The sequence below is a fragment of the Oryctolagus cuniculus genome, chromosome 14 (genome assembly GCF_051225735.1).
Source record: "Oryctolagus cuniculus isolate XC-2025 breed Fujian yellow rabbit chromosome 14, ASM5122573v1, whole genome shotgun sequence".
NCBI classification, from domain to species: Eukaryota; Metazoa; Chordata; class Mammalia; order Lagomorpha; family Leporidae; genus Oryctolagus; species Oryctolagus cuniculus.
Window position 1 is genome coordinate 32,135,031 of NC_142880.1, and position 72,089 is coordinate 32,207,119.

General features: G+C 42.7%; 1 long non-coding RNA gene across 1 annotated transcript; it reads left to right on the top strand.

Moving 5' to 3' along the window:
- The first annotated feature begins 23,714 nt into the window (after nucleotides 1-23,714).
- Nucleotides 23,715-51,527, top strand: LOC149122283 (uncharacterized). Its single transcript, XR_016220245.1, has 3 exons — nucleotides 23,715-23,926; nucleotides 50,323-50,660; nucleotides 50,868-51,527. It is a non-coding gene; the product is annotated as an uncharacterized LOC149122283 (long non-coding RNA).
- The last annotated feature ends 20,562 nt before the right edge of the window (nucleotides 51,528-72,089 follow it).

Consider the following 72,089-nt stretch of genomic DNA (forward strand, 5'->3'; position numbering starts at 1 on the left):
TCACAGGTAGAGATAAGCTCCGGCATTCAGGTAAGGCTTTGTATGCGCTGAATGCTTTGTGGCCACGGCTGCACCAGGAAGGGCATCCACAGATGCAGATATGTAGGTGAAGAGGGAAGAAGGGATGGGGGAGAGCTGAGGGGACAGTGAAGGGACAGCCTAACTGAGAGAGCTCGAAGGGTTTTTGTCTGCAGCGTCAGACCAAACCAGCAGCCTTGCCCAGGGCTCATTGCTTCTCCGTAGTTTTCTACATGGTAAAGAATCGGCAATGATGGTCCCCACCGACCAGCTGGGGAAGCAAGATGAGAGGGAAACACCTGATACTCTAGATGCTAGCTATCCACCATCAGCGTTGTCACTGAATTTTCCCTTCTTCCCCTAGAATCAAATGTCCTGGGCTGCCCTCCTTTCTAGAACTCCGGTGGTAAAGCTGTGCCTGCGGTTATTTTTCTTTTAATTGGCTTGTAATTAACATTTGCAGTCTCTCACTGAGAGTCTCATGTTATTTGTTATCTTCTGTTGTTTTCTGTTGTTTGTTTTTTTCTGAATCCCAGGCCTTCTTAGTCTTTTCCTCTTTGACATACAGAGAATGTTGCCTTCTTTCTCTCTCTCCCTTAAATTAAACACACACACACACACACACAAACTATTATGTATGCAACATTTACCACCCTGTTTCCTTGGACATGAGTAAGTTACTACATGTCTGTTGCATGACTCTTCTATAGTTCCACCTTCTCAGTCTTGCCATTTTACTCCCAATGGAATGTTTTTGCAAAACGTTGGAACCCACATGGATCTTCCCAAATTCTTGGGGATCATTTTTAAATTGGCCCATGCTTTTCCTACAGGAATATTTAAATACAAGAGAGCACATTGTTTTTTCTTTTAACATTTAGAAAAGATGTTTCCTTCAGAAGCCAGCGATTTAAAAATATATGCGTTTTATTGAAGACGTATTTGTTTATGCAAGCTTCTTGTGCTCTAATAGTTGACGTGATTGTGCATATACTAGAATGATTACTAGAAGCATTCTTATTCATTAGCGAAATTCCAGACAATAGAGTCTATGTTCCGCTTTATGTCCCCCGTACTCCCAAACTAGTTGGAGGCGTTGCTGTAGAACCTCCAAGTCTGGGTCTGCTCGCCAGCATGCAGAAAGCCAATCCCTGACATTCGGGTGGTGGAAGAAAGCAGGTGTTTATAGCAAAGCTCAGAGCAGGTTTCTGGGCAGCTATTGCTTATTTCCCAGATTTCCCTGTGGAGTTAGGATTGACAGTTCTTGCAGATTAAAATTGGGGCTGAATGGTCTGTGTTCAGCTTCTTTCCAAGTTCCTGGTGGGTCAGGGGTGCTGGTGACCTTCATTTGATTAGTCATTGGTGCCAGGCTCTTTAGGGAATTAGGATGGTCAAATGGCTTCAGGTGGTCTGGGAGGGGTTACATGCAAGTGGGAGTTCCTTCTGCCCCAGACCTGGAATTTCCCTGCCTGTTTAGGAATTCCCCTAAACAAAGCCCTCTGGGAAATACTGGCCAACGGGGTGTTTGTTTGTTTTAAGATTTATTTTATTTATTTGAAAGAGTTACGGAGAGAGGTAGAGACAGAGGTCATCTATCCACTGGTTCACTCCTTAAATGGCCGCAACAACCAAGGCTGGGCCAGGCCTAAGTCAGGAGCCAGGAGCTTCTTCTGGGTCTCCCACATAGTTTTAGGGGCTCGAGGACTTGGGCCACCTTCCCTTGCGTTCCCAGGCACATTAGTAGGGAGGTGGATCAGAAGTGGAGCCGCTGGGACTGGAACCCGGACTTTAAGCTGCTGCACTACAGCCCCAGCCCAAACAGGGTTATTTATATTGGAGAAGCAAATGACTCTTGAGTCTGGTGATTAAAACCTTGGTGGACCAGCTATCCTACTCCCTCAATTCCAGTGAATTCCTTTAGGCAAAGGACAGCCAAGACTAGGACCTGCCTTCAAGTTATTAGGGTTTGGTCTCAGCACCTTGGAAAACAGGCTAAAGTATAAAATTTTGAATGAATAAGCAATGATTGTGTATGCAGGACAGAAATTTCAGTATTTTCAAGTTTATTTATGGTTAAGAATTTTCAGAAAAAATAAAATGAACTTATATGAAAGAATAAATCTAGGTAAGAAAGAGATTAATCTTTACAATGTCATTATGGCTTAAACACCAAAGCACCCAATGGTGTTATCTGAACGTTTGAGTACTGTTTTCTGCAGATAAAGTAGGTGGTAGCAGCAGGAGTACTTACGCTGCTACAGAATTCTACAGTTTAAATGTGAAGAAAGAATACCCAGCTATAGTAATTTGCCTTCCAGATCTTTTGCTTACAGGATTCTTGGAGATAATTTTCTCAAAAGAGTAAAATTAAATTATATGCAAAGAGAAATAAAATGTTAAACTGTTGAGGAGAGACATCCCATTGAGAAAGCATTTGTCAGGGTCATGGCTGCACTTTGAGGGAAAAATTTAAAATTACAGTGTGCAGGTGAATGACAGCTCACAGAGGTGCACAGAGTCCCTGAGAAATGCAAGCTAAGATGAGAGGATTTGCTGCAGTCATTTACTGAAGCCAATTATCATTTACACAACCTGATCATTGAAGGTAATCTAGGATTTGTTTACCAGGGTGACAGTGTAAGGAGCCTGCCATCAAAGGCAGTTTTTGTCACATCATTAGTACTAATAGCATTAAGTAAAAGAATATAGCACGATTCACTTTCAAGGCATTTTTTTTCCTATCATGAGGTAAATAAATAAAATGTAATCATAAGATAGTAAAACATTTGCAGATAGTGGTATGGAAACCCAAATCCAAACAGCATTCATTCAGGGCTTAATGAGTGCCAGACTAATTGTCTCCCAAGAGGGTAGGGAAGAAAGAGAGGATGCTTTGCCATCCAGCCGGTGAATAATGACAATAGCTGGCAACAACACAGCACCTTCTACACGATAAAAATTGTTGGATCCTCACCACAGCCCTGTGAGGTTGCCGTTGGGATGTCCAACATTGCCTATGAGGTGCTGTTATTTTACAGGTGGGGAAACTGAGGCACAGAACAGGGCTATGACTTAATCGCTCACACATCTGGTAATGATAGAAATGGGATTTGCATCCTTGGCAGCTTGCACTCAGCACCAGACAGAACCTCTCCTGTTTTCCAGAAAGTAAAACATCACAGCACTGCTAAAGCTTAAGCAAGACAAATCGTTTGGACTTTGGTGCACACCACGCCTCACACTCAGTTCAGCTACCAGCAGTAACCGTTCTATTTTAAGAACTTCTACTTCACATTAATTAGGGTCCGTTTTTTTCAATTTGTCTTGGTTGGCTCTCTCCAGCCAGGGCTCACGCTGTGGCCATTGTGTGGAGCAGCCATTGAATGTTTAGGCCACCTGGAAGAGCCTGTTGGCGGGGACATTTTCAGGTCTTGCCTGAAACGAGCTTCCCCATGTTGTCTAAGGCTGGGTGGCTCCAGGGGGCAGCCGACCTGCTATGCTTCCTAATTGGGCCACATTGCCACTGAGACCAGGCAATTGTATAATCAGACACCATGGCTTCAGCTGCCTCACCTCTGCTTAGACACCAAGAAGTCTGGAGCTGGGGACGTGTCAGTGTTAAGCCCACTAGCTTAACACCATCGCCGAGGATCCCAAGTCTTCCCATTTTTGCACTCTGCCGTCCATCGCGAGTTGGTTCTGGTCACAGGACAGGAGTTACAGCTGGATCTGAGGTGGTCCAGGGGACGGGATATCTAGACCTTTTCTCACAAGGAATTCATCAGGTCCCAGCCTCATGTCCAGCCCAGGCCTGTCACAAGCAAAAGAAATAAAACTGCTGTGACTGCCTGTGACAGAAGCCCTGCTCCTGGGGAAGGAGCTGTCTCCTCAGTCCCACGGAGAGGAATGGACACAGATGCCTTGCTCTGCGGGCAGGGGAAGGAACCTGGGCGGTCACTGACAGCAGCAGCCACTAGGAGACGACAGCCTGCGTTTTGTCTGCCCTTAAGACGGTGGACTCCTAGTTCTGCCCCACGTTCCTGGTTACGAGAAGAACTCGGGGTTTGCTGCACTCAGAGATGTTTTATTTTCCTGATTCTCATTAAAGTGCAAGTTCTTTAACTTTGCAGGCAAAATGTTTTGGAAACATGGCACCCAATTGTGCACCAACTAGTACTTTGGGAATTGAAGAGGGGGAGAGAGCCTGAGATCACTCTGAGGGTGGATGAAACAGTTTACTGAGGGATCATTTGCCTTCTCCCGCGTAATTCCCGATTCTTATTCCTGACAGGGCAAGGGAATGCTGAGGAAAACCCAGAGCATTTAAGAACCCCAGGATCTACGTGCTGGCCCCAGTGTTCTTTACTGATACTCCTCTAACTCCTCTTTCCTCATTAGTAAAATTGAAATAATAAAATTCTACTGCACAGTTTTGTTATGAGGATCAAATGAGATACTGCTTAAAAGGACTTTATCTGTTAGGAATCCTTTCCCCCTGCAAGTAGCAGAAAATTAGAATCCCAACACCTCAAACAGGAGTTCATCCTTTTTCTCACAGGTAGGTTGGCAGGTGTAGAGCCCTATATCAGCAGCGACTTGGATTCATTTATCTTTCTATCCCACCTTCCTTGAAAAGTTGGCTAATTGCCTCCTGGCCACACCATAGCTGCTGGATCTGGAGAAGTTGTGTGCAGGAGAAAAGGATTTACACACTGGCTTTGTCACCCGGTGTTCAGTTTACCTCGTTACTTTTCGCCAATGGAATACTGAATTATAGTTTAGAGAAATCAAAGTAGGGGAAGTAGAGCCAAAGTTTGTTGAAACAAGTTCCAAGAGGGGAAAGTGCCAGAGGGGAGCACACAGCACCCCTTCTTCCTGGTTTGAGACTTTTATCCCTAAGGCGGGGTGAGGGGTGGTAACTAGTGATCTGGCAGTGGTACTTGTGATTGGCATTAGTGATTGACATCTGGCAGCTGCATACCTTTGGGCCCTCTGGGCGTGTGGCTACAAACTAGACTTTTCTAGTTTGGCTGAACACCCATTTTATCAGGATGCTTTAACCACAGTTAAACTGGGCAGTCTTTGGGTGGGTCCCAGCAAAGAGCAGGGCTCCCGCTTCCTCCCGTGAACGAGGGTTTTGTGGTCCGTCCCCAGTCACTCATGCCCAGCTGTCTACCTGACAGCTTCTTCTGTGGAATCAGAATCACATCAGAACTCTCAGCTGCCTCTCCCCTAAGTCTTAGGGGCCAGCACTGGATGACAATGCTATCCACAATCCCACGCAAGGGAGGTTGAACAAGAATTTGGCTTTTCATTCTCTGTAGCAGGAAGGAGCAAAGGGGAGGAGACTGGCTCAGAACAGCATCTGCAAGGAGTGTTTTGTACGGTGACAACTCTGGACAAGTGCTCAGCTTCCTGAACATAAGCCGGGTGGTCAGCACACATTGGAGGAGAACTACAAAACCAGCGCAGGACTGCAAAAAGCTTGTGGGAAATGGAATTTAGAAATTTGGTTTAAAAAGTTTGAAATCCATGCCTAGGTTTTCTATACTGCACATTTTCCATGAACTTTAAAAAATTATTTTACTTGTTTATATTCTTTGAGAACAAGAGAGAGAGACAGAGACAGAGATAGAGACAGAGAGAAACTCCCACCAGCTGGTTTACTCACCCAGTAAGTGCAAAAGCCCAAGCTGAGCCAGGATGAATCCGGGAGCCCAGAACCAAATCCAAGTTCTCTCACGTGGATGGCAGTACTTGAGTACCTGCTGCCTTCCAGGGTGCACAGTGGCAGGTAGCTGGAATCAGCAGCAAGCTGGGACTCGACTCTAGGCACTCCCATTACCAGATGGGGGCATCCCGAGCAACCTCCTAGCTCTTAGCCCAAACACCTGGCAATTCTGTGAACTTTACAAAGATCCCTCTTACATAGGAAGACAAGAGGAAGATGCACATTGATGTCAGCTTACCGAGAAGGGTGAGATTTTCCTTTTGCATCATAATAGTAAACACCACTGGGCTACTTTTTCTCGCAGGAAGAATCCCAACCCAGGCTTCCAATGAAAATGCTACAGAAGGAATGGATTAATTGGGTACCATTTCCTACTTCTATCATCATGTTTTACAAGCAGATGAAATAATGTGTGCCCTTTCTCGCTTCAGTTTTAATATTTGTCAGAAGAATGGAGTGTCAAAGAGACTTACAATGCCTACAACATTTAGAAATTAAAGGAGTACATGGTGCCGCCATGACCTTTTCAATATGCTGCTGTTCCGATGGTTCCTCCACTCCTCTTGTTCTTTTTACAGACTCTCCTTTATGAGAGCAAAAGGTGAACTGGCACCTAAAGTATGGAGCACTCAAAGGAACAAAACGACACATCAGTAAAACAATTCCGAGGCAGCCCCGCACCGCTCGGGAGTGGCAGGCACACAAAAGTAGGTGACTTTATTAATGGTGACAAGGCTGGAGACTGGATTTAGAGCCTTGCCGTACCAATTTTCCTCTCGTGTACTCTAAGGGTACCCAGATCTCCATGCAACCATCAATCTGTGATCAGAATGTGACCTTCTCTGTCCCAAAGAATAAGTAGCAACACCTTGCTCACTGGCTACTCTGCTTCTCAGAAGGAAGATGGAAGATGCTGGCTTCAGTGTTGTTTCGGTTCCATGAACTCCCCTGAGGGAGACCCCTCTTCTCTGGGTCTCCCTACTGGCCTGCCTGTGAAGTCACCACAGAGCATCACAAGCTTCTGTGCACCCGTGTGCTCTGCCCAGTGAGAGCGTGGTTTGCTGAAGGAATCCCAGCCCGGGCCTGTAACACAGGAGGGATTCTACAGTTGTGTGCAGGGTGAATGATGCCTCCTGTGTCCCAGAACAGCTCTATGATGGGGAGCCCTTCTCTCCCGCTGGCCGGGAGTTCCCTGAGTCTGATGAGCTGTTAGGGAGCTACAGTCATCTTGGATGTGGCCCTGCTGGCCCCATCACCCCCAGGTTCTATCCCAAAGCTTACCGGGGTTCAGCTTTCCCAGACCATGGGCAATCAGATGACTTCCTCTGGATTCTGCAAAGGTGAGCAGTTCCAAAGCAACTCCTCTGCTTTCTTGCCATGGAAGAGGAAGGAGGTGCCATTCCCCAACACTGTCATTTCAGAGATCTGAATAAATGGTTCAAAACCTGCCGCTTCACTCTCATCCTTTCTGACGTCACTCTCTGGAGGTGGGGAGCTCCACAAACTGGGAATGACCAGGAAGAGCCAGGCCCCGAAGAAGTGGTCACACATACAAGCGAGATAGTTGTGACAGTGACATGCATCGCTCTTTGAAGAGACTGGATATTTAGATGACCAGGGTGCAGGGGACTGAGCCGTTGACTCAGAACTCTGAAAAACTATCAATGCAGCCTGGGCGATCATTACAGCTTTTTTTTTAAATCTGACAGATGAGTGATTTCGATGAATCATCTCGTGCCTCACTACTCCAGAGACTGAAGCTTTTAGCAACCAGAGCAAAACAATCCCAACACTTTGCTGAGTGTTTCCTGTGAGATCAGAGGAAACAAAGAGCAGTTTCATCTTTGTCAACAGGTGTAGGATTCGAGCCTGTATGAAACCCATGCTTGCAAAAAAGAAAGTCATTCGCAGAGTCTAGCTACTCACGAGAGATACTGAGAATGTGCTATTCTACCACAGCTCTTGGAGCCACCTGATTCATCCCTGCCTCCAGTAATGATTGTCCTTGGGCACTGGCCAAGGACAGCCTTCTGTCCATGTGTTGTTGGCTAAGCATCCTGATAATACTTTGTCCTTCTTCTCCCTGGCCCAGTCTCCCATTCCTCCCCACATCCAGCCAACTCTTTCTGTGAGCCTTTAAGATCCTCTTCCGTGGCCCCAAATCACACCCTCCCTCCCCAGCATCTTCCGGCAACATTCCCTCAACCTTTTCATCTTCAGAGACTATTTTTTGGTTGTCACCTTATAAAACCGCTTGTCCCCAGCCTTCTGGAGAGAGCTGACTTTTCCCTCCCACACCCTGAGAGGCTCAGGTTTGGAAGGCAGGAACTCTAGTCCACTTGCTTCTGTCCAGAGCCTCCAGAAAAGGAAAACTACTGTTTCTGTGAAGCCCCTGACAACTCAGCACCGTCTCCATGGGTGGCTGCTCCCCACTTACCAACTAATGAGCGGTGGCACCTAGCTCACAGGCTGTCTCCACCCTGACTCCTGCCACCATTGTCCCACAGTGCACATGGCAGGCCTTTGGGGTCCATGGGACAGCTCTCTGAATCATTCCCTGACTTACATCTCATCCCTGGTCATGACTTGAAGATTTTGCCAGACCTTCAGAACTCTCAGAAATCTCTAACAAAGCTACCCTGGGCTTAAATCCAAAGTCCCTACGTTGCAAGCTTGGCTGTTCATTTACTTGCTATATAAGTGATCTTCCATATGATCCACTCCTGGACCAATCTACTCTGTCTTTGCTCATTGGCTTTCTCCTGCTTGACCTCCCAACCAAGCTTTGAATCCATGCTTCACAATTTTAATCACTTTCTTGCCCAAATCCTAGAATCCTCTTGAGATCACCTGGCAAAAATCCCAACCCCGCACAAATCTGTTGTCTGCTTCCGTCCCTGTACATGAGCTGCTGAACACAGCTGAAATAAATGACACAATCAGGCCAACTGATGTCAGTAGAATCCATCATTTCTGTAAATAAGGGTAGACTAGGTTATGATGTGGCAACAAAAATAAAACAAGATGAGGTAAAGCAAACTTCATCCAAACTGCAAATCTCAACTCTGAAGGGTCTGACGTCACACATGTTTATTTCTCATGTACCCCACAAGTCTGGAACTGGTTGGCAGGAGTAACACTATTCCTGGTCTTTCAGGGCCTCAGGGAGAGGGAGGTTCCACCTCAACTCTTATCCACAGCCACTGCAGTGAGGGGAAAGGCTCCTGTTTAGCCATCACCAGCAAAAGACATTCAGGTTCTCCTACCTGAGTTCAAGGGGCTGGAGAAGTGCATGTTTACCATGAACCAATGGACCAGGAATAAGAAGAACCACATACTACGGATATTCTCTCTCTCTCCACCTTGACTCATGGCCACTATCTCAAGGTTCTCATATTTAGCCTCTGTCTCTTTCTTGTCCTCTCACAACTGTGTGGGTTGGAGAGAGATTAGTCAGGCCTTCTGATGTTGGCCCTGAGATTCTATCATCCACAGTGTCCTCATTTATAACATCTGCCAAGCTCACTTCAAGACCAGGGAGGTATGGAAATCAAACGAAAACAAAATTGAAAATAATTTAAAAAGTTAAACGCTGAACTTTATGTTGAATAACAGTTTATTATTTTATTTTTGTTCTTTTTTTCTACTTAATACCATTGGTTGAACTCTTTACTTAATCATAGGTGTATAAAGTCAATTGAAAATAGATCCCAGTAGAAAATAATAGTGAGAATAAGAGAGAGAGAAGATGCACAGCCATGCACACATTCCCATGGACTAAGAGTAAAGCTAAAAACTTGCCATGGGATTCCAAATCCCATTAAGCTGGGTGGTAATAATGCCATCTTATATGGTAAGTGATCATATTAAGTGATCATATCTATATTTGATAATATAGATAGGATTAAGTGTCAAAGGGATCACATAAATAAGACCAACTGTCTGCTAATACCAATAGATAGAATTAAAAAGGAGAGGCTATTCCAACGTGGGAAGCAGTCCACACAGCGGACTCATAGAATGACAAATGCCCTAAACAGCACTCTGACTTCAGAATCAGCCCTTAAGACACTCTGGACTGGCTGATAAGCCCGTGCGAGCATTTCAGGCATGGAAAGCCAAGACACAGTGGCAAAAAAAAAAAAAAAAAAAACAACCCCACAAAAAAACACAAACACAAAAACACACACACACAATGCACGCACACACACACACACACACAAAACAAAAACCTACATGAAGGATCTCTGTGAGTGAGACCCCAGTGGAAAGAAGGGGCCATCAAAGAAGGAGGTACCTTTCTCTGAAGGGAGGAGAGAACTTCTACTTTGTTACAGCCCTGTCTAAATACTGATGGAGTTTATGGATTCAAAAGGCTTCCATTGCCTTGGCAGCTCACAGTAAGAGCCTTGGGTGATTACTACATCATAAATAAGAGTGTCAGTTGTTAAATCAACAATAGGAGTCACGGTGCACTTACTCCCCATGTAGAACCTCTGTCCTTAATGAGTTGTACTATGAGAGTTAACTGCAAAACTTGTTCTCAAACAGTACTTCGTGTGTGCAGGGGGTGCAAACTATTGAAATCTTTACTTAGTATAGAGTTGGTCTTCTATATATAAAGTTAACTTAAAATGAATCTTAAAGAAGAATGGGATGGAAGAGGGAGCAGGAGGTAGGATGGGAGTGGGGACGGGAGAGCAGGTATGGAGGGAAGAACCACTGTATTCCTAAAGTTGTACCTATGAAATTTGCATTCATTAAATCAAAGCTTTCTTAAAATAAATAAAAATCATACATAATTATATGAGTATTATTATTATTTCAGAATGCCTAACATGCAGAGGCAATAAAAAATTAATATCACAATTGTTTAGAATTTAAACTCTAGGTGGGCTGATTTTCTGTCTGTTCACTGATAGAATCCTTATACCTACAGTGTCCAACACAGAGTAAGCACTCTATAGATATTGATTTATTAAAAGAACAAGAATTTATAAAATGTGTGGGAATAGTTATAAGATAGTATCACTGTTGTGGGATGTTAAACGCTCAGACCTAAGTTCATATGCTAAGAGCTATTACATAATTCTGTGCATAATTGAATAGATTCTTGTTCATCCAGGATAAAATTAGGAATGTGTGATGGGGAGTCTGGATGAGCTGGTTAGCTCAAAGACATAAGAACTAAAACCTTACTAAATGACATTTTGGGACTAAAGTTTTACTTGCTAAATTGTCTAAATTCTAAATGTTGTTCAAATTCACATGCATTTTATATATGCATAATAAAATATTGCCATTGTTCTAAATTTTAAATGCATAATTTAACATGTAGTAAAATTTTCCAAGAATGTTTTCATTATATTGAACAAAATAAATACATCACTTGATGTAAGGCATCATAATTTAACAGATACTATTCACCATTGATTTTTTTTTTAACAAACTGGGTGCAACTTGATATTGACTCAGCAAATTTTCAGTCTTTTTTTGAAGTTTATCTAAAATAGTTCTTATCTTCATTTTTAAAATCACATTATATAGCAGTAGTGTAGTACATGAATTGATATGCATCTGTTATTTATTTGCTTCCCAAAGTAAACACTAGTTGCTAATTTTCTTTTTAAAATATAGCTGTTTTGAGTTATTAATCTTTGAAAACATATAACTGGGCGATTTTTCAAATGGCAAAATTTAAAATTTAAGTGCATTCTTTGGCTTCCTGCAAAACTCTATGCACAATGATATTCAAAAAAATTCCTGGAAAATGCATATTATGAAAAAATTCCAAATGGATTTCAAACCTTTCTTGCAGCAAAATAAACTTCTCTTTTAGCTCTATTTTTCCACAGACTTTTCAAGGTGCCCTGGCGTTATGGCTCTGAAGGGTGTGGACACTGGAAACCATGTTCCAAGCAAGCACTGTGAAGTCAGCAGCCTTCCCGACAAGGTGCACCTGGCGCAGCACAGCCTCAAGCCTCACTGAGACGCAGGACCACTGCGTCACCAAGCGCCCTGGGGGCTCAGGTTCACGCACTTCCGCGTTCCTGCCCAGGAATCACTCAGCTGCTCCACTACACGTCCCCACAGGCAGCATTCAAGATCTTGACCGAATTCTCTTTATCAAAGTCCTCAGCCTCATGTTTCCTACCCTGTATCTTAGGAGATAATCTCGCCTCTTATCTTATAAGCAAGACCAAATCGAGTCATTAGTGGGCACTTGCTGCACTTCCCTTCCACAACTGAAAACATGTTTGAGCTTCTGTGTGCAGATGCTATGCTGGGCTCTAGTACAGGAGAACTTCAAAAAGTTCATGGGAAATGACTATTATGAAAAAACTGCACCTGAATTTCAGGGTTTTTTTTTTTTTTTTTTTTTTGGACCAAAATAAACTCAGGTTTTTGATTCTATTTTTGTCAACAAACTTTTGGATATATTCTTAGCAACAAAGGTAAAAAAAAAGAGACTCTCTTAGGATTTCTGGCTGTAGAATTAGGCAGTACTCTATTTTTGATTTTTAAAAACTTCACCAAAGGTAACACATATTTAATGAGAAGACAGTAAGTGCTGGTCATGGCCCTGAGCTCTTTTACACTGTGTGTGAGGTCCATTCTTGCCCTGAAGGAACTCATGGCCCCAGGGGTAGAAGTTGCTGATGCTTGGCTGGGAGCCCAGTCTTGCCTGCAGGTTCTTTTTCTTTCTGGTTGTCACTGGGCGAAACCAAACTAGACTTTGCCATAGTCCTGACCAGCTCCTCTCTCTTCCTGACATCAATGTTGAGTCTTACTAGCCACTTGAAATAAATGTTAGAGAAAGATTTTTTGTGCCTATATCTAGAACAGAAGTGAGGAATCGAAGGTCCAAAGAATCATGTCTGAAGAAAAATACGGGGCAGCATATTCCCTTCAAGAAATAAAAATAGTGCAATGTATTTAGTGAACAACTACTAGGCCCTTGTCACCCTTTAAGCCCACCTGCTGTATCTCTATAAGCAGTTGAATTTTAAGTCCCTTGTATAGAGACTGGAGCCCAAGAGAGAGGAAAGAGACTTAAGACATTCTACAAGAATAAAAAAGGGGACAGTGATGAGTTGTGGGAAATCTGGGAAAGCTTCAGTTGGGTGACGGCATTGTGGGTAGGAGAGACAAGCACCATCTTGAATAAGCCCTGGAAGGTGGGAGAGCATTTAGTGGCTATCGGTGAGTAGACAGCGAGGAGTTAATCCCTGAGCCTTCAGTTCTGGTACATAAAGCACAGTGTTGGCTGGCAGTATCAGGAAGACTAAGGGGAGAGTCTTTTCCCAGCCTTTTGGTGGCTTCTTGCTACACCATCCTACACAAAGTTCATGATGCTCTCCAGGGCCAGCCTTGGAGAAAGCTTGTGCAATACAGTGCATAGATTCATCTCAGTAACTACAGGGTCATGTCATACAGTGCGCAGAACCATCGCAGAATCAGGCCCGCATGGCTTCTTTCCAGCCCGCTGGTCATCGGGCTGAAGGGTAGGTCAGGGAGGGGTGACAAAGCAGCAGGAGCAGGTGTCGTGGGCATCTGAGCCAAGGGCTCACTCAGTTTGCATCTTCAGAGTCTGGCTGGGTGCGATCGTGTTTGCATTACTTCCTCTTGATTATGAAGTGAACCTGCGCACGTCTGTGGCATGAGATAATTCCCAGAGGGTGATGAAAGACTCAGCTGTGCAGTGCTTGATGGACCATCCTCAGTCATCAGTATCTACTTGGGTCCAGTAGTATATCAGAAGTTATTCCTCAAAAAGAGAATTATCTGTGGAAGAGAACACAGCTTTGCTCTGAAACACCCACGGTTTGCACTGTAATTCTCTTCTGGATTTGTCAGAAGCGTAATACAGATTTTTCATTTGCAACAAGTGGCCATTATAAATTGGTGCAGAGAACAAAATGTTTGCCAGATAAAGAATGCCACACCTGATGCCAGAGGATCCACTGATTTGCTCCAGAAAGGATGGCACATTTGAGGCAACTGTTGTAACAGGAGTCACAGCCTGATTAGGTTTATAGAAACCCACTGTTGTTCTCCAGTATTAATCTGTCTTCTGCATAAAACAAGCAGGGGAGATTTATGTGAATGTGCTCAAAATCACCACCCTTGTAATTTTCAATTTTTAGGTGATGATATTAATCTCAGAATCCTACAGGCTTGTAGGATTATTATAAATGGATTGCTTTGATAGAAAGAGGAAAGCTTTAGAGGCTTCCCCTTCATCCTTCCCAGCCCTCACTTCAGGGGTCAGGAAGTAGGGATTCTACTTTGATTTTGGAAACTGGACGCATGAGGTAGGCTTACAGACCCACTTGGACCACTGGGAGAGATTCAAGCCAAACCCCATCTATTATCAGACGTTGCCAAGTTCTCGCTCCAACTGGTAGATTCTAAAATTTTGGGGTTCCCTAGAGATTATTAGTTGTTCACAGATTGGGTTCTTCCTTAAGAGTTCTCTGCTTCCCTTTCTTTGAAAGCATCCTATTAAATTAGCTTAGGTCTGAGGACTGGTGAGAGTTCATGACTCTCCATTATGGCTATTTAAGCCAGGTATTTGTCTACCAGCTATAATTATCATCTAACTTTACAAGTAATTGGAGACTTTACTGGGCTGACAGTCTTTGTCAGACTCAGGAACATTATGAGCCTAAAAAGTAGCCACCAAGAACTCTGTGGACAACGGCGTGTTTGGATCAGGATTCTGACATGTAACTTAGCACAGTAACCTTGGCCACCTCCTCTGGTGGCTGGATGCTGTCTATTGTCTCTGTAGCTTATGGTAGTGCATCTGATGGAATCATATCACACGGTTGTCCCTCATCTGTGAAAGGGAGGATACCACTGAGCTTTTCAAGGGTACTGTCATACATTTCTCAATGTCTACATGATGGTGTGTCCTCTGTGCTCTCCTTGGGACCTTAGAAAGGATTAGTGCCAAAGTTCCAGCTGACTGAGCCACATCAACGACTTTTTCTTTCTAATCTATTGGGCTTCTACTTCTGTTATCAACTCCATGCCATGAAGGCCACTGTTGGAGCCTGGTTTTAGTTGAGCAGTTGGACAAACTCCTTGTTTAGAGATAGTCCCAGCCACTCAATTTAAATATTGAATCTACCATCTATGGTAACTGCACCCACATTAACAAATTTGGCCATTTCTAAACTTAGGTTTCTTTCTCTCATGTCTGAAACCATTAGATCGCCGTTCTCACAAACGATACCAGGTTTCTGATGTGTGTCCTGCAACTCTCTGGTGTGGACTTTATGTCCTCCTGGGTCTCTCTTTATCTTCCCAGCTTCTCCTGGCATCTGACACTAGTTTTTGAGTCTAAGGGTGGAAAGAAGTGGAGGAGGTACAGCCTGACTGCTTCCTGTGGAAGGTCATTGTTGAGCATCTTTAAGTTAGGGGGAGGAATTCCGAGTAGGGAAGAAGGGGAAGATCAGTAGGATTTAGAAGTTCCTGATTCTCAGTAACTCTGAAATCCACCCAAATGTCCTCATTCCAATTTTTATTCTTTCCCAATCAATGCCCTAACTTTTATATAAGAGACCTGGCAAGTTTGTGAATTCCGTTTGGGTTATAATTATCCAACCTACAGGATGAAAAGAAATTTTATACATTAGCCATATGGCTATAAGAGGTATTTTTAGGGCAGTCCTAGATGCTCTATGGCTCTGACTGCCTTAAGATGAGAATTTGAAAATCTACCCTCTTATTTAGAAACAGCCAACTCATTGCACAACCGTCACAGTCCTTATTTCCTGCAAAAATGCTATTGTAATAGCAGTCTCTCAATGGCTTCTCTACAATGAACACTTCATTGCAGAACTGCTTTCCACAGATCACTAGTGTTGCATTTTTCACTGGTGGTGAGGCCGTCATCACTTTCAGTCTAGCAAGGTCAGATTACTTAATCCCAGATTCCTTTCTTTGGGTTTCTGCTCATGGAACCACTTCTACAACCAAACCAGGAAAGTGTTTGCCTCTCTAGCTTGTGACAGGAAGGGATGTTTAAATACCAAGCAAATGCCAAGCTTACAGAATTAGAAGGAGGACTAGAGGAACAGGTTCATGGAAACCCATGTGCCGGCTTTGTGGAGACTGGGAAATCCAGGAGCAGCTGCTTACAGAAGGAAGGCAGATCTAAACTCCACGTTACCAACCTAGGAGCTCCAGCCACTGCTGGTGGACTAATGTCTGTCCTTTCTTCTGCCTTCCAAATGCCACAAAAGATGCCTTGTTCTGGCTTGTACAAGGCAGTGAGTGCATTTTACTGCTTCTTCTTTATCCCCCCACCTCTGAACCAGCTATTTTGAGCCTTTAAGATGAGAACAGGTAAGAGGTAAAATGATTAAAAGATCTTGGGCCTTGATTAGAGAGGGAGCTTTAGGGAGCTGGAGAGAACAGCACAAGGACACCGTAGTTCCAACCTGCCACTCTGGCTGGAAGGGGAGCATGATTTGGAGGAGCATTGTGGTAGAAATGTTTGTCTCACTGTGCTTAAGAAACATAAACAAAGGCTGTTAGTCATTGTGAAATACCTTTTGGTTGCTGTATTTTGTTTGTGTATTTGTTCCCAGCAGAAATTCTCCAAGTGTGGGCCACAGATTCCTAGGGGTCTCTGAAAGACTTTTAGGGGGATTGGGGAATGAAAATTATTTTTTGTAATAATTTGGTGAAATTTCTACTAATGTGAAAAAAAAAAAACAGTAAGACCGCTGGCAATTTAATGAGAATCAAAACAGCGGCATCAAGCCCTACCAGTCTATCACCAACATGCCCTCACTATGAAAATAAAAGACACTAAAAAATTAATCTCCACTGTGAAAAATGGCCTCCATGAGGTAACAAACGTTATTTATTAAATCTTAATCTTTGAATATATGTTATTCTATTTTATTTTTATTTATTTCAGGATTACATAGAGAGAGTGAGAGAGAGAGAGAGAGAGAGAGAGACAGAAAGAAAGAGAGAGATCCTCCACCTGCCAGTTCACTCCCTTGATGGCCACAAACACCAGGGCTGGGCCAGGCCAATCCCAGGAGCCAGGAGTTTCATCTGGGTCTCCTATGTGACTGGCAGGAGCCCAAGCTCTTGGGCCATCTTCTGCTATTTTTCCCAGACCATTAGCAGGAAGCCAAATTGGAAGTAGAGCAGACAGGACAGGAACTGGCACCCATATGAAAAACCTGTGCCTGAATTCAAAATTTTTTGTGCTGAAATAAATTTATCTCTTAATTACATTTTCTGTGAACTCTGTGGAGTTCCATGTGTAAAGTGACTGTCTCTAGGAAGAGCAGCCCTGCGACTGAGTTGAGTCAGAGATCTTCACAGTGCACCACTTTTAGTTAAAAAAAAAAAGAGAAAGATTGACAAACTATATTCATTCAGACTGTGCATTTGGCAGAGATGGTTTGCAAAACAAACAAAACAGACCTACACTTGAATGGAATTAATTTACTTTATGTTGCCCATGATAAAACCCCAGTTTCAAATAAAAACTAATGTTTTGGAAAATTTCTACCAAAAACTATGAGCATGACATTCTCCCAATACATGGCGGAGACTTTTCTGATGAAAGTGGTAGTGATATTAAACGTGATGTTCTTCTCTTTTTCTTTTTCTAAGACAGAATTAGAGAGAGAGGTAGAGACAGGGAGAGAGGTCTTCCATCCACTGGTTCACTCCCCAAATGCCCTCAACGGCCAGCCAGAGCTGGGCTGATCTGAAGCTAGGAGCCAGGAGCTTCTTCTGGGTCTCCCACTTGGGTGCAGGAGTCCAAATGCTTGGGCCATCCTCTGTTGCTTTCCCAGGTGGATTAGCAGGGAGCTGGCTTGGAAGTGGAGCAGCCGGACTAGAACTGGTACCCATATGGGATGCCAGTGCTGCAGGCTGGGGCTTGAACCTGATGTACCACAGCACCAGCCCCAAATGTGACATTCTTGTATTGGATAATGACATATGTCAACATTTGGAAGATTCTCATAAGTCAGTGAACCATGATTCCACATGATCAATGCACAACATTACAAAGTCATGTGTAGGATAAAGATCCCAACCAAGTGCTAGGCTGGGGAGTGGAGTCTAAAACAACTGAGTACCAAAAGTTCATTGATACAATCCTTATTTGGAAGATGTTTGCCCTGTTTCAAAAAATGAGTTGCATTTTAAAGAATGGTTAACCAAGTTTATTTTTCGCGGTCGTGGAAGCTAGGAGGTCTGTAATCCAGGGAGTCGCGGAGTCTGGTTAGGGCCTGCTTCCTGGTTCAGAGACAACAGTCTTCCTTCTAGAGTCTCATGTGGCAAAAGCAGTGAGGATGCACTCTGAGTGAGGTATCTTAAAATTTTTAATGACAATTTATTTATTTTTTTGAAGGCTAGAGTTACAGAGAGGTGGGGAGAGACAAAAGAGATGGAGATTTTCTATTTACTGGTTCACTCCCCAGATGGCTTCAAAGGCCAGGGCTGGTCCTGAGCTGAAGCCAGGAGCCAGAAGCTTCATCCAGGTCTCTGTCATGGGTAGAAGGGGCCCAAGCACTTGGGCCGTCCTTAGCTGCCTTCCCAGGCCATTGGCACAGAGCTGGGATCAGAACTGGAACAGTCAGGACATGAACTGGCACCCATATGGGATGCCAGCATCATCGCAGGTGGTGGCTTTACCTGCTAGGCCACAATGATGGCCCCATGAGGACATTAATTTATATATTAATTTCATACATGGGGGTCTGCCCTTGTGATGTAATAACCTCCCAAGGCCCCCAGTCCCAAATATCCTCACACTGAGGATTTGACTTCAGCATAGGAATTTTGGAGGGAAACAAACATTCAGTCTACAGCAGGCAGTGAAAGTAACATGTCCATCACCAGGGCCTTGAAGTTGAACTTCAGAGACATCTGTGCCAACAGAAGTTGAATTCAATTATCCACCTCTCATCGTGGACGTCTCCACACTGCCTCTCTTTGTTCAACCTAATAGGAAAGCACTGAGATTTTCCTACTTCCTTGATTCTTCATTTCTTTATGAGAGCCATCATGTCCAGTAAAACTTAAACTCAGTGAATTTCTCTTATTAATCAGTCTACATCAATTTAATTTTCAGGCCCAACCAAAAACTTCTCAGAGGGTAAAGGTGAATTTCTGCCTTATGGATAGCTTGTAGGCGTGTGAGCATGTTTATTTGTTGGTTTTAAAGGCTTAAAAATTTAAAGCGGTTTTAGTTTCACAGCAAAATTGAAAGGAAGGTCAAAATAATGCCCATAACCCCCCTAGACTGGTACATACATAACTCCGTTCATTATCAACAGCCTTCTCCCGAGTGGGCCATTTGCTACAATGGGTGACCCTGCACTGACACCTTGTTATCACCAGAGTTCATAGCATACAGCAGAATCCTTTCTGGGTGCTGCACATTATATGGGTATGGGCATATGACCACATATGCCCATATGGGCTATGTGGCTAAGGACACATATCCACCGTTGTAGTATTGCACAGGGTATTGCCATTGCCCTGAAAATCTTCTGTGATCTACACATTCATCCTCATCCTCACATGCCCAGCCCACACCCCTGGGTAACCAGTGACTTTTTTTTGAACTGTCTCTATAATTCTGCCTCCTGCAGAATGTCATATTTTTGGCATCATATGCTATGTAATATTTTCAGTTTTTTTTTTCACTTGGCAATATCTATTTCAGGTCCTTCTATGACTTTCATGGTCTGATTGCTCATTTGTTATTTATTTTAATGATGAATGTGATCTCATTGTCTGGATCTTACCACAGCTTATATATCAATTCCCATGCTGAAAGATATCTTGGTTATTTTCTTTCTGTGCGGGTTTTTGTGTGGACATAAATTTTCAGCTCCTTTGGGTAGATGCAAAGGAGAACAATTTCTGGTATGGGAAGAATATGTTTCATTTTGTAAGAAATTGCCAGACTATCTTCTGTGCCATTTTGCATCCCCACCAACATGGATAAGAGCTCCTGTTACTCCATATCCTTAGCAGGATTTGGTGTTGTCACTGTTCAGGATTTGACGATTCTAATAGGTGTGTCATTGGTATCTCATTATTGCTTTAATTTGCATTTTCCTGGTATGCAATGCTAAGTGCCTGTGATGTGAAGCTTCCCTTCCTGTGCTTACTTGTGTATCTTCATTGGTGAGGTGTCTGGTAAGGTCTTTGCATTCTTTATGTACAGTGTTTTAACCAAGGGAACATATTGCAAAGGAGTAAATGCAGAAGCAGATATGATAGTCTAGTTGTAGTCAGTTAAATCAGACATTGAAGAGATTTCAAAAATGTAGAATAATGTTGTTATTTTCACTAACTATAATTTTATTTTGAAAAATATAGGCTGGCGCCGCAGGTCAATAGGCTAATCCTCTGCCTTGCAGCGCCGGCACCCCGGGTTCTAGTCCTGGTCGGGGTGCCAGATTCTTTCCCGGTTGCCCCTCTTCCAGGCCAACTCTCTGCTGTGGCCGGGAAGGCAGTGGAGGATGGCCCAAGTGCTTGGGCCCTGCACCCCATGGGAGACCAGGAGAAGCACCTGGCTCCTGCCTTTGGATCAGCGCGGTGCGCCAGCCACAGCACGCCGGCCGCGGCGGCCATTGGAGGGTGAACCAATGGCAAAAGGAAGACCTTTCTCTCTGTCTCTCTCTCTCACTATCCACTCGGCCTGTCAATAAAAAAAAAAAAAAAAAAAAAAGAAAAAAAAAAGAAAAATATAATGACTTTTTCATTAAAATATTCTAGTTACGGTAACACATGAAGGGTTTATTATTGCCATTTTGAATAAATTAATAATCACTTTTAGGATAACTCAGTTTTATTTTCAAGTACATAATACCAGACATAATTCAAATTAACAAAATACCACTGGGATCCTCAATAAGTTTTTAATGTAAAGGAATATTGAGAATAGTAAGTTTAAGTATCACTCGTTCTGGGGCCGGCGCTGTGGTGCAGCAGATTAACGCCCTGGCCTGAAGTGCCAGCATCCCATATGGGCACTGGCTTGAGTCCCGGCTACTCCACTTCAGATCCAGCTCTCTGCTGTGGCCTGGGAAAGCAGTAGTAGATGGCCCAAGTCCTAGGGCCCCTGCACCTGCATGGGAGACCCGGAAGAAGCTCCTGGCTCCTGGCTTCTGATCAGCACAGCTCCAGCCATTGCGGCCAACAGGGGAGTAAACCAGTGGATGGAAGATACCTCTCTCTCTCTCTCTCTCTCGCTATCTCTGTGTAACTCTGACTTTCAAATAAATAAGTAAATCTTAAAAAAAATCACTTTTTCCTAGAAATATCACTCTAACAGTCACAAGATTATATGCATTATTAAAAACATTGAGGCTGGCGCCGCAGCTCACTAGGCTAATCCTCCGCCTTGCAGCCCCGGCATACCGGGTTCTAGTCCCGGTCGGGGCGCCGGATTCTGTCCCGGTTGCCCCTCTTCCAGGCCAGCTCTCTGCTGTGGCCTGGGAGTGCAGTGGAGGATGGCCCAAGTCCTTGGGCCCTGCACCCCATGGGAGACCAGGAGAAGCACCTGTGTCCTGCCATCGGATCAGCGCGATGTGCTGGCCACAGCGTGCCAGCTGCGGCGGCCATTGGAGGGTGAACCAATGGCAAAAGTAAGACCTTTCTCTCTCTCTCTCTCTTTCTCTCTCTCTCTCTCACTGTCCGCTCTGCCTGTCAAAAAAAAAAAAAAAAAAAAAGAATAGGACCAAAAATTAAGGGTGTCCAACCAAGATAGAGATTTCTCCTCAGCATGGAGAATCAGGTACTTCCATTCCCTATATTCTCTATTCTTGGCCACAATAGTTTATGTACATACCTGTGCTCCATTCCATGCACAAAGGGAAAGAGACAACTCAGGGCAAGTCATTTTTGTTTATTTAAGCAATACAAATATTTCACATGTCACTCTGCCCATATTCCCCTATAATAATATTTTCATTTTATTTGAAAGGGAGAAAGTGAGCGAGAAAGAGAATCTTTCATCTAGTGATTCACACCCCCAAATGCCTGCAAATCCAGGAAGCTGGAACTCAATCAAGGTCTCCCATGTGGGTGGCAACGATCCAAGTACTTAGGCTATCACATGCTGCCTCCCAAGGCAGGAAGCTGGTTCAGAAAGAGTAACTCAGACTCAAACCAGGCACTCTGATAGGGAATGCAGGCATCCTCAGAAGTGATTAGACCACTGTGCTAAATGCCCATCCCTTTTCTTATTCTCTTGAAAAGAACTTAGTCACATGGCCACTTACCTGTAAGGAAGGCTGAGAAATAGTATCTAGATAGAAAACTGCGTCCTTGGCTAAAAATATCTGTTAAAATCAAAGAAGGAAAGAGTACCCTGAGAAGCCAGATATCACTTGTTAATTTATTTTTTAATACATTAAAATGGTTTTGACTAGCAATATTGTACTTACTTATGGAGTACAGAGTAACATGTCAACATAGTATGCAACATAGACTGATCAAACCTGGGTAATTAACACTTCCCCTTCTTTGTCTTGTCTTTATGATTGGAGCCTTGTGACTTGCCACACCATGCTGTGTGACACTGGAAATGTTTCTTCTATCCAACTGGGATTGGTAACATTATTCAACCTCCTGCAGTCCCCTGCCTCCCAGCCCCTTTTAATTTCTAGTAACTTCTATTGTGTGTTCTGATTGAGTTTTTTTTAAACTTCCAAATATGAAAGAGAACATAGGGTATTTGTCTGTCTGCTTCTGGTTTATTTCACCTAGCAGAGTTGCAAGGTTTCATTCACTGGGGCTGGTGCTGTAGCATGGTAGATTTAGGCTCCGTTTGTGGAGCCAGCATCCCATATGGGCACTGGTTTGAGTCCCAGCTGCTCTACTTGCAATCTAGCTCCCTACTAATGACCTGGGAAAGCAGTGGAAGATGGCCCAAGTGCTTGGGCCGCTGCACCCAAGTGAGAGATCCATATGGAGTTCCTGGCTCCTGGCTTCACATGGCCATTTAGGGAGTGAACCAGTAGATGGAAGACCTCTCTGTCTCTCCCTCTCTCTGTCTATAACTCTGCATCTCAAATAAATAAATAAATCTTAAAAATATTCCCTTTGTTTTACAATTCAGTGATATTCCATTGTATGTATGTCTGTAGGGGGATTGCTGGATCATGTGGCAGTTCTGTCTCCGGGTTTTAAGGAATCTCCATACTGTTTTAAGTGGTTATACTAATTTACATTCCCCAAACAGTGTATAAGACTTCCTGTGTCGGGGCTGGTGCTGTGGCATAGTGAGTAAAGCCACCACCTGCAGTGCCGGCATCCCATATGGGCACTGACTTGAGTCCTGGCTACTCCACTTCTGATCCAGTTCTCTGCTGTGGCCTGGGAAAGCAGTGGAAGATGGCCCAAGTCCTTGGGCCCCTGCACCCCTGCGGGAGACCCGGAAGAAGCTCCTGGATCCTGGCTCCGGATCGGTGCAGCTCCAGTCGTTGCAACCAATGAGGGAGTGAACCAGTAGATAGAAGACTTTCTCTCTCTCTCTCTCTCTCTCTCTGCCTCTCCTTCTCTCTCTGTGTAACTCTGACTTTCAAATCAATAAATAAGTCTTTAAAAAAAAATACTTCCCATGTCTCCACCTCCTCACCAGCATTTATTACTTTTGTTCTTCCTTTCTGTTGGCACCCTTATGGGGGGGGGGGGCTCCAATAGAAAAGGAAACAAAGTTGCTAAGCCTTTGCTCCACAAGGCCGCTAAGCCTTTGCTCGAGTTTGCCGCACTTCCTCATCCCAGTGACTCAGCGTTTCCAACAATCCAAGATGGCCCCCGGGGGAGGTACCTAGCCTGACAGGAAACTTCCGTATTCGTGGACAGTATGTGTCCTCGGCTGTGATTGGCCCTTGAGGGGGCGTGCCCGGCTCCTGTCTTGCCTTACCTTTCAGCTGGTTGGCTCGGTTCCCTTGTGCCCTGGACAGCCCCGTTTCTGTGTCTATAAAAGCTTTTCCCCCCTCCCAATAAAGTCGAGAACCTGGCTGTGCGCTGGACGTTGACTGATCTCCTGGCTCAGGTGTGGTTCCTTTGCCGACACTCATCATCCCGCTCGGCCCCTGAGCTCCCCAGGCTGGCCCTGAGGAGCTCTATCGGACCTGCTGCCCCATGACGAGCAGCACCGTTACTGGGGTAAGGTCATATCATGGTGGTTTCAATTTGCTCATTTCATAACTATTGGTTCATTTTTGTTGTTGAGCTTTTTGAGTTCTTTATATATCCCACATATTGATCCTTTGGGAGGTAAATAGACTGTAACTATTTTCTCCCACTCTGTTGATTGTATCTTCACTCTGCTATTGTTTCCTTTGCTGTGCAGAAAATTCTGGGTTTCATATAATCCCATTTATCTATATTTTCATTTACTTCCTGTGCTTTTGTGGTCTTACTTCCAAAACGATCATTGTCTACACAAATATCCTGAAGTGTTTCCTCTCAATAGGTCATAGGTTCAAGTCTTGCCTATAGGTCTTTGACCCATTTTGAGTTTATTTTTATATAGAGTGAGAGGTAAGGTTCTAACTTCATTTTTCCGCATGTGTATATCCAGCTTCATCAACACCAGTTATAGAAGAGACTACCTTTCTCTAATATATGTCTGTATCTCCTTTGTTGAAAATTAATTGGCTGTGTGTACAGGGATTAATTTTTGAGTTCTCTGTTCTATTGATCAATGTATCAGTTTTTAAGTCAAAGCTTTTTTTAATTACAATAACTTTATAATAAGCTCTGAAATCAGGTACTGTGATTCCTTCAGCTTTGTTTTATTTATTTATTTATTTGCTTTAAATCACTTTAGCTATTCTGTGTCCTTTGTGGTTCCATATGAATTTTAGAATTCTCCTTTCTGTTTCGGCAAAGCATGTCTTTGATATTTGGTGGGGAATTATATTGAATCTGAATATTGTTTTAAGTAATATGGACATTTTTTTTTTAAACAGGCAGAGTGGACAGTGAGAGAGAGAGACAGAGAGAAAGGTCTTCCTTTGCCGTTGGTTCACCCTCTAATGGCCACCGCGGCCGGCACGCTGCGGCCGGCGCATCGTGCTGATCCGATGGCAGGAGCCAGGAGCCAGGTGCTTTTCCTGGTCTCCCATGGGGTGCAGGGCCCAAGCACCTGGGCCATCCTCCACTGCACTCCCTGGCCACAGCAGAGAGCCAGCCTGGAAGAGGGGCAACAGGGACAGAATCCGGCGCCCCAACCGGGACTAGAACCCGGTGTGCTGGCGCCGCAAGGCGGAGGATTAGCCTAGCGAGCCGCAGCGCCGGCCAAGTAATATGGACATTCTAACAACATTAATTCTCCCAATCCATGAACATGGATCATTTTCCATTTTTTTGTGTCCTTTATTATTTCTACAATGTTTTTTAATTATTTATTTATTTGACAGATAGTTAGTCAGTGAGAGAGAGAGAGACAGAGAGAAAGATCTTCCTTCCATTGGTTCACCCCCCAAATGGATGCTATGGCCGGCGCTGTGCCGATCCAAAGCCAGGACCAGGAGTTTCCTGGTCTCCCATGTGGGTTCAGGGGCCCAAGTACTTGGGCCATCCTCCACTGCCTTCCTGGGCCACAGCAGAGAGCTGGACTGGAAGAGGAGCAAGTGGGACTAGAACCCGGCGCCCATACGGGGAAGAGGAGCAAGTGGGACTAGAACCCGGCGCCCATACGGGATGCTGGCGCCGCAGGCGGAGGATTAACCAAGTGAGCCACAGCACCGGCCCTCTTCAATGTTTTATAATTTTCATTATAGAGATCTTTCATTTCTTTGGTTAAATTTATTCCTAAGTATTTTTATAGCTATTGTGAGTGGGATTGCTTTCTTTATTTCTCTTACAGCAATGCCATTATTGTTGTATAAAAATGCTACTGACTGGTGCTGTAGGGTAGCAGGTAAAGTCTCCACCTGCGGCTTTGGCATCCCATTTGGGTACCACTTCTATCTGGCTGCTCCATTTCTGATCCAGCTTTCTGCTAACAAGCCTGGGAAAACAGTGGAAGTTGGTCCACATCCTTGGGCCTCTGCACCCACATGCGTGACCCAGAAGAAGCTCCTGGCTCTTGACTTTGGACCAGCCTGGAGCTGTTGCAGCCATTTGGGGAATGAACCAGTAGATGAAAGAATTCTATATAAATAATAAATAAACAAATATTTTTAAAAAATGCTACTTTTTTTGGCATGTTGATTTTGTAAACTGTGACTTTACTGAATTGGTTTATCAGTCCTAACAGTTTTTTGGCGATTTTGGAATTATCCCTTGTTTATTTCTCTTTCTTAATTGCTCTTTCTAAGACTTTCAATAATATATTGAATAAGAGTGGTGAAAATGGACATCTTGTCTTGTTCCATATCTTAGGGGCAATGCTTTCGGTTGTTCCACATTTAGTATAATACCAGCTGTGGGTTTGCCATTTATATTCTATATTATTTTGAGGTATGTTCCTTCTATACCTAATTCATTGAAATTCATGAAAGGGTATTGAATCTTATTAAATTCCTTTTCTGTGCCTATTGAGATCATCATATTGTTTTTGTTCTTCATTCTGTTGATGTGATGTATTACGTTTATTGATTCACAAATGTTGAATCCTTCTTGCATACCTGGTATAAACCCCATTTGATTATGGTATATATAATCTTTTTGATGTGCTATTAGATTTTGCTTTCTAGTGTTTTGTTGAGGATTTTTGTATCTATGTTGATCAAGGATATTATTCTGTAGTTTTCTTTTTTTGTTGTGCTTTTCTTTACTTTTTGTATTAGAGTAATGTTGACCTCAAAAATAAGTTTGCGATGAAATTATTTTCAAATAGTTTGAGAAGTATTAGAGTTAGCTCTTCTTTTTGTAGAGCTCAGCTATAAAACTGTTAGTTCCTGAACTTCTAAGTATTGCTTCAATTTCATTTATTGTTGACTTGCTTAGATTTTCTATATTATCTTGATTCAATCTCAATAAGTTGTATGTATCAAGGAATTGACTCATTTCTTCAGGGTTTACCAATCTGTAGTATTGTTGTTCATAGTAGTTTCTTATGATCCTTGTTTTTCTGTGGTATCAATTGTAATGTCTCTTTTTTCACCAGTAATTTTATTTATTTGAGTGTTTTCTCATTTTTTTTCTTCGCTACTCTGGCTAAAATTTTGGCTATTTTGCTTATTTTTAATAGCATTTTTTCTCTTTTGTAATTTTACTTTTAGTTTTGATTTCATATATTTGTGCTCTGAGCCTTGTAATTTCTTATTGATTACTAATTTTGGGTTTGGCGTTTTCTAAGTCCTTGTGCTGCATCTTTAGATTGAGTGTTTGAAATCTTTCTTTTTTTAATATACACACTTATTGCTATAAACTTATTTTTTTTATTTTTTTTAATTTTGTTTTATTTTATTTATTTTTTGACAGGCAGAGTGGACAGTGAGAGAGAGAGACACACAGAGAAAGGGCTTCCTTTGCCGTTTGTTCACCCTCCAATGGCCGCTGCGGCCAGCGCGCTGCGGCCGGCGTACCGCGCTGATCCTATTGCAGGAGCCGGGTACTTATCCTGGTCTCCCATGGGGTGCAGGGCCCCAGTACTTGGGCCATCCTCCACTGCACTCCCTGGCCACAGCAGAGAGCTGGCCTGGAAGAGGGGCTCTCGGGACAGAATCCGGTGCCCTGACCGGGACTAGAACCCGGTGTGCTGGCGCTGCAAGGTGGAGGATTAGCCTAGTGATCCGCGGCGCCAGCCTATAAACTTACTTATTAATACTACTTTGATGAATCTCACTAATTTTTATAAGTTGTGTTTTCTTTTTCATTGCTTCAAAAGGGTTTCTATTTCCTTTTTAATTTATTCATTGATCTATTGGTCATTCAGAAACATTTTGTTTATTTCCATGTAGTTATAAATTTTTTGCTGGTCTTTATTTCTAGTTTTATTCTGCTGCAGTCTGAGAATGTTCATGGTATGATTTAGGTTTTTTAAAATGATGTACTTTGTGGCCAAACATATGGCCTGGCCTGGAATATGCTCTCTGTGCTAACGAGAAGATGAGGTATTCTGTGGTTGTTGGATGAAATGTTCTGTTAATGGATTTTAGACCCATTTCCTACATAGAGTAGTTGAAGTCTGATGTGCCTTCACTTATTTTTCTGTCCGGATGATCTATCCATTATTGACAGTGGAGTGTAAAGTTTCCTTACTATTACTGTGTTGGAGTCTATCTCTCCCCTTATATCTAATAATATTTGTTTTATACATGTGAGTAGCTTGGTATTTTGTTCACCTAAATTTACATTTTTATATCTTCTTGATGATTTTATCCTTTTACCAATATATAATAACCTCCTTTATCTCTTTTTACAGTTTTCATTTTAAAGTCTGTTTTATTTAAGTATAGCTGCTCCTGTTCATCTTGGTTTCCATTTTCATAGAATGTTGTTTTCCAAACCTTCATTTTAGCCTATATGCATTTTTACCTGTGAAGTGGGTTTCTTGTAGGTAGCACATAGTTTTTTTTTAAAGTCCAATTGACTAGTCTACATCTTTTGATTGGGAAATTTAATTGGAAATTCAAGGTTAATATTGATAAGAACTAACTCCTGTTATTTTGCTCATTGCTTAATGACTTTTTTTTTTTTGAAGATTTATTTTTTGAAAGGCAGAGTTAACAGAGAGAAATCTTCCATCTGCTGGTTCACTACCCAAATGGCCACAATAGCAGGGCTAGGTCACCCCGAAGCAGGGAGCCAAGAGCTTCCTCCGGGTCTCCCACATAGTGCAGGGGCCCATGTGGGCCACCTTCTGCTCCTTTTCCTAGGCCATTAGCAGTGAGCTTTTGTTGCTTCTAAGAGGAGAAAAGACAACAAAAAGAGGCCTCAGCAGGGCTGATGTCAGAGCAGTGATTTCATAGAACTTTCCCCAGGGCCAGCCACACATCAGACATCACCACATAGAATTAAATAAACAAACAAACTAAACCTCAGTGCAATTTCTGAGCTTTGCAGTTGTTCCATCAAGGCAAACAAGAGGGTTATGATTGAGATGGATGTGCTCAGAAGTGCACTCTTACCCTCCCAGGAAGTGAGACGAGAACAGTAGACACTAAAGTTCTCAAAATTAGCTGTGCCTGCTCGGTGGTGAAGAACAAACATGGCCCTTGGGTAGAATCTCCTCCAGGTTAGCACCAGAGCAGGATGAGTGGCTGGTTAGAACTTTGTCTTGGGAATGTAAACTGGTGTAGCCTCTGTGGAAGACAGTATGGAGATACCTTAGAAATCTGAATATAGACCTACCAGATGATCCAGCCACCCCACTGCTGGGAATTTCCCAAAAAAAAAAAAAAAAACAGCATATGAAAGAGTGATCTGTACCCCCATGTTTATAGCAGCTGAATTCACAATAGCTAGGATATGGAATCAACCAAGATGTGCATCATCACTTGAAAATATAAACAGCCTGGGGTTGAAAACATTGTGGTTGTGGGCAGCATTGTGGCATAGTGGGTAAAACTGCCACCTGCTATGGCAGCATCGCATATGTGTGCCAGTCTGAGTCCCTGGCTACTCCACTTCCAATCCAGCTCCATGCTAATGGCCTGGGAAAGGCAACGGGAAAATGTCAAAGTGTTTGGGGCCCTGCCACCCACTTGGGAGACCTGGATGAATCTCCTGGCTCCTGGTTTTGGCCAGGCTGAGTCCTGGCCATTGCAGTCATCTGGTGAATGAACCAGCAGATGGAAGATATCTCTCTCTCTCTCCCTCCCTCTCTCCCTCCCTCCGTGATTCTGACTTTCAAAATAAATAAATCTTTAAAAAACAAAGAGATACTGTTGTGGTCAGAGTAGTGTGATTTAGAGAAAGCTATTGAGTACTATGGCTCTCCCATTACCAGCAATGTGGAAACATAGGAAGTGTTTACCTGTGGCATAAGTAAGAAGAGCTTAAGGAAAATGCTTGTAAGTTTTTACTATGTCCCTAGAGTTACTAGAGACCAGTACTGGACAAATTTAAAGATGTGTAAGTGGGGCTGACTTGATGCTCTTGGGCAAATTTAGCAGTCTCTGAGTAACGGGATGGTGGGCAGTGGGGTTGGGAGGGGGAGGGTCACAAGGGCCACTCTGGGGACTGTAGGCTCAGTTGGCCACTCTTCTAGAGATTAGGTAAGCAGGGAGACAGTGAACCCAAGTGGTTTCAGGTCGATTCTCACTACACGGCACAGCAAGACCAGCCTGGTGTCAGTTCCTCACTCCCTAGTCCAAGAGGACAGGGGCTGATCGGAGTGGGGGGTGACAATGATGGAGACAGGTGGTGTGGTGGTGGCTATTCTGATGCTGAGGCAAGAACTCTGACTATAGCCTCAATTGTACAGAAATCTAGTTACTCCTTGGTAGGGGAATGGCAGAAGTGGTGGAGAGTCCCATGCTCAACCGAAATAGGGAAATGCATGTGCCATAATCTCATGAAGATCCCCCAGCAAATGGAAAGGTAGAAGAGAAGCTGCCTCATGCCACGCCTCCTGAGGCTGCTTATCTCCGCCTTGTCCTGGGAGGAGTCACACAGTTTTCAGCCAACACTTGGGCCAGACCAGACCAGGCTCCAGACGTGGAAACATTCAAAACTTGCAGGGCCCTGTGGTCTTTCGTGGTTTGATGGGTAAGAAGGCTTCACCGGTTGCTTGCTAGTTTGCCTGAACCGACAACCTGCAGAGCTGGTGGAATCCCCAACGGGGGATGACCAAGTGGTTGCAAATGACCAGAGGCATAGGCAGGAACCGTGAGGTACAAGTGGAAGAGATAATCTCCTAGTTATTTAAGTACAGTTGGAAGTTCCCAGATGGGAGGTCTTAGAAAAATCCTCAGAAACACTCAACAAGGAAGAAGTCAGCTTTGAACACGCATCAGGAGCTGTGAACACCAATGCCTTCTTACAGCGGTACCACTAATGTCACCCATTCTCCACCCAGTCACCGCCCCAGAGCAGAAGTCAGGATCTGATGGGATGGAGTGCCATAAAAGAAGTAAATCAGAGAGCAGAGAATGACTCCGCATCCTTTTCAATGACATAGCCCTTCAATTGGAAGTAGCACCACATGGAGGAAGAGAGAAACTTTGCATTTGACTGAAGTTTGAGCATTGCACTGACACAATATCTAACTGCTGATACTGAGGACTGACTATACATTTCTAGAACACTTTTAAAGCATTGTATACATGAGAACAGAAATGCAAAGATTTTATCCATTGGCATGGATGTAAATAGCTCATGGGTAAGATTTTTAAAATTCATCTTAAGTTTTTGGACTAAATTGTAATACTTGCACATTGAAGTGTGTGGGGAGCAATTGAGACTAGACTAAGTTACTGGAATTAAGACTTATTCTATGCATCTGCTCTCCCACAATATGGTGCTGGGGAGGAGTAAACTTCTACGCAGCTGCCTCTCGCCAATTTGACTGATAAGCTGCAGGAGCTGATCCTGCACAAGGAATTTTTAAAAACTCCTGACTGGAGGAGAGCAGCGTGCTCAGCGTGTGGGCAGCAGAGTTGGGATTGGTGGAAGAGGACTATAAAGGAGGAGAGAGACAACATGCACCAGGAACATCTGAAGGAACACCTGAGGAACATCTGAGCAGCCCCCGAGAGAGCCAGCCAGCGGTGTGCTGCCCCTCCACGGAAGTGAAGGATCGGCAGCCAACCCGGGAAGGACCAGCAGCAAACCTGGGAAGGGCCGAGCAGACAAAAGAACAGCGCAGGGTCTAGTGTCGTTCCTCTGCAAATGGGGGAGCGACAGAAGTGTAATATATCAGTACATATAAACAGCATAGAGTGATCATACTAGGCAACCAGCCTTTCCATGCACTTGTCTTTTCCTGTGGTTGGAGCCTACCAGTTCCTCTGTCCCAGTTTTTTGTATGGAACATATTGCAGCACATGAGCTACAGTCACTCCACTACGCTGCAATACACCAGAATCCATTGCTTTCCTCCAACTGTGTTTTGGTACTTATTATACAAACTCTCCTGGACCGTCCTCTCCTCTGCTTCCTAGCCTCTAGTGATTACTATTTTAAGAAATCCATATCAAATGCACACACACACACACACACACACACACTTATAACTTCTATATATGACAGAACATGTGCTATTTGGTTTTCTGTGTCTTTCTGTAGTGTCTGGCTTATTTCACTTAATGTGAAGAGACCCAGTTCCACTCATTTTACTTCATCTATCAGGACTTGGTAGGTTTTTTATAATGGCCGACTGACATTCCACTGTGTAGATAGATGATGTTGTCTTCATTATCTGTTCATCTATCGATGCACACTGAGGATGAGTCTGTACCTCAACTGCTGTGATTAGTGCTACCATGAACACAGGAGTGTAGGTATCTCTTTTACATGTTGACATCATTTCCTTCTGATGTACACCCAGAAGAGATAAAACTGGATCATATGTTACATCTGTTTTTAGTTTTTTGAGGAAGTTCATACTGTTTGCTACAATGGCCATATTAATCTGCATTCCCACCTACAATGTATAAGCTTACCTTTTTCTTACATTTTCAGCAGTATTTGTTATTTTTTTTGTCGTTTTGATAACAGTCAATCTAACTGCAGTGAGATGATACCACATGTTAGTTTTGATGTGCATTTCCCTGATGGCCAGTGATACTGAATATTTTTTCATTTATTGGTTTAACGTTTGTATTTCTTCTTTTGAGCAATGCCCATTCAAATCTTTTGCTGTTATCTTAACTAGGTTGGTTGTTATTTTGTTATGAGTTTCTAAAAATTCCTTGTGCATACTTTTAAAAAAATGATTTATTTATCTGGAAATCAGAGAGGGAGAAAAAGAGAGAGGGAGAGAGCGATCTTCCATTGCTGGTTCACTCCCAAGATGGCTACAGCGGCCAAGACTGGGCCAGGATAGAGCCAGGAGCCAGGAGCTTCTTCCAAGTTTCCCAAATGGGTGGCAGGGACCAGGACACTTCGGCCATCTTCCCACTGCCTTTCCCAGGCCATTAGCAGGGAGTTGAATCAGAAGTGGAGCAACTGAGACATGAACTGTCGCTTATATGGGATGCTGGCATTGTAGACAGCTGCTGTACCCACTACATGAAAACATTGGACCCCCTTGTGTATTCTTGATATTGACCTTTGGTCAGTTGAATAGTTAGCAAATATATTCTCCAATTCAGTTGCCTGTCTCTTCACTCTGTTGAATGTTTCCTTTTCTGTGCAAAAATCCCTTAGTTCCATATAACTCCTTATGTCTATTTTTGCATCTTTACTTGTGCTTTTGGAGTCTTACCTCAAAAGTCATTGCCTACACCAATGTCCCTGTGTTTTCCTCAAATAGTTTCAGAGTTTCAGGTCTTACATTTAGCTATGTGATCCATCTTTTTCTCTTTTAAGATTGTATTTATTGGCTGGCGCCGTGGCTCAATAGGCTAATCCTCCACCTGTGGCACTGGCACACCGGGTTCTAGTCCCGGTCGGGGCGCCGGATTCTGTCCCGGTTGCCCCTCTTCCAGGCCAGCTCTCTGCTGTGGCCCAGCAGTGCAGAGGAGGATGGCCCAAGTCCTTGGGCCCTGCACCCATATGGGAGACCAGGAGAAGCACCTGGCTCCTGGCTTCGGATCAGCGCGGTGCGCTGGCCCAGCACGCCGGCTGCAGCGGCCGTTGAGGGGTGAACCAATGGAAAAGGAAGACCTTTCTCTGTCTCTCTCTCACTATCCACTCTGCCTGTGAAAAAAAAAAAAAAAAAAAAAAGATTGTATTTATTTTTTTTGAAAGGTAGAGTTCCAGAGAGAGGGAGAGACAGAGAAAGGTCTTCCATTCACTGGTTCACTCCCCAAATGACTGCAATGGCCAAAGCTGCACCAACCTGAAGCCAGGAGCCAGGAGCTTCTTCTGGGTTCCCCACACAGGTGCAGGGCCTGTAAGCAGAGAGCTGAATTGGAAGAGGAGAAGCCGGGACATGAACATGAACTGGTGTCCATATGGGATGCTGACTCCACAGGCAGAGGACTAACCTACTACACTACAGCACTGGCCAATATGTGATCCATCTTAAGCTGACTTTTATACAGAGTCAGATTTATGGGGGGCTTGTTTCAATATTTTGCTTTGTATGTCCAGTTTTGCCAGCACCATTTGTGGAGTAGACTGTCTCTTCTGCATAATATGATTTAATTCCTTTGACAAAGGAACAGAATAGAACCCCATTAACTGCAAATAGGGTTCTATTCTTGTTCCATTGATCTATTCTGTTTTTATGCCAGTATCATGCTGTATTGGTTATGATAGCTCCATAGTAGCTATATAGAATGTCTTGAAATCTGATATTGTAATACCTTCAGCTTTCTTACTTTTGTTCAAAACAGCTTGGATGTTTGTGATCTTTGATTTTCTATATGAATTTTAGGAGTGCTTTTTCTAGTTCTGGGAAGAACGTAATTGGTATTTTGATGGATATTTCATTGAATTTATTTGTAAACTGGTGTGGGTAATATAGGCATTTTAATGATATTAATTCTTCTAATCCAGGAACATGAGAGGTGTTTCCATTTGTGTGTGTGTGTGTGTGTGTGTATTCTTTAATTTCTTTAATAAAAATTTTGTAAATTTCATTGTAGCGGTCTTTCATACTTCGTTAAATTTTTTAAAGATTTTTTAAAAAATATATTGTGAATGGTATTAATCTTATAGTTTCTTTCTCAGCAAGCTTATTATTGGTGTATAAAAGTCCTTCTGAGTCTTGTGTGTTGATTTTGTATTCATCAACTTTGCTGATTTTTTAAATCAATTCCAATAGTCTCTTGGTGGAGTCTTTTCACATCTTTCTATATAAAATCATGTCATCAAAAAAAAAGATTGTTTGACTTCTTCCATCCTAATTCATGTTTGTTATTTCTTTCTCTTGCCAAACTGCTCTGCCTAATCTGTACTATATTGAGTAAGAGTCGAATTGCAAGCATTGGTGTAGTTCCAGATCGTAGAAGAAATGCTTTCAACTTTCCCCAATTCTGAATGATGCTGGCGGTGGGTTTGTCACATAGGGCCTTTATTATGTTGATATATGTTCCTTTCACAAATAATTTGTCATGACTGTGCTTCAAATTTCATTGAATGTCTTTTCCATATTGATTGAAATGATCATATGATTTTTGTCTCATTCTGTTGATGTGATGTATTCCATTTATTGAATCGAGTACATTGAAACATAACTGCATCCCTCGGATAAATCATACTTGAAAAATCAGTGTGAATAATGTTTCTTACGTGTTGTGGGATTCAATTTGCTAGTATTTTGTTCAAAATTTTGCATCTATGTTCATCAGGGATATCAGTCTATTTTTTCCTTTTTTTGTTGTGCTGTTGACTGGTTTTGAAATCAAAGTGATACTGACCTGGGAGAATGATTAGCAAGGGTTCTCTCCATTTCAATCACTGGGAAAGCTTAGGAAGGAATAGTTTCTAAGGCTTGGTGCTAGTTCTTCCTTAGTAGTTTGACAGAATTTGGCAGTGAAGCCATCTTGTCTTGAGCTTTTCATTTGAAACTTTTTATTACTATTCAATCTCTTTACTTAGTATTGATATGTTCAGGATTTCTATTGCTTCATGTTTCAATTTTGTTGTGCTCAGAAATTTCTCCATTTCTTGTGGAGAAATTTGTTGGCACATAGCTATTCAAAATATTTCTTAATCATTCTCCATGGGTCTATGGTAGCAGTTGTAAGATATCTCTTTTCATGTCTGATTTTATTAACTTGAGTCTTCTCTCTTTTTTAGTTTATTAGTCTAAGTAAAAATTATCAATTTCATTTGTCTTTTCCAAAAACTACCTCTTCATTTTACTAATATTATGTATTACTTCCTTAGTTCCTACTTTATATGATTCTCTAATTTTTATTACTTCTTTCCTTCTTCTTTTTTCCACTTTGGGTTTGGATTATTCTTGTTTTCTAAGTCTTGATATGCATCACTAGGTATTGCTATGTATATTTATATAGATAGACAGATGAATAGATACATTTCTATTTTATTATGTAGGCACTTATTGCTATAAATTTCCCTCTTGCTGTTCATTTTGCTGTATCTCACAAGTTTTAGTACAGTGGGTTTGCGTTTCATGGTGATAACTGCCTTTGTTTCTGCATGGAAGGTCCCTTTAAGCATCTTCAGTCAGACTGGTCTGGTGGTGATGAATTCCTTCAGTTCCTGCCTGTCTTGGAAATTCCTTATTTCTCCTTTGTTTCTGAAAGATCACTTCTCTGGGTGTTCTTGGCTGGCAGATCTTTCCCTCCTTGGAATATATCATTCCATTCCCTCTTGACTTATAAGGTTTCTGATAAAAAATGTGTTGTTAATATAATGAGAGTTGCCTTAAAAGTGCTTTTTACAAATTTAGGACTGTTTCTTTGTGCTGTTCTTTGAAAAATTTGTCTATAATGTGTCATGGTGAGGATCTTTCCTTGTCATGTCTATCTGAGGCCCTAGCAGCCTCCTGTATGCAGATGTTTGTATCTTTTTCCAGATTGGGAAGTGTTCAGTGTATTTCATCAAGCCAATTTTCTATGCCTTTGTTCTCCTCTTACTTGAGATCTCCCAATATCTGAATTTCAGTTTGTTCAGTGATATCCTCAGGATCATTACAATGTTTTCGCTTCACTTCACTGTTCTTCCTTTTTCCTCTGACTTGGGCATTTCAAAAGACCTAGTTTCAAGTTCCCATGTCCTTCGTCCTTCATCATCCTGCCTGTTGCTGAGGCTTTCAATTGTATTTTTTTATTTGACTTATTGAGTTCTTCATCTCACAGATTTCTGTTTGATTCTTTTTCAAAGTCTTTTTGCCGAATTTCCCATTCATATCCTGCAATGATTTCACTGAGCTATTTGCCTATATCCTCTTGTACCTCTTTGAGTATACTTACAATTACTCTTTTGAATTCTTCATCAGGAATTTTATCAATTTCTCTTTCCTTGCAGTCTGCTATTAAAATATTATTATGTTCCTATGGGGAATTATAGTTCCTTGTTTTCTCATACTTCTTGTGTCTCTAGTTTTTGTCCAATTGGCAGATCTGTTGCTTCTATTAATTATGAAAAGAATTATGAATTGAAGACCATTTTCTCAAGGTGTGTTGTCTGGTGTCAGTTTGATAAGGTATGTAGGCCTTTTAAAATATTTTAAAGATGTATTTATTTACTTGAAAGTCAGAGTTACACACAGAGACAAGGAGAAGCAGAGAGAGAGAAGAAAGAGAGAGAGAAAGAGAGAGAGATATTGAGAAGTCTTCCATCTGCCGGTTCACTCAGCAGTTGGCCACAATGGCTGGAGTTGTGCCAATCTGAAGTCAGGAACCAGGAGCTTCTTCTGGGTCTCCCACATAGATGCAGGGGCCCAAGGACTTGGGCCATCTTCTACTGCTTTCCCAGGCAATAGCAGAGAGCTGGATTGGAAGTGGAGCAGCTGGGACTCGAACCGGTGCCCATATGGGATGCCGTCACTGCAGGCAAAGGCTTTACCGGCTACTCCAGTGTGCTGTCCCCAGGTATGTTGGCTTTAGCTCCTGTTGGATGCTTTGGTATGGTCTCCTTGTACCTTCACTCACTGTTGGAGATGGTGGCAGCAGCAGAGGTCTGTGGTGCTCCAGGAGCCTAATGGGCTTGCTCAGATCCCAAGTACACAGCCTCCCAGGTACTGTCCATGTGAGGGACAGAAGCCACAGGACATCTGCATGGTGCCAAGGGAGGAGGAGGGGCGTGCAGACCCACAGCCTCTGCCTATGTGGGCCTGAAGCTGGAGGACCAGCTGGCATAAGGATCTACAGGCTATGCAGGCCTTCAGACCCTGTCTGTGTGACAGACTGAAGGCACTGGTGCTGGGCAGGCCAGGCCATGAGCCTGAAGTCACAGGACTGGTCCTAAGACAAGTTGGGTACACAGAGCTTTGCTTGCTGTCTGTGTAAAAGCTTGAAACAGTGAGACCTGACTTGGTACTGGAATGGGCAGTGTGTGCAGTCTGTTGGCCTCTGTCCTCCTGAGGGCCTGAAGCCACATTACCAGCTGGTGCTCGGATGGGTAGGGTGTGCAAATTCCCAGCTTCCATCCATGAGAGGCTGCAGGACTGGTGTCGGTCCTGGGACAGGCAGGGTTTGAAGACTCCCTGCCACTGCCTATGTGCAGGCCTGAAGCCACAAAAGCAATGCTAGCCCTGTGAGCAGGCCAAGCACGCACCCTCTCCTGAGCACATTCCCCAAAGCACGCACAGTCTGAGCAGCAGTGTGCGGAGCAGGTGGGGGCGACAGGAACCCGGATTGGGAGTCCTGGTGCGTATTGGTCCCAGTGGCAGCAAGCAATGCTCTGGGTGGCAGGAGGAAGGGAGGGAGTTGGTGCAGGAGTGGGACTCCCTGCCCCTCATTGTGTAGAGTGCTATGTGGTCTATGTGCCAAGTACACTGTTGCTCTGGCAGATCTGGCTGGCTCCATGAGACAGTAGCCTTTTTGTTGCTAGTGTGGTGGAACCTCTGTGGGGCTCCAGGGATGGGCATTGCAGAGGCCTCTGTCCCCTGAGGAAGCATGGATTCCAATAGAGACTACTCTCTCAAGATGGTGCCACATCGCCACAGGGCATGGTCTAGGGATTTGGGAGAATGTAACGTGAGGCCCTGCTCTAAGTCAAAGTGATCGACCATGAGATCTCCAGGCTGCTCTCCTTACGGGCCTGGGGGTCCTTCTGGAGCTACGATTGCCTGCTAAGCCTATTGCACATGTGGCTTTGTGGAGCCTCTCCCATTGACTCTTCCCCCCGGTCATCAGGCTGGGGTCTCAGCCCACAGGGACCGGTTGGCCTTGTTTCTCTCACTGTGCTCCCTTTCCAAGGCCCATGCCCTACTGGGTCCCCATTCTTTCTCTGCTGGGCGCCTGTGTTCTTTCTCCAGCATGCCCCTGGAGATGCCACTAGCTATCTGTTGCTTTGGTTCTTCTCTGTGGAGAAGGTGGCATGTGCTGGGTACCCGTGTTCAGCCTTTCCCTTCATGGAGAAGATTTGAGAAGCAGTAAGGAAAAGATTAATATCTCTCCTTGTATCTTATTGGTTTCCACTTTTTTTTTTTTTTTTGACAGGCAGAGTGGACAGTGAGAGAGAGAGACAGAGAGAAAGGTCTTCCTTTGCCGTTGGTTCACCCTCCAATGGCCGCCGCGGCCAGCGCGCTGTGGCCGGCGCACCGCGCTGATCCGATGGCAGGAGCCAGGAGCCAGGTGCTTTTCCTGGTCTCCCATGGGGTGCAGGGCCCAAGCACCTGGGCCATCCTCCACTGCACTCCCTGGCCACAGCAGAGGGCTGGCCTGGAAGAGGGGCAACCGGGACAGAATCCGGCGCCCCAACCGGGACTAGAACCCGGTGTGCCGGCGCCGCTAGGCGGAGGATTAGCCTAGTGAGCCGCGGCGCCGGCCCGGTTTCCACTTTTTAAAATACAGGCCGTAGCAAGGAGTGTGCCTATATCACAACAGGTGGTGAGAAATGGACTCTACACCAACAGGATTTCTTTGAGTTGAGTGGAGTGTGCAAGTCTGAGCTGGATATGTATTGCGAGGGAAACTGAGGAAGGAGCCAGGCTGCCCTCAGCTCCTCCCCCTTTTTTGCTTACCCTGCCGCTCACCTTTAAGTAAAGAGTGAAAATATGATTTGGAAATATAGGTCTGAAGGAACATCACCTGAGTATCTGCTTCACTCGGCTCAGCCTCAGTCCAAGAGTTTGTTTCCTGGTTAGACTAAGAGTGAAGCTGAAGGTAACTTTAAGTAGAACAGATTTCGAAGAAGAAAAGGTGGAACATTTCCTCGTCCAAGCCGGGCTGCCTCTCTGAACAGTCCAGTTGGGTTTTTAAATGCTCGTCAGAGAACACGACTCTTCCTGGGTAGGCCACAGTTTCCATATGGAGGTGGTTTATGTTTTATAATTAGGGCACATATGTCCAACATGTTTCAGTATTTTTGAGAAATTAAACAACTTTTTCTTTACAAATATCTACAGGTTTCATATAAAGATATAGTTAGTGTGCTTTCAGGCGATAATTTAAAAAAAAAAAAAAAAACCAGAGAGAACAATTTGTTATAATCGGGCCCCATTCAATGGCTTTAGCTGGGAAAACTTGTTCCTAGGTAAACACCGGTGGCTGATTCACGGCCGAAAGAGAACTCGAGCATTAGGCTGCTAAAAATAGGGCGTCGGAGTTTCAAAGAGCTTGTCATTCTCCTGACAGCAAATCAGAATGCTTTTGTCTTCATTACACAAAACCAACACAAATAGTCAACGTTTGCTTCCCAAAAGCCAACACTAATACATGTCTGATCAGATAGCAGCTGAATGCGGGAGCTCAGATTCCATAGAACGGTTGACGTAAAAGAACTTGACTGGTTTGTTTGGTCCATCCAAACAAATGCTCCTAGACAGGAAATTTGGATTTTTGTGACTTTCCACAGATAATTCCTGGCATCACATAGGGACTTTCAGATATTCAGAATTAATTACCTTTAAACTGATGTGCCTCAACCTACATACTTGGAATGTAACCAGATAAAGTCACAGCGAAGATATCCAAAGTCCAAAGGGTTGGGTTTTAGTGCCTGGAGCCTGTCAAGGTGGGAAGGTGCCTGCACATAGTCTCCAGGAACGGGGAATCAAGAGGTTGCCCCAGCAACCTGTTGCACTGTTTCCTTCCATGCATGGATGATAATAGGTACTTCCTCTGGAGATGTCTTGTCTAGGATCCTATATACTGCCTAAGGGAAATTAGCCTACTGCATATGAATGTGATGGGGATAATCAGAATTCTGTTTAAGGTGGAATGACTCAGGACAATAACCATGTCGATGTACCTGGGGATGGGTGTAGATGATGGTGGTGACTGTGAATTCATACTTGTGGAGATGAGAGTTTTGCGCGTGTAACACCCATTCAAAGTTCACACACTACAACCAAAGGAAACTTGAGAATCGCCTTCCTTTTATTATCTCTAAAGTATTTCTTTCAAAGATGTCCTTTATGCTCATGTAAACACGATTGTTCCTATGTGAATGCTGTTTTCAAACCGAGCACCTGTATAATTTGTTCTGGATCCTGAACCACTTGAATGGCTTTGGACGTCCTCCCACTGGGCGATGATCTCAGAGTAAAGGAAGGGGTCATCCAAGTCTCCCGCCTGAAACACGCAGTCCCTCCTGTTGACGGGAGAACGCCTGGACTCTGCCGTGCAGCTGTCAGCTCACTTTCAATCCTGGCACAGTCCCAGATGTGTTTCTCCAGGGAGCCTTCGGGTTTTCCTTAGGGGTCCACATTGTAGTCACCAAACCTCCACGGAACTGCGCCTTTCTCAATCCTATCACAACTTCCAAGTTTCCCTGAAGAGCTGCGGGCTGTGAAGAAGGGCTCACGTTGTGTCCCCACGGCATCCTGGTGCCATCCCATGGTCCTACCTGCTTCTGCTTTCTTACATCTTCCACTTGTCACCAACTTGTCACCTGCTACCCCTGGCAAGGCCTTTGTCCCCGCCTTGTGACTGTCCTTCTAGAAGTCTCTGGGTTGGTTGTAGTCCTCCAGGCCTGCTCGGGTTTCTTATCACACCACTGTCTTTTGTTGGTTGCGCCCAACTTCCCTTCTCACACTCATTGCCTGCCATGTGGGGTGCACAGTCAGTTATGGCTCCTGGAGACTATGGTGGAGGGGACTTATGACCCAACCAGCCATTCTCTCTCAGAGTCTGAGCCAGCTGGAGCTGATTCACCCTGTCGGTTGCACCCGGAGGAGAACGCCTCTTCACTGCCCCATTCTTTCCCTTCCTAAATCCCTCTTTCTGCTCTCTCAGCCACGCACCCACACCACTCATTTCTTCTCCACTTCAGTCAGTTAGAGCTGCAGCTAAAGGACCTCGGGTGATACCAAAATGGTGCTTACTTTCCTGCTTCAAATGTCTTAGAAGGAGAACTATCGTTTTTTCTGGAATTCTGACAAATTAAACTTTCTCATCTTGTTATTTAAATAAATAGGAGGAAAATTTCTACTCTTCTCAAATCTAGTAAATTTTTGTTAAGGAGAGGAAAAAAAAAGCCTTCAACTATCTTTAATGGGCTTTCCAGAGAGAGGAGGGAAGAAGCCTAAGGTTAGTACACAAACAACAGGCAAATAACACCAAAGGCTGCCCACAAAGGCTTTTATATTTGTCCAAAGTGGGTTGAGATGCGCCACTAAGCAGTGTTCTTTATGAAGGCGTACTTCATCAAATGATGAAAAGATTTTCCTGGAAGTTAACTGGTGGTTTTCAGCTAATTATTCCTTGTTATTCATGGGAACTGAGACAGTCTGCACTCATTCTTCTATACACTCTTCCTTCTTGTCCTGTGATTAATCAGAACAACTTAATTGTACCTTCTTCTCAGCCAGAAAAATGCATTGTCAATATGTTAAATAGGTTTTTTTGTCCAAGTGTTTTCTATGCACAACTAGATCTCTGAATAGAAGCTATCAATCAGGTTAACTGAAAAGAAAGTATGCAACTCTCATCAAATGATCATCCAGTGTTTCCTGCAAAAATTGTAATAGAGAGCCAGATTTTAATTTGATCTTCTATAAAATTACACAGAGAAATTACAATACTCCAGCTTTTCAGCTTGGCAGAAATATTTTTAAGAAGATTAAAATTTAAATATTTTTAAGGAAAAGATATTTAAGAGATCAATATTCATCTATGAAACACAGTTCAATATGGATGGTGGGATAGTAGTTGCCAGATGGGGCAGGTTATTTGTGTTTTCACATAAGGTGAAAGGTGTACTGTGAGGACAAATTATTATATAAAGTATGATGTACTCAATAAAAATGGAAATTGTTTGAATTATATGTCAAGTTGGTCTAATATTGTGATTGATTATCTTGACTGTAACAGAACTGAGTGTTGCAGACTTAAGGCATTCTAAAGTCAGCTACAGGTTGCCATGGCAACTCCCCAAAATGTATTCCTACCCTATTTGGGGGCATTCCTACTGTACCGATTGACAAGTGGCTGATGGGGAAAGACTGTTCACTCGGCAGCTTACCAGTGTAGTGTTGGATTGGACCTCAGAAGGAAAGATAATTATGAGTTAGGGTGCATATGTCACTTTGCATTTTTCAAACTATTTTCCACATTTGAGTCTGGCATTCTTCATACAATTTATTGAAGTAGGTCAGCATTCTGTCTGTCCTCCTTATTTAGTTGGGAAAACAAAGGCTATGGGGTTAGACCTTAAAAAGGACCATAATGAAGTCATCAAGAATAAGCTGTTGGGGCCGGCTGGGGCCAGGAGCTTCTTCCAGGTCTCCCATGCTAGTGCGGGGGCCCAAGAACTTGGGTCATCCTCTACTGCTTTCCTAGGCCATCAGCAGGGAGCTGGATCGGAAACAGAACACCCATATGGGATGCCAGCATAGCAGGTGGATGCTTAACCTACTAAGCCACAGAGCCAGCCCCTATCCCACATTATATTACTTTTCCTCCCTGTGGAGTAGTGTTGTCACCCTTTTCAGAAGAGGAACCTGACCCAGGGGGATTAATTTGCCTTTGTTCACTGAAGGAGCAGAAACAGAACTGGAAACCTGATCTGTGTGACTCCTAAGCATGAGTGCTCAATCATTTTGCCACACTTTCTATTGCCATTGTATATCTGCATGCAACATGCATTTGTTTTGCTCAGTGCTGTGGTAAATATTGTGTGTGTTACATGCTACTGAAGTAGTCACAGATAGAAAACCAGAAGCACTGGTCTTAGACAAACTTGAGCCAATTCTGGACAGTCCAATTAGTAATTACTGCTCGCTGCTTATTTGAAGGATTTCATGAGATTAAATAACAGTGCCAGCCTCAGGGTTTTACATAGACATATAGAATGCACAGCCAAGCCGTTCTCCTTAGCCTTTAGGTAGAAGAATTATTCTCATCCATTCCATTCCTCTCTCATTGAGGAGCTAGCCTATCTCAAACGCAAACCTTGGTGCAGGCACCAAAGGCAGGGAATTCTCTCTGCCAGACTCTGCGATGATACAGTAGTCAACAGCACAGACCCAACATGAGCTTTTCTAGTGCCTTTTCCCAGCTCAAACCCTGCAAGGACTCCCCAGTACTTACAGGCTAATATATTCCCATCCCTTAGGAAGGAACAATCAGCTATTCCTGAGTACGTCTCAGTGATGGAGAGATTTACCTTAGAGTTTGGAGAAGGGATTGGAAATAGGAGGCCTGGAATGATGGGAGAAGGTAGGTAGGACAGGAGACATCTGTACCAAAGGCGAGAGACAGAAACACCACTGAGAGCTGTGGAATGGAATTTCAGAAAACCCTGAATTCTGACTTTGGCCTTGAGCTGTATGCAAATTGTTCACTGTTCTCTCCCTGGAGCCCTCTAAGCACCATGAGGATGAGACTGCTGTACCCTCACCTGTACAATCCTTTTTTTTTTTTTCTTTTTGACAGGCAGAGTGGACAGTGAGAGAGAGAGACAGAGAGAAAGGTGTTCTTCCATTGGTTCACCTCCCAGTGGCCGCCGGCGCACCGCGCTGATCCGATGGCAGGAGCCAGGTGCTTCTCCTGGTCTCCCATGCGGGTGCAGGGCCCAAGGACTTGGGCCATCCTCCACTGCACTCCCGGGCCACAGCAGAGAGCTGGCCTGGGAGAGGGGCAACCGGGACAGAATCTGGTGCCCTGACCGGGACTAGAACCCGGTGTGCCGGCGCCACAGGTGGAGGATTAGCCTATTAGACCATGGCGCTGGCCGTCACCTGTACAATCCTATCGCCCAACCCCAGCCTGGCAGACAGAAAGAACATAATCAGTGTTCCAACCCAACAGTCTGAAATATCCATGGACATTTAAGTTTCTAAAGCATATTTTCACATTTTTCTTCGGTTATATGGAGAAGTGCAACATAAAGTAGTCCGCAGATGCACAGTATGGGCTACACCTGAGGATGCTTTCAAAAGACAGATTGCCAGGCCTCAATCCAAAATAGCACAAGACCGCTGCTTGTGAGATCCTCAGGTGATCTGAAAGCACATTAATGTTTGAAATATACTTGGTCTGATCATTTTTATAACTGGTCAGCAATTTTAAGAAACATATGAGACTACTTCAAAAAGTTCATAAAAAAAAAAAAAGCAATGAAACACATTTATTTGGGTGCAAAAAAATTTTAAGATCCATGCATAGTTTTCTCATCAGATACATTTTTCTGACTTTTTTTTGACAGGCAGAGTGGACAGTGAGAGAGAGACAGAGAGAAAGCTCTTCCTTTTGCCGTTGGTTCACCCTCCAATGGCTGCCGCGGCCAGTGCACTGCAGCCGGCGTACTGCGCTGATCCGATGGCAGGAGCCAGGTGCTTCTCCTGGTCTCCCATGGGGTGCAGGGCCCAAGTACTTGGGCCATCCTCCACTGCACTCCCGGGCCACAGCAGAGAGCTGGCCTGGAAGAGGGGCAACCGGGACAGAATCCGGCGCCCTGACCGGGACTAGAACCTGGTGTGCTGGCACCGCAGGCGGAGGATTAGCCTAGTGAGCCGTGGCAACGGCACATTCTGACTTTTTGAACTAACTTGTATATGTGGATTTCAAAGCTTTTTGCAGCAAAAAAACCTTATCTTTTAATTCTATTTTCCATGAGCTTTTTGCAGTGCCCCATGTTATACCCCAGCAGTGTCACTGTCCCCACAAATATCAGGGGACAAAAGGCAAGGACAGGGCTCGGGCAGCTGCAGCAGGATGGGCTCTGAAGCTCTGTGAACCTCCTTAGAAGCACTGGCACCCAGGAGAAAAGGACTCTCCAGCTCCTGACAAAGTTAGGAAGCTGCAGACACAACAGATTGCATTTGTCAACGTGGAAACATTAAAGAAAGTTTGTTCTTTTGTGCAATCCTTTAGCAATAAGGTAAGGCTTGCCAGCCAGATTTATTGGGATATTGGATTTTATGTTTGTTGTATTGAATAATATTTTTTACATTGTTTATGTCTAAATAAATCTGTCTTCTATTTTACATCACCCTGCTGTATTGCTGTGTACAGATAAAGGGTTCAGGTAGTATAATTTGCTCTGCCCTTGGGACATGCTGCCATACATTAAAAGCAGTCACACAGAGACTAACAGTAGAGAATTTCAATGTGCTTTGAAAAGTTGCACAGAAATAATGAAGGAATTGGCCGGTGCCGCAGCTCACTAGGCTAATCCTCCGCCTTGCGGCTCATGCACACTGGGTTCTAGTCCCGGTCGGGGCGCCGGATTCTGTCCCGGTCGCCCCTCTTCCAGGCCAGCTCTCTGCTGTGGCCCGGGAGTGCAGTGGAGGATGGCCCAAGTGCTTGGGCCCTGCACCCCATGGGAGACCAGGAGAAGCACCTGGCTCCTGTCTTCGGATCAGCGCGGTGCCCTGGCTGCAGCACACTGGCCGCGGCAGCCATTGGAGGGTGAACCAACGGCAAAGGAAGACCTTTCTCTTTGTCTCTCTCTTTCTCACTGTCCACTCTGGCTGTCAGAAAAAAAAAAAAAAAAAAAGAAAGAAAGAAAGAAAGAAAAAGTGAAGGAATCAAGACTTCCAAGAAGATGTGGTTTTTGATCTTGTTGTATCTGGTCTGATTATGAGCAGAATCCATACTCTAAGATGATCATTTCAAGGTGAAATCTATGCCCCAAACAACCCAATTATCACCCTGTGGCAGCTGTTTCGTAACACCCTGAACTTCCTGTTCATCCATACCCATGTGACTCTGATTCTTTTATGATTTATATACGAAAACGAAGTTAGTAGGTAATACTGAAATAAAAACTAAGATCAGATTAGAGTTAAAAAAGTAACTTAAAATGTTTCAAAGGAAATAATGAGTATTGTAAGGCAAATTAATGTAGACCTCTCTTTGTGCTTCTAAAAAGAATAGAAATTGCTCTCACTTTGAACAAGCAGGATAAAATATGTCCATTTGTATTACAGTCTTTATCTGTTAGTCTGCTTTATGATTTGATTTCAGGTTTTCATTGTTCCAAAGCAATTTTCCAGATTGAATCTTAAAAGGATTATAAACCACAAAAGTCATTTTAAATTCTACATAGAGTTAATACACCTACTGCAATTTTGTGCATTTATCTTTGAAATTTTATAAAGAAATCTGTTGCCAGTTTCCCTTTTACTTGTTTCTTACAATATATTTTTAGATAAGTTTTTTTCCAACACCAATTCCAGTCTTATTTTATATATTTTAAAATATTCTAGCTAACCGGCATAATTTCAAAACTCAAATATGCTAGTGTCATAATTTTTTGTTGATTAAAATGAAAATGCTACCCTACATGGAAATTCTTTGGTGGCTCACATTAATAAATAAAAATTAAATCCAGAGAAGAAATTGGAGGGTTTTTCTTCCTCTCCCGCCTCCTTGGGACGAAGTCCAGTCTGTATCTTCCTCTGTAGAATGGGGCTGCTGTTTCTAGCACTGAGGAATGTAACTGGTCGATCTTCTTGGGCATCCTTGGAAAACATACTGTGCTTGAGACAGAACTGGGGAAGTGGACGAGGAAATGACTTCTTCCACCTGGAGATCTGAGCGCAGACTCACAATACAAAAGTACTTTAAAAAGATTTGTGAGGGGCCAGCGCTGTGGCGTAGTAGGCTAAGCCTCCGCCTATGATGCTGGAATCCCATATGGGTGCCAGTTCAAGTCCCGGCTGCTCCTCTTCTGATCCAGCTCTCTGCTATGGCCTGGAAAGCCCTTGAAGATGGCTCAAGTGCCTGGGCCCCTGCACCTGTGTGGGAGACTCTAAAGAAACTCCTGGCTCCTGGCTTCAGATTGGTGTTGCAGCCATCTGGGGAGTGAATCAGTGAATGGAAGACCTTTCTCTCTGTCTCTCCCTCTCTCTGTAACTCTACCTCTCAAATAAATAAATAAATAAATAAAAGGTTTGTGGGAAAAAATGGAATTAAAAGCTAAGTTGTCTTGTGAAAAATTGTTGAAACCTAGGCATTTTTTGGTAATTTACATTTTCCATTAACTCATTGAAGACCTCCCGTACAGAAAAAAGGTTAAAACAATTTTGCAACAAAGTAAACTTATTTTTAAATTCCATTTTTCAAGATATTCTCTCCTGTTTAGGAAAACTAACATTTCCTTCAAGAAATGACCAGATGGTGTTCAAAGAAATTCAGCTTGAGGTTGCCCTCCAGGTGGCAAAATACAACCTGACTTGATGTGTAAATGAACCACAGGCAGACCTAAGATGAGGATCTTCTTCTTCTTCTTCTTCTTATTTAAGATTTATTTTATTTCAAAGATAGAGTTACAGAGAGAGAGAGAGAGAGAGACAGACAGACAGGGAGAGGTCTTCTATCTGCTGGTTCACTTCCCAAATGGCCCCAATGGCTGGAAATTGGTTGGAAGTGGAGCAGCCAAGTCTTGCGCCGGTGCCCGTATGGAACGCTGGCATCACAAGCAGAGGCTTAACCTACTATCCCCAAAGAACTGAGTCTCAGCCAGTCACAGCAGCCAAGCTTCAGCCAATCACAGGCTGCCTACTGAGCCGACCACGTCCGTATAAGGCCGATTCTGTTGCTGCACATCACTTTCTCCCTCTGTCTATAAACAGTGTTACCTGGCCATGCTCCCAGGTGGGGCTCTCTGAACCTCTCCTGGTCCATGCATTGTTCTTGGCTCAAATAAACTCTGCTACATGTAATGCGCCTGAAATTCTTCTTAACACAAATACATCCCTGATTGATCTCCACTTTATAGTTCTGAGATCCTGGTGTAAGTGCCTAGACCATGTGTACCTGGGTAAGTCAGCCATATGCAGGAAATAGGTAGAACTTTCCAAAAGGAATAAAGACACTTCAGGAGAATAACTTCACTGAGAATTGACAAAAGCTGTGAAGCATCATGGGAAGGAGTTCAGTCCCAGGGAGTCAGGATGGAAGTGGACGCGTTGGCTCTCAAGACAGGCTTTGCATCCACCAGTGCGTTGGCCCCTTCGGCTTGTCCTCTGCCTCGCCACCCTGCCCCTACTCTTTTCTATTTGGGGAGGGGGAGTTGTTCCTAAGCTTAAGAAGGAGTGACCAAGACTCACCTCTGAGCTGTGAAACAGAAAAACATACAGAAGGAATTTGAGGGGTTTTATCTCCTTCCTCAAAGCCAGTATTGGGATGGTGAAGTGTGAAACAGAGCACCAGCCGTGGGCTCCAAGTAGCAACAAACTCCTTTGCAGTGGCCAAATGTCCCCGTGGTCAGTGGCAGAGACAGAGTCCCAGGGGGCTGTGTCTCATTTTAGAGCTACAGTTCACATCACTTACCTTATTGCTAGCTTGTTGACAGCAGGGCTATAGCAGATAAGACAAGAATTTAATCTAAGTTGCGCAGTTCTTAAAGCTGACAGTTTAACATGAGGAACAGGTGGGTTATATATATATATGTGTGTGTATGTGTGTGTGTAATCTTGTAGATTTGTTATCCTCTATTATCATTGGAAAAAAACCTATAAGGAACAGTGTTAGTGTATTTGTGAGTTTATTGTTCTCCCTCTGGCTCAAAAGTCAGCTTCCAGAATTAGGCATAAAGTTATTGATAATCATACGATATGTGCATGTTAACAATGCTGTGAGATTCGGGATTTGCAGAAATCATTTGAGTCGTCTTCAAAAATGTTACAGAAAATACAGATTACGGAAAAGCTCTGCATAGATTTCCACTTGTTTTGCTCCAAAATAAAATTACCTTTTAATTCCATTTTTCTAAGAACTGTTTGAAGTACCCTCGAGTATGGCGTGGCTCGGGTTGCCAGTAGAATAAAGCAGAGTCGTGTTCTGCCATCCTGCCTCGCCTTTGTTTGAATGCGGGCTGCAGCCCACGGAAGAGGGCATGTTTGTCTGTCCTGGTGCTGGAGTGGTCACCAGGTTCCATATTGACACTGCAGTCACCTGACACTGGCGGCCGTGCACCCTCGCCCTCTCTTGGAACAGGTGCATCCAAAGCTTCCAGCCTCTCTGAGGCCATTTTTCATGCCAGTACGACAAATGGTATCCAAGCAAATCCCAGCAGACTGCACAAGTCAAGGAGCAGTGTCTGGGACAGAGTTATTCAATCAGTGTTTTTATTTGACAAAGAGTATTCATCAAACAGGCAAAAATCACAGCCTATTTTGTACTTGGCATTTGTATTCACCGAAAGGCATCATTTTAGGCAAGCACTAATCCAGTGATCAAAGGTACTACTGTAGCTAAAAGAATAAGGGGGTTGGGAGGGAAGGAGAAAGAGGGAGAAAGAGAAGGAGAGAGAGGGGGGGGAGCAAGAGAGAGACTCTAAATTAGGGCAATCGTAAGAGTAACGTTTGTCTATCTTTCCACAAAGGATCATAACAAAATTCTTTCTGAAACGTGAGCAAGTATGGAAACCTTGTTCTGTCTACCCCTCCCACACATGCTCACAACTCAAAATGCCCTTTCTCCACACACAACTGAGGGGCCTCGTCCATCTTTGCATTTTCCCAGGTTCCGGCTCCGTGGAGCAGAGCTGCAGAGCTGAGGGTGGTGGGCGCCGCCGCTCAGTGGCTGAGGCCTCACTTTCCCTGGCTTCTGCACCTGTCGGCGGCTATGAACGTGGAGACTTGCCAGGAGCTCCGCTCTGATCCAGGACTCCGTCTGGGCAAGTGGAGGGGGACGAGGAGAGAGGCGGCCGTGCTGCGGTCAGACGCTGGGGGGAGCACCTGCTGCAGGGACGTTTTGTTTTACAACTGGGCTTCAGGAAGAGCTCGCTCATCCTAACTTGAGAAAATCCCTCTCTACCAAGGAGCAGCAGCCTCATTTTGTTGAGGTCTGAGGACAAGTGTGTGAGTATTTCCCAGGAGGCAGAATCACCACGTCAGACCCAATGCCAACAGCCTGCCTCTTGATTGCCCAAGCCCCAGAGGCACCCTCCTGCCCAGCCTCTTCTGGGGCTAGATGCTTCTAGAAACAGGAGCTTAGCCGAAGTCACATTTTACAGCTAGGTGGGGAGGATCCTTGAGCTTATCTTCTCCTCGCCCCTTATTTTACAGATAAAGAAACTGAAGCCCATACAGGCCACGTGACTATAAATAATTCGTGTAGATGGCCCGCCAGGCTGCCTTACGCGTGAGTGTTCAACAAATGTTAACCATTATGATGCTACTGTTGGACAATTCACTCTCTCTTGAAAAATATATCCTTAAAGATATATAACACGAGCATTTTCCTAGCCCTCTTTCGGCTGGTTTTATGAAGGTATCACTACTCTTTAAGTCATTCTCAATATAATGGATATTTAGGTTGTTTAGAATATTTTTCCATAAAATAAAATAAAATTTAAAAAATGCACAATAGTATTCTCAAAGGTGCAGTTTTCCATTCCGTGTATTATGTCTGCAAGTTACACCCCTAGAAGTGTGATTGCTGAATGCCTGTGTTTAAATTTTTAAAAGTACTGTCAAGTATTTTTTCTAGGGTTATTCTACTAATCTCTGCTCCATCAAAACTGTATTTAATTCACATTGGACAACACATTAAGGACAGAGTCCAATGTGAAGTAATGCTGTAACTAGTACTGAAACAGTATTTTACACTTTGTGTTTCTGTGTGGGTGCAAACTGATGAAATCTTTACTTAATATATACTGAATCGATCTTCTGTAGATAAAGAGAATTGAAAATGAATCTTGATGTGAATGGAAGGGGAGAAGGAGCGGGAGATGGGAGGGGTGCGAGCGGGAGGGAAGTTATGGGGGTGGGGAAAAAGCCATTGTAATCCATAAACTGTACTTTGGAAATTTATATTTACTAAATAAAAGTTTAAAAAAAAAGTGTATTTAAGAAAAGTTCCTCACAACCTTGCCTGTGTTGGATCTAACAAGTCATTCAAAAGTTTTTTCCAATCTGAAAGTTTAAAAATTAAGAATTTGGTCATCATTTTGATTGGCATGTCTATGTTGGCCATTGTGGCTGAGCCGCTTCCCGTGTGGTTAGAAACACTCGCATTTCTTCTGTGGATTTCCTACCAGATACTTTGCCTATTTTTCAGTGGCTTGTCTTTTCTCATTGATTTGTAGATATTTATCTATTTAACAAATACATATTGGTTATCTGTATGTGCTCTAGCACATAGCCATTGTGATCATTGGCTATCATGGTAGTAAAAAAATAAAAAAAAAATAATGGTAAACCAGAGACATTGCTAAGTGAGTCTCTCTTTTCCTCTTTCTCTCACTCTCTCTCTCTCTCACACACACACACACACACACACACAACACCATGAGCTGAACACTACTGCTATCCACTGGGTCATTAAGCAAACTGAGATTCAGAGCTTATTCGATGCCATGTCACTCATAAGTAGCAGAGCCCTAACTTCACCCCAGACTTGGTTAACTCTTCATGACTCTGGGAACTCAGGTGAGCAGACCTGAGCACTGACCCAGAGAGCTGGCAGTTATTCTACTAATCTCTGCAGCTCCCTGCAGCGAGTGCCTCAGGCCGGAAAGCATCCTAAGAACATTAGGGAATGAAGTTGAAGACAGTCCCATTAAGGACATCAGCCCTTTTATTGTAACAAGCATCACAAATACTTCCTCCCAGTTCTATTGTTTGCTGTTTTTCATTTGAGGTTTTCGACAATGTTTGGTGCAGATGTAAATAAAATTATTATATAAAATGTGTCAAATATTTTCCTGGACAGTTTCTAGATGTTGTTTCTTACTTAGAAAGGAATCTTATAAACCCAAATTGTCAAAAATCACCTAATACATTATGATTTTGGTTTTTAATGTTTACTTCTTACATATAGCATTTATTTGGGTCTGACTCTAGGTAAGCCAGATAAACCTTTTGTTAAGCAAGAAAGAAAATCAGCCATGTCTCATTCGCCGCCTTTATTATTTGGAGTCATTATTTGCTGCTTAAAGGGTTTCAAGCTGAAAGAAGGATGTAGAAAGAAAGGCACTGATATGGAGTTCATTTTAAAGGAGTTTGATACTTGTGCTGCTTTTGACAGGATTTGAATGTCTTGTCACACACCAGTGAGTGCATGCAGAAAGTCTAATGATCAGGACCAGGTCAGCTTCTTGGTCAATATGTTAGAGGCGAGGGAATTTGGATGTGGGACTCAGACAACCTGATTCAAACCCTGGCTCCATCCCTGAAGAGTTGAATGACTTTCTAGCAATTACTTAACCTCTATGGAACTCACTTTATCTGAAAAAAAAAAAAAAAAAGGCAATGGGGATTGAAAGTCCACATTAGAAAGTGAAGATTAATTAAGATAATGTCACAGAGGAACAGCCTCTCTGCCTAGCTCTTGGTCAATAACAGTGACCGCAGTCACGTGGCATCTAGCAATGTTTCAGGTAACAACAGACTGCAGTTCGACAATGCAGCCAATCCCTCTTGCTGGTGTGACGTCACCGCTGTTGTAACTTGATGGGTAACACGTTACTCATATGGGTTTGTGGTGATGCTGGCGTAAGCACACCCACTGCTCTACCAGACACACAAAAGCAAGCACATGCAATTATGGACAGGACATCATACTTTATAATGAAGGTAAACAATTATGTCACTGGTGGATGTGCTTACTATTCTATATTTTGATCATTAATTTAGGATGTACTCCTTCTACCTGGTAAAAAATAGTCACTTTCAGACAGTGTGCCTTGTTCTGCTGGCAATGGTCTCCTACATCTCACGTCTGCCATGCCCCTTGTTTGGGTCATTTTCTCTCGTGCTGGCTTTACCCTGGAACTCTGCCCTTCATCATGGCCTTAGGCCCAGAAGGTTACGATACATACACGGCCTGGCCGTGCAGAGGGCTCTGCCGTCTGGGCTTGTGTGTGTATGCACTTTATGATTGAATAACAGCAAAGTTTCCTAAGGATGCATTTCTCAGAGCCTAGGCCCATTGGGATGTGACAAAACCCCCTATTCACTCTGGTTATATATACCCTGTCTCTTGTCACATTATGTACGATTCAGAAACGCTTGCCTACTGATCAAGGACGTCCACTATTATACAATTAAGCAAATAAATGGCTCAATACAGCTATTGATTTTTTAAATGATGAAATAATCGATAATGTAAGAGCGAGCTGGGGCATTGTGAACAATCTGCCCACTTGACACATAACGTAACAAATGGAAGGAAGGAACTGATTAGAAGAGAGGTATTAGTGAAGAGCAAAAGGAAGGGAACAAGGATCTTAGGGGAAGAAAACACTTCTGGATCATGCTGTTAATTCTGAAGGCAACTCTCAGAGATTCATAGAAAAGCTGGATGCACAAGCCCTCAGCCCAGGCGATTCACAGACTGCACGGAAGGGCAAGAGGCTAATGTGGCGAGTACATGGAGATAGCCAGGGCATACCTGCAGAAAAATGGCGCACGCTCTCCCAGTTCCACTCTGTGTGGATTCATAGGAGCCAGATTGATTCTACTTCATGAAACAACCAAACCGGCCAAGAATCCAGGAAGTGATGGGTTAGCAGCCCCTAGATGGAAGGCAACTGAGGACAGCAATGCTGGACAGGATTGAGGAGATGGAGGTAGGGGCACAGGGACAGTACAGTGGTGAGGGTCACCCGGCTGAAAACCAGAGAGGAGATAGCTGCCCAGACCAGAGGCAGCAGGCAAACTACTGGTACCCAAAAGGATGAGAGGGAGCCGGAGCTGGCTTGCCCTGGTCTGGGACTGCTCTCTGTTCCCCGAGCCAGAACAGAAAACTGCGTGAGAACACAAGCAAAGGACGTAGGAATTCTTGCCTCCATTGTGGGAAATAAACAGCCTGAGACTAAACGTTGCTCTCATTCTAACACAGGTTCACAGCGAGATCTGGAATGATCAAGTCATTTCTGAGTAACTACATTCCACAGTAAAGCTCAAAAATATTTATAGGCACACAAAAATATCCTTCACCCTAAAAGGTGAAATTCACAAGGTCTGGCATCTAGAAGCAACTACCAGGCATTGCAAAGAAACAGGAAAATATGAACCATAATGAGGAGGAAAATCAATCTGCCTAAACTGACCCACAACTAACACAGATGGTAGAAATAGCAGACAAGGGCATTAAAAGTAATAATTGCATTTCATGTATTCTAAAGGTTAAGCTATGGGACCAGCACTGAGGCACAGAAGTTTAAGTGGCTGCCTGCAACACTGGCATCCCACATCAGAATGTCAGTTCAAGTCCCCGCTGCTCCTCTTCCCATCCTGCTCCCTGCTAATGCACCTGGGAAAGCAGTGGAACAAGGGCCTGGTGCTTGAGCCCTTGCCAGATGAAGTTCTGGGCTCCTGGCTTCAGCATTGTGGTCACTAGGGGAGTGAACCAGTAGATGGATGGAAGGTCTCTTTCTCTCTGCCTCTCCCTTTCTCTCTCTGTCCTCCTGCCTTTCAGATAAAACTTTTTTCAAAAAAGTTAAGATAGGGGCTGGCACTGTGGTGTAGCAGGTAAAGCTGCCACCTGCAAGTGCTGGCTGGCATCCCATATGGGCGCTGGTTCAAGTCCCTGCTGCTCCATTTCCCATCTAGCTCTCTGCTATGGCCTGGGAAAGCAGTGGAAGATGGCCCAAGTTTTTGGGCCCCTGTACCCTCCTGGGAGACCCAGAAGAGGCTCCTGGCTCCTGGCTTTATATCGGCTCAACTCTGGCCGTTGCAACCATCTGGGGAGTAAACCAGCAGATGGAAGACCTCTCACTCTCTGTCTCTCTGCTTCTGTCTCTGCCTCTCTAAAGCTGCCTTTCAAATAAATAATCTTTTTTTTAAAAAAAGTTAAGATATAAAATAGAGCCACGTCAAATTTCTAGAAAATTTAACTGCAATACATAACATGAAAAATACACTGGCTAGAATTAGTGGCACACTAGATGTTGTAGAATAAAAGATTACTGAACTTGAAGATATAGCAAAAGAAACTATTTGCAATGATATACAGAGGACAGATTGTTTTTCTTAAATGAGCAGAGTGCTATGAATTATGGAAAATTTTCAAGTAGACTGAATGTCTACAGTTGGATTCCTGAATTTTGGTGGGGGGAAGATTGAAAATTTTCTGAGTTGGATGAAAACTATACACACACAGCCAAGAAACTGAATGAGCCTCGGGCACAAAAATATGAAGGAAACAACACCAAGGCCCACCCTAACTGAATTCTCAAAACCGGTGATAAAAACACAATACAAGTACAAGCAGGAAAAAAAAAAGAGATCACAATACATAAAGTGGAGCAAAGGTAACCATGAGAAAGTTCTCATTGGAAACCATGAGCTGGAAGACAGAAGAACAACTTGTTTAAAGTCATGAAAGAAAAAGCAAAAACTCTCCTCTTAGAATGTTAAGCCCAGTGAAAATAGCTTTGAAAGCCAGAAGCAAAATTGTTTTATTTTGAAATGTACAAAAGCTGAAAGATTCACTACCAGAGGAATCCTGCAAGCAAACAAACAAAAAAGCCCCCCTTTTTGGTAATTATTGGGCGGTGCGAAGAGGGGAAGAGAGAGAGAGGTTAGCTGCCATTTGCTTGTTGACTGCCCCGAGCTGAGTCAGGCTGAAACTGGGAATCAGGTCTCCCACACAGGTGGCAGGGATCTGACTGCTTAGGCTATCACTGCCGCCTCCCAGGGTCTGCACTAACAGGAAGCTGTAACTGGGGGGCGGAGTTGGGACTCAGACCCAGGTACCAGGATGTGGAATGCAGGTACCTTAGCTGGTGTCTTAACAACTTGGCTGGATGCCAGCCCCCACCTAAAATCTTACAGTAGAGTCCAGGTGGAAAGAAAATGATACCAGATGGAAATCAAGATGTACAGAAAAGAGTGAGGAACACTAGAAATTGAAACATCATGGGTGTTTATATAAAATTCATTCCCTTATAATTTCAATCTCTTGATAATTGAGTGTGTAAGCAAAAAGGGTAGCAGTGCAGTTCCCAAGGTGAGAGCATTGAAGGTGGGAACCTTGGCCCAGGAGAGCCGCCTCTCTTCTCACTGCACGTGAGGACACAGTGAGAAGAAACCATCTGTAAACCAGGAAGGGGCCCCAGTGGACACCAAATGTGCCAGTTCCTTGGTTTTGGACTTCTCGACCTCCAGAGTTGTGAGAAATACATTTATTTTGTTGATAAGATTCCTACCTTATGGCATGTTGTTACAGTAGTCTGAATGGACTAAGATAACTGTGATGAGTTCTATAGTTTACACCCTAAAGCGACCAGTAAAAATAACAAAACAGTTATAGATAACTGAATACAACCAAGGAGAGAGATTGAAATAATTTAATAATTTAAATTATTGAAAAATAACAAAAAAAGAAGAAAAAGAGATCATAGAAGAGATGGGGAAAGTGGGAGAAAAGCAACAAATTGATAGATGTAAACCTAACCATATCTGTAATCATGTTGACCACAAGCTAGTGAAATACTCCAATTAAAAGCCAAAAATTTAGGAAACATGATGGCAGCTGCGTAAGAGGCTCCAGAGACCACATCCCCACAAAGACACCAGTGGGAATCGTGACACACACACCAAGTCACCTTCACTAGAGCTACAGGAGCCAGCAGAGACACCAGCCCCGTTTGTATAATCATAGGAAAAGTCTCGTTGAAGAAAGCAAGAAGGAAAGAGTTGCCTGTGTCTTCCAGTGCCCAGCTCCAAGGAGTGTGGCAAGCAGAGACCCCTTCTGTTGGGAAAAGAAAGTGCATTGGATACCAGTACCAGGCCCACAGTGAAAATACTCAGGCAAGCTGAAACCCCCAATCCTTGCACAAGCGCCCAGGCCCAGGCCTGTGGAGTAGAGAGGCCAGGACTGCACTGGAAGCTCAGGGCTTGGCCTGTTACACTGAGACCCAGCACTAGACAAAGCCCAAAGGCCAGGGCCAGTGCTTGCAGACTGAGCCTGTAGACTTGCCCAGCATCAGGCAGAGACTTGCACTTCAGGGAGTTGGACTCATCTTGGTGGTGTCACTGCCAACCTCTGGGGAGCCCAGGAGTCACCCCTGGGGCTTTGTAGGAACCTGTGGTTATGGGAGCCAAATGTGATCAGCCTGGGGCCAGTCTGGGTGGACAGAAGGCTGCCTTTGGGGCCGGCGCCGCGGCTCACTAGGCTAATCCTTCGCCTAGCGGCGCCGGCACACCAGGTTCTAGTCCCGGTTGGGGCGCCGGATTCTGTCCCGGTTGCCCCTCTTCCAGGCCAGCTCTCTGCTGTGGCCAGGGAGTGCAGTGGAGGATGGCCCAGGTGCTTGGGCCCTGCACCCCACGGGAGACCAGGAAAAGCACCTGGCTCCTGGCTCCTGCCATTGGATCAGCGCGCCAGCCGCGGCGGCCATTGGAGGGTGAACCAACAGCAAAGGAAGACCTTTCTCTCTGTCTCTCTCTCTCACTGTCCACTCTGCCTGTCAAAAAAAAAAAAAAAAAAAAAAAAAAAAAGAAGGCTGCCTTTGTTGCTCTCCTCCAACACTGGGCAGACAACAAGGGACCATGGGACTGTGTCTTGGGACTTGGTGCTGGGCTGGAAGCCCACCTGCTGGGCAAATACCAAGAGTGTCCATCCCAAGGCCAACACTTGCCCTAATGTTAGGTAGAGACCTGCATCTGGTGAGATAGGCTGGTCTTGCCATATATCACCACCAGCTCCTTTTAGGTCTGGCATGCACCCGCAAGATTGCACAGGATCTGGTGACTTTGAGACCCACACGTTAACCACCAAGAGCCTACCTGACTAGCTGAGAGGCTGCCTTTGTCATTCCTCCTACAACCTTGGGTAAATAGCAAGGAATCACAGGACTGTTTTAGGACTCAGTGCTAGGCTGATAAAATCCAGCATTGAGCACATCCTAATGGTCTCTGTTTCCAGGCCAGCGGTTAAAGACAAACTCTTTGCATCTGCTTCAGTACCCAGCAGAGTTCTCTAGTCATGCTTGAAAATCTTATACTCCAGCCAGCATCACCCATGGCTGATAGGTACAGCACTGGGCAGTGAGTCACCTTAGCAAACAGACCAGAGCAGGATGAGCTTTGGTCTGGTCCCCAGGCTGCACTGGTCTGATGTGGGCTGAGCACTCCAGTTGTGATCAGCATCATGGTATTTGTGGAGACAGGACAAGGAGTCTGAGACTACTGCAGGCCTAGGGAGAGGCTTGTAGGCACAGCCTACCCCTTGTAGGAACTTCCCCAGGTCCTACTGAACAACTGTGGACTAGGGACATATTTATGTTTGTGCAGTATTGTAGGACTGTATTAGTAAAAGTATTTGAAGAGCATACCTAGGGCAAACCACAACTTAGGGCGTTATCTAGTGCTGACATAGCAGAAAAGTCCATAGGCTCAGATAAAGTAAATAGACTGCTTCGAGTTTCTATAAGGACAGCCACAAATAAAGCCAGACTATCTTAAACTAATCTGTCAATCACAGACAACATTATGCATCAACAAGCACCAGGAACTTCCAGGAAGCAGGACCTCCCCCAAAGAACAACATAGGATGCCAGAAACCAATCATGCAGGAATGAAATTTCCAAGTCCTTGGATGAAGTTTTTAAAATAGCTGTGAGATCAAAGACAGACTATTTGAAAATTCGCAGTTAGAAAAAAAAAGGACACAGAAAAGAAAATAAGAGAGGAATGAAGAAAGCTTATGGGAAATATGGGATAGCATGAAAGACCAAATGTTTGAGTTATTGAAATTCAAGAGGGACTTGAGGATGCCATAGGGATGGAAAGCATGCTCAACAAGATAATGGAGAAAAAAAGATAATGGCAGAAAGCTTTCCAATCCTAGAGAAAGATACACCTATTTACAGGTGGAAGAAGGTCAAAGGTCACCAGTCAGACTTGACTCAAGTAAGTCTACTCCAAGACATAAGTAAATTCTTCAAGGTTAAAGATAAAGCAAGGATTCTCAAAGCTGCAAGAGAAAAGAACAAATAAGACATAAAGAGGCCCCAGTTGCCTGACTGCAGACTTCACAGCAGAAACTTTACATGCCAGGAAGGATTAGGATGAGATTTTTGCAGTACTGACATACAAAAATTGCCACCAAGAATACTGTGTCCAGCAAAGCTATCCTTCAGATATGAGGGAGAAATAAAGAGGTTCCCAAACGAAAGCTGAGCTAATTTATCACCCTTGGACCTATGTTATAAGAAAGGCTGAAATGAGTTCTCCAAATAGAGAAGAGAAGCTAATGGGTAAGAATAAAATATCAGGGTCTGATATTGTGGTGCAATGGGTTAAGCTGCCCATGGTGCAGTGGGTTATGCTGCCAACTGCAACTCCAACATCCCATATGAGCACTAGTTTGAGTCCTGATTGCTGCAGTTCTGATCCAGCTCCCCGCTAATGTGCCTGGGAAAACAACATAGGATGGTCTGAGTGCTTGGACCCTGCCATTCACATAAGAAATCTCGTTGGAGTTCCAGGCTCTTGGCTTTGACCTGGCCTAGCCCTGCCCATTGTGGCCATTTGGGGAGTGAACCATTGGATGAAAGATCTCTCCCTCTCTGTAACTCCATACTTCAAGTAAATAAACAAGTCTATTTTTTTTAATTAAAAAAGAAAACATCAGAAGGTAGAAAATTCACTGGTAAAAATAAGTATACAAATTCAGATGCTCTAATATTGCAAACATGATATGTAAAGCAGTTTTATATATATATATATAGTGAAGACTAAAATGTTACTGCAGCATCAAAATGAATGTGAGGTGAGAAATCAATCACACATGTGGAATTCTTTATTAGGATTTTGTATCTCTTTATTTTTGTTTGTTTCTTTCCCTAACTTTATGTTCAAGGTTAAGTAATATTTCAAGAGAGATTATTATTATTACCAAAAGAAACTTTCTGTAGGCTTCACGGTAACCACAAAGCAAGAACCTATGATGGACTTAACCGAAAATAATAAGCAGAGGAACAAAGTACACAGCTACAGAAAATCACTTCACCACAGATAAATATAATAGGAGAGGGAGAAAGAAGGAACTACAACAAAAGCAGCCCATCACTTGTGTTGCCTACATCCTATGTTGGAGTACCTGGCTCAAGTCCCAGCTACTCTGCTTCCGATCCATCATCCTGCTAATGCTCCTGGAAGATAATGAATGATGGCCCAAGTCCATAGGTTCCTGCCACCCCCATAAAAGATGGAATTCCTGGCCCCTGACTTTGTCTTAGCCTAGCCCTGGCTATTGTGGACATTGGGGGAATGAACCAGTGGATGAAAGATCACTTGTTCACTCTCTCTTTCTTTATGTTGTTTTTCCTTTCAAACAAATAAATAAATCATTTTAAAAATACAGTTTTGTTCTAAATAGACATTTCTTGAAGGAAGACATACAAATGGTCAACCAGTACATGAAAAAATGTTCAATGTCACTAATAATCAGGGAAATGCAAATCAAAACCGCAATGAGACATCACCTCACTCTAGATTGGTTGTTATCAAAAATACAAAAGCAAACAAGTGTTGGCAGGGAGATGGATAAAAGTTAACCCTTGCACACTGTTGGTCTGTTGGTGAGAATGTAAATTAGTTCAGTTATTGAGGAAAATTATATGGTAGTTCTTCAAACTATTAAAAATAGAACTACCATATGATCCAGCAATCCCACTCCTAGGTATATATCCAAGGGAAATGAACTTCATCTGTGGAAGACAGTTGCATCCCATGCTCATTGTAGTTCTATTCACAATAGCCAAGAAATGGAAACAACATACATGTCCATCAACTGATGAAGGGATAGAGAAAATGTATGACATATGCATCATGGAATATTACTCAGCTATAAAAATGATGAAATCTTGTCATGTGAAACAACATGGATGAAACTGAAGGTTATTATTTTTTATTTTTATTTTATTTTTATTTATTTATTTATTTTTTTGACAGGCAGAGTGGACAGTGAGAGAGAGAGACAGAGAGAAAGGTCTTCCTTTGCTGTTGGTTCACCCTCCAATGGCCGCCGCTGCCGGCACGCTGCGGCCGGCGCACCGCGCTGATCCAATGGCAGGAGCCAGGAGCCAGGTGCTTTTCCTGGTCTCCCATGGGGTGCAGGGCCCAAGCACCTGGGCCATCCTCCACTGCACTCCCTGGCCACAGCAGAGGGCTGGCCTGGAAGAGGGGCAACCGGGACAGAATCCGGCACCCCAACCGGGACTAGAACCCGGTGTGCCGGCGCCGCTAGGCGGAGGATTAGCCTAGTGAGCCGCGGCGCCAGCAACTGAAGGTTATTAAATTAAGTGAAATAAACCAAGCACAGCAAGACAAACGCCACATAATCTCAATAATATGTGGAATATAAAAAATGGATCATCTCATACAAGTTAAAAATATAATGGTGGTTACCAGAGGATGGGTAGTGAAGAATGGAGAGAGGGATGGGGAAAGATTGATTGACAAGCAGTAGGTTATAGTTAGATGGGGGTAAGATGTTCTGGGGTGGGGAAGTTCCAAGATGGAGGAGTAAGGAGGGAGCATACTGATCTAGTCCAGGAGAAGATAGTTTAATAAAAGTAGAGATAGTGTAGTCTCAGGGAAGAGTCAGGGAAAAAATGGCAGAGAAAACTCTTCCGTAATTAGAGGGACACAGTGGACCTACGTGCAAGGCATGGGCTCCAAAAGCTTGGCACCCAGCTGCCAAGAACCTCCGCACCAGTGCTAGAAAGTGAGTTGAGATGAAATTGCAGTAACCTGAGATACTGGCAGAAAAGCATAAGGAAGATCCTAGAGGGAATGAGGCTTGAAGCCCCATGGGGTAAAGTGCACCAGGCTAACTAGAGGAGAGAAAAAATAAAAAGGACAGAATAGACATGATTCTCTCTCTCCGATCACCTTACAAAGACATACAAGCCAAGAGAGCAGGTGCCACTTTGGACATACATAACAGCTGCACCAGCTCATGTCTGCACCCAGCAATCAGGAAAGCAGAGGAAACTGACTCTGGTGGGGAGTAATAACAGGAGATTAAGACATAGTGTGGAGCTTCTGAATTGGGACTATGAAAAACAAAACAAAACTGAGGGTGTGTGGGAGAACTCATGGTGTGGCTGAGACTTTGAGTAATCACAGGGGAGACACCACAAGATCAGCCATTCTGGCTAGCTGGTGAGAGACATTGCAGGGGAATCTGAACTTACACTGAGGACAACACAGATCCTATGGTCCTTGGAACAGAGCAGACAAATATTATACCCACTGGAGCTAGTGCTCAGGCACTGATTGCCATTGAGGAGAAGAGCGTAGCTGAGCAAAATAGCTTCACTTATGATTTAAAAAGAGAGATTTACCATGCCAAACTGGGTGTGTCACCTTAGGTACACCCTTAACACCTGAAAAAAGGACCTTTCAAAGCAAACAGAAACTGAATGAATTTGTCACCATCTGTCCAGCCCCGCAAAAGATGCTTAAAGATGTGTTACACACAGAAACACAGAAACATGGTCATCAATATGAAAGAAGGTAAAGGAAGAAAGTCTCTCAGTAAAAGATCTCAGAAGTTCAAAGTATATATTAGAAATATCTTTGGAAAAATGGCAGGGCAAAGCCACTACTTATCAATAATCATATTGAAAGTAAATGGCCTCAACTCTCCAGCTAAAAGACTGGCTGAATGGATTAAAAAACAAAAACCATCTATTTGCTGCTTACAAGAAACACATCTTTCCAACAACGGTGCATGCAGACTGAAAGTGAAAGGTTGGAAAAAGATATTCCATGTCAACAAAAACCAAAAAAGAGTTGGTGTAGCCATGTTAATATCAGACAAAATAGACTTTAACACAAAAACTGTTAAGAGAGACAAAGAGGGGTAGTATATAATGATTAAGGGATCAATTCAATAGGAATATGTAACTATTATAAATGTATATGCACCTAATTACAGCGCACCAGGCTATTTCAAAGATATGTTAAGGGACTTAAAGGGAGACTTAGACTCCAATACAATAGTATTGGGGGACTTCAATACTCCACTTTCAGCAATGGACAGATCAACCAGACAGAAAATCAACAAGGAAACAGCAGATTTAATCAAAACTATAGACCAAATGGGTGTAACAGATATCTACACTTAAAGAATATACATTCTTTCCAGCAGTGCATGGAAATTTCTCTAGGATTGACCACATATTAGGCCATAAAGCAAGTCTCAGCAAATTCAAAAGAATCCAAATCATACATTCATCTTCTCAGACCATAATGGAATGAAGCTGGAAATTGGCAACTCAGGGATCCCTGGAGCATATGCAAACACATGGAGACTAAACAACATGCTCCTGAATGAACAGTGGGTCATAGAAGAAATCAAAAGAGAAATCAAAAACTTTCTGGAATCAAATGCAGATAATAACACAACATATCAATACTTATGGGATATAGCAAAAGCATTGTTAAGAAGAAAGTTTATAGCAATAGATGCCTACATCAAGAAATTGGAAAGGCATCAAATAAAAGAGCTATCAATGCATCTCAAGGATCTAGAAAAACTACAGCAAACCAAACAGAAAACTAGTAGGAGAAGAGAAATATTTAAAATTAGATATAAAATTAGAGAAGAAATTAACAAAATTGAATCCAAAAATTACAAAAGATCAACAAAATGAAGAACTGGTTTTTGAAAAAAAAATTGACAGACCATTGGCCCAACTAACCAACAAAAGGAGAGAAAAGAGACAAATTGATAAAATTAGAGATAAAAAAGGGAATGTAACAGACTAGGAAATCAATCAGAAATGGAAAGATTTATGGACACATACAACCTACCTAAATTGAACTGTAAAGACATGGAAAACCTAAACAGACTGACCCATAACCAAGTCAGAATTTTTTTTAGATTTATTTTATTTATTTAAAAGACAGTTACAGAGAGAGGCAGAGACAGAGAGAGGTCTTCCATCTGCTGGTTCACTCCCCAAATGGCCGAAACAGATGGAGCTGTGCCAATCTGAAGCCAGGAGCTAGATGCTTCCTCTGGGTCTCCCACACGGGTGCAGGGGCCCAAGGACTTGGGCCATCTTCAACTGCTTTCCCAGGCCATAGCAGAGAGCTACATAGGAAGTGGAACAGCTGGGACTAGAACCAGCTACCATATGGGGTGCCGGTGCATCAGGCCATGGATTTAAACCACTGCGCCACAGGCCAGCCCCACCAAGTCAGAAATTGAATCAGTAATAAAGGCCCTCCCAACAAAACAAAAGCCCAAGATCAGATGGATTCACTGCTGAATTCTACCAGACATTTAAAGAAGAACCAGCTCCAGTTCACAAACTATTCAAAACAATTGAAAGAAAGTCAATCCTCCCAAATTCTCTCTAAAAAGCCAAAAATACCTTAATTCCTAAACCTGGAAAAGATGCAACCGAGAAAGAGAATTACAGAATAATTTTTCTGATGAACATAGATGCAATAATCCTCAATAAAATTCTGGCCAAGAGAATTCAACAACACATCAGAAAGATCATGCACCCAGACCAAGTGGCATTTATCCCTGGTATGCAGGGATGGTTTAACGTTCGCAAAGCAATCAATGTGATACACCACATTAACAAACTGCAGAAGAAAAACCATATGATTATCTCAATAGACGCCGAGAAAGCATTAGATAAAATAAAACACCCTTTCATGATGAAAACTCCAAGAAAATTGGGTATAGAAGGAGCATTCCTCAATGCAATCAAGGCATTTTATGAAAAACTGATGGCCAGCATTAAATTGAATGGGGAAAATTTGGAAACCTTTCCACTGAGATCTGGTACCAGACAGGGATACCCACTCTCACCATTGCTATTCAATATAGTACTGGAAGTTTTATCCAGAGCCATTAGGCAGGAAAAGGAAATTAAAGGGACACAAATTGGGAAGGAAGAAGTCAAACTATCCCACTTTTGCAGATGAAATGATTCTTTATTTAGGGAATCCTAAATCTTTAATGTGTTGTACTATGTGAATTAATGGTAAAACTAGTTTCAAACAATACTTTACACTTTGTGTGTCTCTGTGGTGCAATCTGTTGAAATCTTTACTTAGTATATACTTAATTGATCTTCTGTAGATAAAGATAGTTGAAAATGAAAAAAAAGTAGTTCTTGATTCTATCACATAGTATAGTGACTATAGATAAAGTTAATATCATGTATATTTCTCAAACGAAAAAGGTCTGGAAGGTATAATTTTGGAGGTTTTCACTATAAATAAGTGCTAAATGCTTCAATGGGAGCATTTATAAACTACATTTATCCTACTTGGATATTACTCAATGTATCCATATAGGAAATGTCTCATAATACTTCATATAATGTACAATTTTATATGTATGTTAAAGTTTTTTCAATAAAATTTTAATTTAAAAATATTTTTAAAAGAAAATATTGTTGTGCCCAAATAAATTCTACCTACAGTATACTTAAAGTATAAGCATACATATGCATTAAATTTAAAGGAGAAGAAAGACATACTGAGATAAAACTTTTTAAAGGATGGTTAGATTTTTTTTCAAAATTTGTTTTATATCTTTGTCAAACCAATGGTTAAGAATGATACAGTGCTATAGTTTCAATGATTTCTGTTTCTTTTTAAAATTTACTGTATATGAGTAAAAAAAGAAAGCTGCTTTAATTATTATGTCCTATATTGCCATTAAAATCCTACCAGAGGTGAAGATGATTATTTCATAATAATAAAGAAGTCAATTTGCTGAGATGACATAATAATCCTGAGCAATTTATTCACTTAATAACAAATTATGAGAATACATGAAACAAAAGTGATACAACTTCAAAGTGAAATAGAAAAATCTGTATTTACAATGAAGATTTCAATGCACCTTTCTCAGTAACTGAGAGAACAAGGTCACAAAATGTACTGTTTCAGGAGGATTGGAAAGCAGTACTAACAAACTTGATCTGACCGAGTTTTCTGGAGCAGCGACACACACATTCCAACTGATTTATTGAGATAATAGAACAATATGGACAGCATTCTGGGACATAAAATCAAACTGAAAATGTTAAACTCTTATGAAATGTGTTCTCTAACCACAGTATAATTAAATTAGAAAAAAAATGACAAAAGGATCTCTGGAAAAATCACCAAGCATTTGGAAATTAAAGGACACACTTCTTAATAACATATAGACCAAAGAAGAAATCAAACAGGAAATAGAACACATTCTGATTTGAGAGAAAAGATAAAAACATATTTTTATTTGTGCAATGCCACTAGAACAGGACTTAGAATGATATGTAGTCCCTGAACATCTATTTTACATGTAATAAAGGGTCTCAAATCAATGATCTCAAATTTTGTCTGAAAAGGCTAGAAAGAGAAGAGCAATTAAATCCTCAAAGAAGCAGAAGAAAGGAAACCATAAAGATCAAAGCAGAAATCAATGAAACAGAAAACCAGAATACAATAGAAAAATTTTGTAAATGTGAAAACAGGTTCTTAAAGATTAATAAAATTGATAAACCTCTAATCTGATGAATCAGGATAAAAAAATCAGTGAATACCAACTAACAATATCAGCAATGAAATAAATGACATACCAGCCTACAAATATTAAACAAATAATAATGGAATGTTATAAATAACCTTATGCCAATGATTTTTAAATATAGATAGGAAAGACAAATTTCTGAAAAGACAAGTTAGGATTTCAAGATGGCAGAATAGGGAGGGAGCTCACTGCTCTAGTGTAGGGAAAGATAGTTTTTTAAAAAATGGGAGAGAGTGCATCTTCAGAGAAGAGTTAGGGAGAAAATGGCAGGGGAAACTCTGTGCAAATTAGAGAGACATTGTGAACCTATGTGGAGGGTATGGACACACACAACTCAGGACCCCAGCAGCCAAGAGCCTCAGCATCAGCTTTGGAGAGTGAGATGAGATCAGATCAGATTGCAACAGCCCTTGAAGTTGCAATAAAGCTGCAGGAAGAGCTTGGTGTGACTCTGGCTTGGAGTCCTGTGAGGCATGGAGTACCAGCCTATCTAGAGGGAATAAAAGGGGGGGCACATTTCTCTCTCCCTGACCACACAGCAGCCATGTCCTGTAATTAACCAAGAGAGAGCAGATGCCATTTTGGACATGCACAACAACTAGGCCAACTTGTGTCCACATGTCCAGCAACCAGCAGAGAGGAGACACTTGAGTCTGGCTGGGAGAATTGACAGAGGGCTTTGTGCTCATAACTGTCAGAGGTTTGTGTTCTGGGACTTTGAAAACACTGTGGCTGTGTGGGAGGGCACAGGGTGCAGCTGGGACTTTGGACAGTCACTGCAGGCAGCTCCACATGCCCAGGGCTCCCTGATGCCCTGGTGAGGCTCATTCCATGAGATCCATTCTCACACTGAGAGTTGCTCATTGCCATGAGATCCATTCTCACACTAAGTAACCAAGTCGTTACTTATCAATAGTCACCTTTGAATGTAAATGGCCTCAATTCTCCAATTAAAAGATACAGACTGGCAGAGTGGATTTAAAAAACCAAAACCCATCTATTTTTTGCCTACAAGAAATACATCTCACCAACAAAGATACACACAGACTGCAAGTATAAGGATGGAAAAGGATATTCCATGCTGACAAAAATCTAAAAAGAATTCATGTAGCTATCCTAATATCAGACAAATAAATCTTTACACAAAAAACTGTTAAAAGAGATAAAGAATGGCACTATGTAATGACTAAGGGATCAATTCATCAGGAAGACATGACTATTAAAAATGTACATGCACCTAATAACAGGTCACATGGTTATTTAAAAGAAATGTTAAGTTATCTTAATGGAGACATAGACTTCAATACAATAATAATGGGGGACTTCAATACTCCACTTTCAGCAATAGACAGATCAACCAGACAGGAAATAACGAGGAAACAGAAGAGTTAATCAACACTATAGACCAAATGGACCCAACAGATATCTACAGAGCATTTAATTCTACAGTTGCAGAACACACATTCTTTTCAACAATGCATGGAATTTTCTAAGATAGACCACATGCTAGGCCATGAAGCAAGTGTCAGCCCTAAAAAAAAAAAAAAAAAAAAAAATCGTTCCATGCATCTTCTGTGACCACAATGGGATGGAGCTAGAAATCAACAACTCAAAAATAACTAGAGCATATGTAAACATATGGAGACTGAACAACATGCTCATGAATGAACAGTGGGTCATTGAAGAATTCAAAAGAAAAATTAAAAAAATTATGGAAACTAATGAAGATGGCTATACAGCATATCAAAACATATGGGATATAGCAAAAGCAGTCTTAAGAGGGGAGGTTGGTGCCTACCTCAAGAAATTGGAAAAGCACTAAATAAATGAGCTACCAATGCATCTCAGGGACCTATAAAAACAACAGTGAACTAAACCTCAAAATTAGTAGGATAAAAGAAATAATTAAAATTAGAGAAGAAATCAACAAAATTGAAACCAAAACAATAATATGAAAGATCAGTGAAATGAAGAGCTGTTTTTTTGAAAAAATAAACAAAATGACACACCTTTGGCCCAACCAACCAAAAAAAAAAAAAAAAAAAGAGGGAGAAGATCCAAATCAATATAATTAGAGATGAAAAAGGAAATGTAATGACACCACAGAAATAAAAAGAATCATCAGAAATTACTACAAAGAGCTGTATGCCAACAAATCAGGAGAACTAGAAGAAACAGATAGATTCTGGGACACTTACAATCTACGTAAGTTGAGTCATAAAGACACAGAGAACCTAAATAGAAAAATAACCAAGAACAGAAATTGAATCAGCAAAAAAGACCCTCCCAGCAAAAAAAAGACCAGGACCAGCTGGCTTCACTGCTGAATTCTACAAGACATTTAAAGAAGAATTAACTCAAATTTTTCTCAAGCCATTCAAAACAATTGAAAGGGAGGGAATCCTCCCAAACCTCCCAAACATTGGAGAAACCCTGCAAGATATTGGCACAGATGAAGAGTTCTTGAAGAGGACCCCAGAAGTACAGGCAACCAAGGCCAAAATTGACAGATTACATTACATCAAATTGAGAAGCTTCTGTATTGCAAAAGAAGCACTCAGCAAAGTGAAGAGGCAACCAACAAATGAGAGAAATTATTGGCAAACTATGCAATTGATAAAGGACTAATAATAGGAATATATAAAGAGATCAAGAAACTTGACAACAAAAAAACAAACAACCCAGATAAGAAATGGGCAAATGGTTTAAATAGGCATTTTTCAAAAGAAGATATCAAAATGGCCAACAGACACAAGAAAAAATGCTCAGGATCACTAGCCATCAGGGAAATGCAAATCAAAACCACAATGAGGTTTAACCTCACCCTGGTTAGAATGGCTTACATACAGAAATCACCAAACAACAAATGCTGGTGAGAATGTGCAGAAAAAGGTACCCTAATCCACTGTTTGTGGGAATGTAACCTGGTACAACCACTGGCACAACCACTGTGGACAGTATGGAGATACCTCAGAAATTTGGATATAGACCTGCCATATGACCCAGCCATCCCACTCCGGGAATTTACCTAAGGGAAATGAAATCAGTTTACGAAAGTGTTATATGTATCCCCACATTTATTGCAGCTCAATTCACAATAGCTAAGATATGGAATCAACCCAAATGCCCATCAATTGAAGACTAGATAAAAAATTTTAGGATATATGCACCATGAAATTCTACACAGCAGTAAGAAAAAAAAAGAAATCCTGTCATTTGCAACAAAATGGATGAAACTGGAAAGCATCATACTTAGTAAAATAAGTCAGTCCCAAAAGAACAAATGCTATATGTTCTTTCTGATCTGTGATAACGATAACTAACAGAGCATCTAAAAGTTAATTTATAGAAGTGAAATGGAACCTTTGTGAAGCTATGACTTTGAACAACCCTTGTTTCAACTGTTGAGGAACAGTTGTTTTTATACTATTTGTTCAATTCCTTACTCAGTATAGAGTTAATCATTTGTGTTACAAAGTTAATTGAAAATAGATCCTAGTAAAAAAGTAAGAATGGGAATAGGAGTGGGAGGATGAATAGTGGTGGGAGTGTGGGTGGGAGGGCAGGTATGGTGGGAAGAATTACTACGGTCCTAAAGTTGTATTTATGAAAGGCATGAAGTGTGTATTTCTTAAATAGAAGGTTTTTTGAGGAAAGAAAGACAAGGTATTCCTTCACAGAACAAGAAACAGATAACCAATACAGTCATACATTTATTAAAGAAAAAGATTTGTTAATGAAGCACTTCCCTCACAAAACCCCACCCTCAAATCTTAATATATAGATACATTCTGCATTTAAACAAGACATGATGCCAATTCCACAAAAGCTCTTCCAGAAAACTGAAAAGAAGTTGGTAGTTTCCAACTATTTCTATGAGACTAGATACATTGTAACAATACCAAAGCCAAAGATATTGCAAGAAAACTACAAACCCACATTCCTTATGAATATAGATGTAAAAATTCTAAACATAATTTTTAGCAAATCAGATCCAACAATAGATAAAAAGAACAAGATAGCATGATCAAGTTAAGTTTATTCCAGAAATGCAAGCTTAGATTAGCAGTCAAGAAGCAATGTAATGCAGATTTTGAATGAACATTTCTGTGTCACCTCCATGGATGCACAAAAATATATTTAACAAAATCCAGCATCTATTTCTGATTTTTTAAATACTTATTTTATTTATTTGAAAGGCAGAGTTACTGAGACAGAGTGAGAGGCAGAAAGAGAGAGATCTTACATTCGCTGGTTCACTCCCCAAATGCCCGCAACAATGGAGGTCCTAGCCAGCAAAATTGAAAGAAAAACTATATACTGTGTGGTGCTGTTTACATAAAGTTCTGGGAAATACAAAGGATCCATAGTGACAGAAAGACAAGTGATTGTCAGTGATTGCCCGGAGTCCTGCATGGGACCATGAGATACTGGAAGGAAAGTTTACAGAGAACTTCAGGCTCTTTAACTTGATGGTGGTGATGGTTTCACAGGTGTTGATGTATGTCAAAATTCATGAGGCTCTATGCCTAGAACATATGTAGTTCGCTGTACGTCAAATATACTTCAATCATACTGCTAAAAAAAAAAGTAAAAGGGTGGAGAAAGAGGGAAAAAATTGAGGAAGGATTAAAAATCCAAGGATCAACATAGAGGGTAAACTACTTACAGCCTGGATCAGGAAACATGGGCATGAACTTATTAATGAGCCAGATTGTTTCCAGTGTCTAAGTAATTTTCTAATAGGATGTTCAGTGTATAAGGTTGGACATTATCTT